The sequence below is a fragment of the Ornithodoros turicata genome, chromosome 9 (genome assembly GCF_037126465.1).
Source record: "Ornithodoros turicata isolate Travis chromosome 9, ASM3712646v1, whole genome shotgun sequence".
Taxonomy (NCBI): domain Eukaryota; kingdom Metazoa; phylum Arthropoda; class Arachnida; order Ixodida; family Argasidae; genus Ornithodoros; species Ornithodoros turicata.
In genome coordinates this window covers 479,295-551,383 of record NC_088209.1, presented here as the reverse complement: position 1 = coordinate 551,383, position 72,089 = coordinate 479,295, and the positions used below count along the sequence as shown (strand labels likewise).

At 43.9% G+C, this 72,089-nt stretch overlaps 2 protein-coding genes and 1 long non-coding RNA gene across 3 annotated transcripts; 2 read left to right on the top strand and 1 right to left on the bottom strand.

Moving 5' to 3' along the window:
- Nucleotides 1-5,857: 5,857 nt before the first annotated feature.
- Nucleotides 5,858-7,828, top strand: LOC135368040 (uncharacterized). The gene has a single exon (XM_064601120.1). The coding sequence runs from the start codon at nucleotides 6,105-6,107 to the stop codon at nucleotides 7,761-7,763; it is 1,659 nt and encodes a 552-aa protein (XP_064457190.1). The 5' UTR covers nucleotides 5,858-6,104; the 3' UTR covers nucleotides 7,764-7,828.
- Nucleotides 7,829-45,395: 37,567 nt separating this feature from the next.
- Nucleotides 45,396-56,737, bottom strand: LOC135368031 (uncharacterized). Its single transcript, XR_010414638.1, has 4 exons — nucleotides 55,987-56,737; nucleotides 46,545-46,668; nucleotides 46,376-46,487; nucleotides 45,396-46,075 (listed from the first exon to the last, which is right to left on the bottom strand). It is a non-coding gene; the product is annotated as an uncharacterized LOC135368031 (long non-coding RNA).
- LOC135368030 (uncharacterized) lies at nucleotides 50,857-52,646 on the top strand. The gene has a single exon (XM_064601109.1). It carries the CDS (start codon nucleotides 50,920-50,922, stop codon nucleotides 52,576-52,578), a length of 1,659 nt encoding a protein of 552 aa, XP_064457179.1. The 5' UTR covers nucleotides 50,857-50,919; the 3' UTR covers nucleotides 52,579-52,646.
- Nucleotides 56,738-72,089: the final 15,352 nt, after the last annotated feature.

Below are 72,089 nucleotides of genomic sequence, written 5' to 3'. Positions count from 1 at the left end.
AGGAATCTCCAAACTCAGCTTGTAAACACACAATAAGCAGTGAACCTTACGTAGCTGTAAAAAGAAAGGACACTTTCCTAAACATGTAGCACAGTTAGTTTCCTGACAATCATTCTAATTCTAACCAGGCCCTTGAGTTGCACAGTTGGTTAGAGCCTTCGTAACTTTCATGGGGCATTCGTCGTGTGTGCAAACAACGACGACAACTACGAAAATAAGGATGGCTCAACGTGCCTATCTATCGTGGGTACAATAGACGAAGACTGTGATCGTGCTGCAATACTGCGGTGGATACACCACCAGAAGTTCTGGCCGAAGACAGAGAACTGGGAAGAAAGTGCGATGCGTGCTTACACTGTACTTCGCCGTCATTGCACAACTCTACCACTTCACCAGCACTGCAGCATATAGCTACTCATCGGGTTCCTGGGAAGCACAGACGCCACACAAACACTTGGATTGTTTCCTGCGTCGTAAGGAATCTCACGGGATCAAGTATTGAGCACTCCGATCATGAACGTACCTAAAGCAGTGGTCCTGAGGTTCGTTCTGTTGCGCTAACGCAGCTGCGGCACGTACAGCTCGAAGCAGAGTTAACTGGAACGCCGCTTCAACCGGCGGAGCAAGAGGGGAGCCACCCTGGCGGCCTTTAGCAGAAATAAAGTGAGAGGGCGTTTCGACATTTCCATTCCAGTCGGAGGGGTGTTCGCTGTGGTGTTCCGAACATGCGACATCGCATACAAAATACTGCTCATCGGGGAAAAGGCCTAAGCCTGCGACAGAAAATCATATAGAGCATACACAACTTCATTTTTCTATTTCGCGTAAACTAAACGCGGTTTGCTCGGAAAACGACGTACAAAGTTTCTTAGGGAGCAGAGTAATATAGGAATTTCTACTCCGTGCTCAGATACCAGCATTTCTGCTCAAAAACCCATGACTGCAAAATTAAGCACTGCTTACTTCATCAAGATATCGAACACTCAACAAAATCAAACAAACAACCCCACTTCCACTGATAGAACACTATTCAGCTTTTACCAGGAGGCTTTCTTCTACGTAAAAGTAGAGAAAATAAGAAAAGAGCAGCGAAAATTACACGCACTTTTGCTCGCATAGCTATACGAGAGAAAAAAAAAAATAACGAGGCACACGCTAATAAACTGTGACAAAGACTCCCATTTCTGCTATCAGATAATTATTGCATAACGCTAAATACTCAATTGCATTGTCGCTGCGTGAAGAAAGCACAAAAAAAGGACACACAATTTATCTTAAGCGAGCAGGGAAAGTCACTTCTACTCGGACAGCTTAATCTCATAAAGTCTGAATTTTTGCAAAGAAAACAAAGCTTGAACAGCGCCACGAACGTGACAGATACATACTAACAAACAAACAACAGCAGGACCGACGTCGGGCACTCACAAAATGATGATGCGCCCACATCACTAGCGGTGGGTGCGTCCGGCTCAGCCATCGGAGCCGTGCTCCAGCAGCACCTCAACCAGCAGTGGCAACCCATTTCCTTCTTTTCCGTGAAACTCTCGCCGGCCCAACAACGCTAGAGCGCCTTCGGCCGCGAACTCCTCGCTGCGTTCGCTGCCGTCAAGTACTTCCGCTACTTTCTGGAAGGCCGATCTTTTATACTTTATACGGACCATAAGCCACTCGTCCACGCCTTTCAGGCTAGCCGTCAAAGCACCACACTCCGGGAAATCCGGCAGCTAGCCTTTTTGGCGGAATTCCAAGTGACGTCCACGCACATCAGCGGCCAGGCTAACGTACCCGCGGACGCATTCAGCCGTATCAACGCCTTTCCGCCCGAAATCTTTTCGCTTGAACGTCTCGCATCTGAACAGCGCGCCGACGAAGAGCTCAGGGCGCTTCGAGCGTCCCAGCAAACATCGCTACAGTTGGAAGAGGTCGCTCTTCCCGGCACCGCCTCCACCATCATATGCGACATATCAACCGGCGTTCATCGGCCGTTCGTTCCATCCAGTCTCCGCCGCCAAACCTTCCACGCCCTTCATGACGTTTCCCATCCTGGTATTCGGGCAACCAGACGCCTGATCGGTGACCGCTACGTATGGCCGGGCATGGCCAAGGACATCCAAGTCTGGACCTCTCGCTGTATCACCTGCCAACGAACGAAGATCGTCCGGCACACGCGCCCGCCGCCCGGCAAGTTCCTTCCACCGGACCGCAGATTCCAGATCATCCACATCGACCTTGTCGCTCCTCTACCTTACTCATCGGGTTTCCGCTACATCCTCACCATAGTGGATCGTTTCACCAGGTGGCCAGAACCGGTGCCCATCATCGACATGCGTGCCGAAACCGTGGCCCACGCTCTTCTCGACGCCTGGATCTGCCGATTCGGGACCCCTGACCAAATCGTCACCGACCGCGGGGCTCAATTCGAGCCTTCCCTCTTCCATGAGCTCTGCGGTATTCTGGGCACGACGCGCACACGCACTACTGCCTACCATCCTTGTGGCAATTGTCTGGTAGAACGCTTCCACCGGCAGATGAAAAGCTGTTTCCGTGCCCTTCGCCATCCCGAAAAGTGCACCAGCGCTTTCTCACTCATTCTGCTGCACGTTCGAGCATGCCACAAACCGGACTTAGGTTGCTCCGCCGCCGAGCTCGTTTTCGGCACACCCCTACGTCTTCCGGCCGACCTCGTTATCCAACAACTTCCCTCCTCTGAAAACCAGGCGCAAGCCACTCGGAGCACGTCTCGCTCCTCCGTGACGTCTTCAATACCCTTAGGCCTGCTTCTCCACGGTTCCCTTCTGGCCGGAACTCTTACGTTTCAGCCGCTCTCGCCGAGGCCACACACGTTTTCCTCCGGGCTCCAACACCTCGCAAGTCCCTAGACCCCCCCCCCTCTACACAGGACCCTACCGTGTCATCTCCCGGTCCGCCAAGACCATGGTACTTGACCTAGGCGGCCGCCAGGACACAGTTCCGGTCGTCCGCGTCAAGCCGGCCTTCGTGGAGAACGAAGACTTTCCCCTTGCCCTCCAGACCGTCGACTTTTCGCCTGCCCCTAACCCCAAGCGCGTTTCCTGGGGACCAGCTCCATCGATGCGCCTCCGTCGCATCTGACGGCGGGGGGACACCTGTAGCGCATCGTCTTCATCCTCTGCATTCTCATCGGTACCGTCCGCTTGACAACCGCGAGAGCGCGGGAATTAAACATTCATTCTCATACCGACCTTCCTTGGAATCAGTTGTCTCTTCTTTGTGGTCCTGACACCACATGCGTATTGCTGATGAGACCCAAGAAGGCAGAAACAGCTGTCCAGTACTGGCATGGCGAGGAGAGCAAAATGCGTAGTACGTCGTACCTACTAAACGATGACCTGTCCTCTTGGTGTTTTCTCTCACTGTTGTTTCAGATACCTGTCGTTTTGTTTGTTACGTTGCTGCCTTCATCATCATCTGAAGCATTGAGAATATAGTGAGTCTTCCTTGTTTCGCTGCTTGATATAATTTGAAGGCGAATGACAGCTTACACGCCTCTTTCCGTGTCACCTTTTAGCTATAACTTTCGAAGTGGGAAATCTACTTTGTAATAGGGTGTGGTGAACCCTACATGCGCGTTCTATTTATGACAAAAATTTACAGGACGGTTACGGCTCGTGTAACGCGAAGTTCAGCGTCAGCTGTGGGTGTGGTGAAGTCAGGCCGGATGAAAGTGAAAAGAACATGTTGGCTCTGCATGTTTCCCTCGCTACAGACAAATATCGTTGATCACACATTTTCCACGACGAGCTTTCCATCTTTTATGCTTTTGACGTTGTTACTGAAACACTTTGTCTGAGTGTTACACAACGCGGAAAACAATTGAACAGTAGGTTGCATATTCGTTATTTATGGTCTGGCGCCTGATCTACACTGTTAGAAAAAAAGGTATAAATAAGGTATAATAATGTGCTCTTATACCTCATTTATACCTTCTGCTTGAGATATATACCTTTGGAGGGTATAGAAGAGGTACAAATTTCCTATTTATACCTCCAAGCTTTTTCAAGGGTATGAAAGAGGTATAAAGGAGGACTAACGTACCATATTTATACCTCATCACCACGCGTTCATATCCGGTACCATATGCCCTTCACGGTATAGATGAGGCTGCTTTTACCTTCTGTTTTTTTATACCTTTATGGTTTTTTATACCTTTACTTCCGCAACGTGCTGTATCACGTGATTATTATTTTTTCTTGAGACGGTATCAGCTAAGTTAAACGGATAGTTAATTAAGAAACACAGACATCAGTACAGTACTATCTGAATCCACATGGTTAGTTTATGGCAGCATAATATCTGTATTGCTAAAATGTTGAATCTAGATGTCCTCACCCCTAGGATTGCATACCAGACGAGGGCTGCGCCACTGTTTGTCAAGTCGCCACCAGTATATTAGTATTTGTTGCTCTGCAAATGTCTATCTCGCGATGCACACAATACATCGCGATGCACATTTGATGACTGCGCAGAGCGATCTTGCGCCTTGAAAATTTTCTTTCGTCTTTAACTCCATATTCTTTTTTTTTTTTACATGGGGAAAACAACAACTTTATTACGGGATGATTTACGTGGGGAGCAATGTGCACGAGCTTTGCTTTCCACTTCACAACCATATGCGTTTGCGTGTGTTTGTAGTATGTGTATGTGTATGTCAAATACTTTACTTCCCTACAAATGTGAGTTCCCTCCTCTAAAATGCCTATGCCTAGGTGTGATTTAATACCATGATGGTATACTCGTACAGACCCTCGCAGGGGTATAGAGCTGTACCACTAAAGGTATGGCATATAGCCCTTTGTTAAGGACTATTTTTTATACCTGTAAGCGGGGTATAAAATAATACCTAAGAAGGGCTAAGTTATTGAGCAGGCGATCTATACCTCTAAAGGTATAGATTTTTCTCTGAGTGTACCTACGAAAGAGAGCTTCTTCGTCCGTCTTCGTTCTGGGTCAAAATCGCGAGTCAAAAACCGCGATAAATAAAAATCGCGGCAGGCAACATCAGCGACAAACAAATATCACGACGCGAAAGACCGCGAGTAGGAGAAAACAGCAACAGGCAAACAACGTGACAGCTACAAACCGCGACTGCAGCCAATATACACGTATGTGCTATGCTAGTCACCGTATAAAGTGATTATATATGCATATTGCCGTTTTTTACCCGATCCCTTATGTCTTTCTCTCTCTTCCTTCCTTTCCTGTTTGAAGTCTTCCCTCTGGAATACCGGCACAGGACCTTCGCCTCCAGGCGTTCTGGAAACGTACGCGCGTTTGGACGATCTAAGCGTTAACCGTCCCTCTATTTTTTTTTTTTTTTTTGTTCTTGAGTATTGAGTACGTTGCTGCACTGGTATATGGAAGATGAACCTCGTCAAGTGGCAACCATGCTTACTTATATTTCACGCCTTTGTGAGTTTCCGAGGGGGTAGCCCAAGAATGCTATCACATTTAATAAAATGGCAAATAGGCACAAATAGACTTTCGTGTAAACCTACTCCATTTACCTGCTTTTCATGGGAAATGCGTTTTCCTCTGGAGACACATTAACAAATACAAAATTACATCTACGACGACTACTGTTACAGGCTATCACGCAGAGACATGGAAAAGACACTCAATCCGGCCAACCGACCCGACAGCGACGTTGTCTAAGAGGAACTCTATGCTATTGATCACTGGACTTCAAGCTTTGCGTGAGATACGCGGTGATTAAGGATTCATTGCTGCGAAGTGCAGTCATCTCGATTGAAACGTGCACACGGCGACAGCGTGATGAGTTATCAGAGCTAGACAGAGAGATAAGAATGACTCAGTACAATGGCAAAGGTGTCTGCTTGCCCAAGCAGCAAAATGTACTGAAAGTCGGGTACAATAGGGGCGGACGGGTAGGTGGAAGGCCTTGAACAGACTCGTGAAACTAAGGGACATCGATAAGACACATACCATCCACCCCTATTGCACTCGACTTTCAGTACATTGTGCTGCTTGGGTGGTCAGTCTTTGTTAACGACTATCTCAGTGAAGGAGTAGAAGCGCCTGAGGTGTATCGGCTCAAGTGTCGGAAGATGGCGTCCGAAAAATACATCATTGGAGTGTGCGAAACGCTGGATTGGCGACCCGTGGAATTTGTAGACCTGCCTCCGACTCAGTCTTGCAGTTTATGCAACGTTGTTCCGGGTAAGACGTACGTTCTACAATGTTCCCACGCACTATGCGAAATCTGCTACGATGGTCTACTCAAAAGTGGTCGAAGTTGTCCTCTGGACAACGAATGCTTCGACGAAAGTTGTGTACAAATGTTAAAGGTTGACAGACGTTACGTTGAAACGCAGATAATATTGTGCATGAATACCAAGTATGGGTGTGGTTTCGTTGGAACGGTAGAAGAAATGAAGCATCACTTCCTGAAAGAGTGCAATTTCCAAGCTGTCACGTGCAAGCTTTGCAATGCCAAGGTGCTTCGTCGGCAGATTGTCAACCATTACACCCAACGCTGCCAACGCAGGAACTCTTTGCCTGGTGAGGATTATCTCCATGGTGATCTTGTCGAGTTCCAGAAGGAGACGTTGGCCTCGGTAAGAAAAAACGGAGAGAAGATGACTTCAACGGAACAGCAGCTGAAGAGAATTCTCGAGAAGCAGGAACACTTAGACACTACACTGAGCCACGTTGGAAGGGAGTTCCATGAGCAAGTGCGAATCTCCGACGAGGCTGTGAACAGGACACTGGAAACGTCGTTGGGAGATGTGAACACGAACTTGTCGAAAATTCTCGAGAAACAAGATTGTGCAGCTGCTGAGCTGAGCAATGTCGCCAGACAGTTTCATTACCAGCACGAGGAACAGGCAAAAGTTTACAGTGAGGTTACGAAGACAGGCATTCTACTAGAAAAACTGCTGCAAGATACTCACAAGAACTTTTCTGCAATCACTGAAAAGGTTATCAACTTCTCCTCGGATAATGGAAGAACAAAGGAATGCGTAGAGTCGAATTCAAATGATGTGTCTCGATGTCTTCAGTGCGTTAGAGATACCATAGCCGATGTGTCCTGTATGTTGGCTCGGCTAGACGACGGTCACGAAAACCTGGAGAGCATAAAACGAGACCTACATGTGTTACTGCAGCATTCAGAGGAGGCGATGAAGTTTATCAACATGGATACGGAAGCGAATGAAATGAAACCAATGGCGAGGGTAGTTCTCGACATCAACCAGAAAATGAAATCTATGGAAGAAGCTACGAGTAGTCTACATCTTGTCTGGTTGTCTGAGTCTAACGAAGTTTCCCGTCAGATACAAGGATTTTCAGAGTTTCGAAAGGAAGGAGAAGAAAAGATTGCCTTTCGTCGTTCTGATGGTTTCGTTTTCTGTGGATACTCTGTGATGTTACAAGTAGAAATCGACAAACGAGATGGCGTCCTTTACCTCGGTTTGTATTTGCGCATTTGTCGGGGCTGGAGGGATTCTCTTTTGAAGTGGCCATTCTCCATTCCTTACAGCGTTATATTGTTTCATCCAGCGGACAAGATGAAGAATATTGAATACTCTGTAAAAGACTTTAGTGCTCCCCACAAGGATGAGCGTAATATTTTCTTCAGGCCAACTACATCTTTTAACCATGGATGGGGTCCATGGAAACTTTGCAAAGTGAAAGACATGGAAGGTGGCGGATTTATAATTGATGATTCATTCTGCGTTGGTGTCAAAGTTTGTCAAACACCGTAATCGCTGGTGCACTTCCAGCATGAAGAACAAACGAATAAACAAGGAAGAGAGCACGCTCCAATCGATCTCTCCTTTTCTTCTTCTTTTTTGGCTGCCAATGTTAACATGAGAGCAAGCACGAAACTATGTGTGAAATATAAGTGCCCACGGACACGCAAAAGCCTTCAAAAAAGACCGAAGTAATCCGCTGAACAAGAAAACAGGAACTGCGCGATGAAAACACGCTTATGCTGTGCTGCTTTGCGTAAGCAACTGATCGTGTCCATCTGGCGTCTTTGCACCCCCTCCTTTTTTACTTTCGTGCAGAATGGATCAAAATAGTAATCACTGCCACACACACAACTTGGTTACCAGGAACGTGCTCCCTACCCCCCCCCCCAAAAAAAAATAAGTAAATAAATAAAACGCTAAGCAACCACTCCCGTTACAAAAAGAAAGAGAGAAGTCTATCGTTCTGAAATAATGTCATAAGGCAGCCGGCAGTATACGAACGTATACAAATTAAGTTCCCAGTTCAAACTTGTTGTTTTGTGGAATGTTGTAATGACATTAGAGAAATGAAAACGCGTAGGGATGTTTCATTGAAAGGCAGGTAGCTGCCTTCCATAAAAGGCTATTCGAATCTCTTGGGCCTTTATAGAATTCTATCACCACAACCACGTATTACCTTAGAAATAATAAATTAAGCGAATGAATTAATAATAATAAATTAATAATCAAATAATAAAATAGCGACCACTCCATGCCCTTTGCAACGTGGAACATGTGTCACCTGCGGCGCCACCATGAACGCACTCAGAAGTAACACGGTTCGCAGCTAACTCGAGAAATGCGTACCGAGGAACATGGTAGCTGTTATCACACGTTCCTTCCCTAGCCCGGCTAGCCGGTAGCCAAACGAATTCCCTGGAAAAGGGCAAGGGGGTACAAGAGAGGGAGACGAGAGGAGGAGGACGAAGGTACACATTTGTAAACAACGGGCGCATGTACATGGTCGTTCGCTCCGATGCCCAAAATTTCCGTAGGAGAATGCTCTCTGGAAGAATTTCTGGAACCGACCAGCGCTTATTTATTATGAATTACGATCCATCGTGGATAATTTATTCAGGTATGTAAATTTCAATGTTCAAATGAGTGGCGCCGCTAAACTAGACATGCACCGAGGTTTTGTATCATGGGGTTTCTTGCCTCACAAATTCATCCTAGGGGCAAACCGCTGTGTCCTAGGGCATGCGCACAAGAAGCGAGCTGACGACAAGGCGGCGGCAAAAACTGGCACGTGATGTCCTTGCTGGCGCATGCGCAGCACAACTTATGTGCCTCTCCCAGATGGGTCGAAGTCGCCATCTTGCCATGTATTTCCCGCGTAAAACAACGGCGATCGCCTCCTTGTGGGACGGTTCGCAACACTGATCTCTATAGTAATAGGCTGGATAGCGGATTGAGGGTGCAACCGTACGGTCACCGGCCGCCATCTTGGGAAGCTCAAAACATTGCCGTCCGCGACTCAGCTGCATTATCTGCATGCGCCTTTGCGTAGCATTTTTGTGGTGTCATGCCCGCCTGCTGTGGTTATGGGTGTGCTGACCGTACTGGCAAGGCACCGGGGACGACATTTCACAAGTAAGTGACTTGGTTTTACAAATAAATGTGATTTATTAGTCCACGAGCGGGGTGACAAAACGTTGCTGTTGAAGCATGTGCGCGGCACTTTGTGAATCGTATCTCAAGATCTAAACGTTAAACTTTAAGCCGTACGTTATCTGGATAGAGTCATTGTGATAGTCTAGACTTCCTGCAGTTCACGGGGTCTCGGCACGCAGCAGGCGTTGAAGTGCGCTTGTCAGGTGTGGGATCTACGGCTCAGTTTGTTGCTCACGGTATCGACGATTGCTTGCTTGGATTAGCCTTGTCATCCCTTCCGTAATTGATGGCATAAATTGTTCAATGCAGGTTGACTGGACGCCGTCGACGACATCCCTGGTCTGCAGCAAACATTTTAAAAACAAATGCTTCGACAGAACGGGCCAAACCGTACGACTGAGGCCTGACGCTATGCCCAACAGGTTCGACTTCCCAGAACACCTCCAGAAAGTAATAATGCATGCGTCATATGTAGAGGCCGTATTTATATGCACTAAAAGCTGGTTGAACACACATGCATGAAAAATTCATTAATCTTGCTCAAAATATGCACCTCTAGGAATTCACTTGCATGCATTTAAAACACGCAACAAATTCACAGGGGCAAAATTATCTTACTTTATGTAGCGTACAAAAAGCATGCACAGTTGAAAGCATAGATCGAGAAGTTGCCCGTCAAAAGGAACTCGTTACAAAGTTACCATGTGAAAAATGTAACTAAGTTAATAACTAAGTTATTCATCCGGAAACGTATCTCGCAGTTACAGAGTTACTTAAAAAAAAGAACGAGTTACTCCCAAGTTACTTCGGACACAAAATAGCACTACACAGGTGCAGTTGAGTTCGACCCTGACGTGCCTGCGTTGAGTTTTCGTTCATGTCCAACAATTCGAACGCTTTACATCTTATTCCCTGTGGGCACACGATGGTTCAGCTACATTTCAATAGCAGCAGTTCGTACTTCCTGAACAGAATACTGTCATTGACTGGACATCACGTTTTATGACATAAAATGCAGTGGAAGAACCGTAGAGAAAGCAAGGAAATAAGTGGACATGAGTGAAAAGCGAATTAAAAGTAACTTGGAACTTAGCTTAAGTTACTTTGGCAAAGTTACCTGAAAAAGGAGTTCCTCTGAAAGTTACCACGGTGCAAAAGTAGCGAGTTAAGTTATATAGTTACCAAGAAAAGGAACAGTAACGAGTTACCTCGAACTCTGGTTGAAAGTGTGTATTTGCATGAAAATCTAGCCTCTAGAATCATGTTCCCTAGTTAAGAGTTTCAAGCGATGGCTGATGATTGGAATCAGTACTGCACGAAGGGCACCTTAAAGCTGGTGCTAGTCCAATATATGAAAACACTCCTGAATTATGCATTCATATGCAGTAAAAGCCACTCCATATTGGATAGGACAATACTAAGATGGGCAAAAGCATATAATAATAAAAGTATTGCATGAAAATTTTGCCTAACGTACAAACTCGTATTAGTGGGACATACAAACACACCAGCCACATGTCTCTTTGGTGCGTTCCAGCATGTTTACTTTACTTAGAGACAATAAATAATTTTTCAACCTCGAATGTCTACTCTTTATTCTCCCTGCTTAAGTTTGCGACAATATATGTTTGAATGCAGCCCAAATGAAAACAATGTGATCCGTCTGATCAAAGAAGTGTCCCAGTGCTGCAGCAGTATCAGACTGTACCACCTTGCCAAGGAATATACAGAGAAGGTGACAGCCAGGCCTCACTGCGAAAGAAATTGTCAAGGTTAATCATATTCAACAACCATTAATGCACTCTGCCCACTTATCTGGTTGACTGCTTCAAACTTGCTGTTGCAACTGGACTTGTGATACTTTGATGTTGGAGCTTTCACCACAAGACCTTGCTACTTAGCCTTTTTATGACTTATTCACTCTACCTCTAGTCATTTTGAACTGTCTTTACCGCAATTTACTTCCCCAGTGCACATATTTCTAGTCGATATGTTTTTACCGTCATATAGCCTTTATATCGCATAATATCATTCTAGTCCTTTGGAAGTGCTTTAGTGCCGTACGGCATTTCGTGTCATAACTAGTCATATCTAAACTTCCTGTGCAAAGCATAATGTTTATATCCAAGCATATTAAGGTGGTTACATAAACAAACGTGCTAAACATTCCTCGGCATTCCACAACCCACAGGAGAAAGGAAATGGGAGAAACACGAGAAGCAACACGCTGACAGACGACAAAGGAAACGTAACACAACAAATACAACACCACACAAAACCAGCAAATCACATAATCGAAGTTCAAAGTACAAAATTGGAACGAAACGACCTCACACGAGTACAAAATAGACAGGAAATAACATGTATGTGACGGGATTTCACACAAAAGACGTAGGGAATCCAATCACGAGGGATTTCTGCAGCGATCCGTGGCAAAATTTTAGCGAAGCAGCAAGGGAAGCGCTCACAAACAGCAAAACTTGTCACAGCTTACATGCATTCCTATGGGCTGGCTCTTTTGAGCACCGCAATATGGCGACCGGTTGGCGTACCCTTTCCCGCGATACCCTCACCCATCGGCTATCCAGCCTTTATACATAGAGATCAGTGGTTCGCAACATTGCAAAATCTGACACCTAGATTTGTACCCAAGTAAAAATTATCTGCAAACAATGTGCGCCTAGCATGCTATTTCTCAGAATAGCCACTTGAATGCGTATCCAATCTTATGGCTGCCGTCGCTTCTCAATTGGTGTGTTCATTGTATTTCCAATCACTGCGGACGTACGATCCTGTCCGTTCTGTTCAGTTTTGTCTGTCGATTGTGATGTTCGTTAAATATTGTGATGCTCGCCAGATACCTGAGGCTGCTTTGAATGTTGTACATGAATGTACCCAGCGTAGTTCTACAACAGCATTGTGCGAAGACGTGACAGCATTTTTGCATTGTTACCCGTCGTCCTGGCTAAAACACTTCTTCGCTTCGTCAGAGTGCAGATTATGTTTTGTGATTGTCAATGAACGACAGTGCTTGAAGTAGGAAGCTACGTTACCGCTTTCGCAAGTGAAGAATGTTTTCTATCACAAGTGCTTCATGAAACAATTTTCTCGTGCAACGACACTGAAAACTGTGTTGCGGATGGGTTTCCTGTGCAAATTGTTTCAAACGCTATGCGTAATCGCAAATATTTTTAGCGACTCACACACACACACACACTGTGTATGACAGTGGTAGACTTGGATTATTCACAAATACAATGAAACCTCCGTATCTTGAACATCCGCCGTGCAGCCGAAATGTGTCCTACATAGAGAGGTGTCCGAATTACCGAATACAAGGGAAACAAAAAAATTGATAAGATCACAGCTGTGTTGCCAGAAATGTCCTCGTTCTTCAATTCATGGTCGTTAGTGGTACCTGATACTTTCACCCAGCTCTTCACTGATAATAATTGTTGATTTTGGTATTTTCAATTCCGTGCAGATTCCACTCAATGGCATTACCTTTGGAGCGATAGAATCTCGATGATATGATTCTCACGGGGTAGTGGAAAGCTTTGAATAATCGAAAAAATTCCTATCGAAACAATTAAACCAATATAAAAATTGAGGCAAGAAAATAGACGACGACTGTTCGTTTTCCAACACTGTCAATGAAGCAGCATGCTGCTTGCTTGAGAGCCTAAACCCACTTGGAATTAAACTCAAGGACTTGCCTCTGAAGCGTCAGCCCACTTTTCATTGTCTTGGTGCGTTCGTGTTCAAAGGCTGTAGACAAACCGAAGACAAGTGCTTACACTAAAGAATAGTTACAATGTTGACTGACAGCATCCTTTTTGACTCGTAAAGCTAAAACAACAAAATGCTGAGACCAGTATGCAGGAAGAAGAAAAAGGGGGTGGGGGTGAAAGTCAAGGGCATTGGCTCATTTTGGGTCTTTGTGGTGCAAGGATGGGGCGAGACTGAGATAATTGGACCAGGCTTTTTGTCCGACTTAGCAGAGAAGACCCTGTCCTACTTCTAGGATAGGGGGTGTCCGATATAGAGAATTTCGTCCCCATGCAGTTTCAATGGGAGCCTAACGGTGCAATGAAACATTGTCCGACGTGGGAAGTTGTCAAAGGTAGGGAGGTGTCAGACTTTAGAGGTTTTACTGTATATGTTTGATTATCAGTTATATTTGATAAGGCAAGTTGCATAATCACTTCGAATCCCTCGCAAGTACTTCATGGATCAACCTCCAAGTAACTTTTGTCTTAAAAGTCTGGTTTGGAAGTGGAACTGCTTTCGTGCACCTCTTTTTGTAACAGGCGAGACGTTTTGCAACTGCCTCGTTCACGTCATCCCCTCTGCATTAAAAGTAAGCTGCTTAAGGATGCTTTGTGTTCAGCTGTATCGTAAAAGACTAAATGGACCGGTCGTACCGTCCATTCACACGTAGCATATACCTTTCAGTTCTTCACATATAGCATGTTAGACATGAAAAATGATTGGTTGGTAATTTATATAAATTAACACGAAACCTGATTGACTAGATATCACATGAAGAGCGGTTAAAACTTGGCCTGGTTGGAGACCACAGGAAGAAATTTGTAAAATGCCATATTGGTATAGTTTGGCAAGTGCCATAAGGGATATATCGGGCAACAATCAACGTGCGTAAAACACTCATTTAAAAGAACATTCAACTAATACCCCTAACAGATAGAGTGCGTTGGGGGACCACTTATTGACATGTGTGGGATGTCAGGCAGAATTCCAAAAAAACTAAAAATTTTGTTCAGGTGTACACAACAAGGTAGCTTTCTCGATGAACATAACAGGAGCAGGCAAGCTAGCTGGTGTTGAATTGATATTAACATTTGGGTGATCACAAGGATGTGGGCCTTAGCGTACGGGAATGACTTCTTGCGCTCCTCGGCTTTTAAAGCTTGGAACTCATGTGTCACCAAACACTTTCGCCATCATTGGTATGTCTTAAGGAACGACTTACCGCTCCTCTCTAAAGGTTCGCGCACTCTGTCAGGGAACCACCTAAAAAATGACACCCTTGCTTTTGAACCCTCATGGTGTTTCCCTTCAACCTAGCACTGAAAAGATCTTGAATCGGTGGCCGAAATTTGCTCTTAGTGTTCGCCCCACACGTGTTGCTTTAGCCTCCTCCATCCATAAGATTGTCTCTTCAGCCCCATCTAACAGTGACACCCGAGTCTCCCTGACACAACAACGTTTGCAAAAAGGTACACTCTGCCCTCAATGTTCCCTCGTTGCCTCTCCTAAAACAACAACTGAACATCAAGGGGGATTGAGCAAAAAAACTCCACCGTCCTTCTCGAGATCGAATAATCCTCCAAGTTCTTTATCTTACCTCAGTCAAGCTTTAATGAGAAAGTTCTTGCCGCTATCTCTTCGGTCCTAAAGCCTTTTGAGGGCAACCTCAAACTTGCTAATCGAGAAGCCTTTGATCTTTTACGATCCCTGCACTTCAAACCTTCAACAGTTACAAAGATTTCCAGTGCCTCAGCTGATACCTTTTCCGTAAAATTTGTAGTTAAGGATCATAAGCCTTCTCAGCCGCTTCGAGTCATTGTAAATGAGAACGGCACTTGGCAGAAAGTTATCTCCGACTATATTGAAAATTCTTTTAGATGCATTTTCCTGACGGACTCTATCAGTATTCGAAATTCTGAGGATCTCCTTGATGACATTGTGCCTTATCACACACAAACTTTCCACTGTATGTCACTTGATATCAAGGACCTCTATTTCTCTCTCGACACCGCAATCCTATTTTCCAGATTAAGGGACATCATTGAGAAGAATTTGGCTGGTTTTCAAACAAATGCAGGGATCCCACTTTCCTGCTTTCTCGAACTTGTCAAACTTTACCTTTCGTCTACAGTTGTCAGCTTCAACGATAATCTTTTCACACAATCAAAGGGAATTTGCATTGGTTCTTCTGTCGCACCCAAGCGTAGCGAGATTTACCTTTCCGCACTCGACCGATCACTATCCTCCTATTCCAAATCATGTTGTGGCACAACTCTTGTCCGACGATACGTTGACGATATAATTATTTTAGCCTCACATTCAGACTCCATAAGTGAACGTGTGGCCTGTGCTCAAAAGACTTGTCCTGAATTGGTCTTTACTTTAGAAGTCCCCTCAAACGACCGTCTACGTTTCCTAGATGTAACCTTCATCCTTAGTCCAACTTTGTGTTGGGAGTATGGCCGTACTGACCCGAAACCGCTACTGTGAACGTGGAGTTGTCATCCTAAAGCCGTAAAGTCAGGTGTAATCAATTCCGTCTTGGGTTCTGCTGTTAAAAAATCCTGTATCCATAAAGTCCCTACCGCTGTGTCCCAACATATCAGCCGCCTCAAAGAAGCTGGCTTCCAGTCGGATGCAATATATACACACCTGCAAAATCTCTCGAATACCCCAAAACCCTGAACGCCTACTGAACCTCCGCGTGGTCCTACCGTTTTACCACGGTATTTCACATGCCTTAGGAAAATTTGAAACCTCGCAAGGAATCAGAGTAGCCTACTCTGTTCACAACAAGCTATCCACCCTCACACCCTTCGTGAAATCTGGTCAACACCAGCGATGCATCACATCCCACCAAAAAAAGTTCGTAGACTGCAAAAAGTCGTGCGTGTACCGTATACCCCTTCGGTGTGGGGGTTCCTACATTGGCCAGTGTGGCCGTTGCCTGAACGATAGACTTCGGGAACATGCTAATAATGTCAAAATTAAATCAAGTACCGCTGAACTTTGTAAACATCTGGAGGGCTGTTCCGATTGTTCGGCAGACCTTCCCGGAACCAACTGTTTAATCTCCTGCAATGAGAAACTGTCCCGCGCTCTATAGAATCCTCTCTAATAGCAACTACAAGAGGATGTGTGAGCAAACCTAGCATTGTCCTCCCAGAAGGCTTGGTCACTCTCCTTAGCCCCGTTGGCCCCGGATAACTTCTTTAATCTTGTCTAATTCCATGGGAGAGACTCGAACACATTTGATTCCGTACCTTATTCAATTCTGAACAACAACAACATTTAATATTCAACAATTAAATATTCTGATGATGAAGTGGGGAGGTTTTCCAGGACTGGAAAGCTACCCCATAGCTACGGGGTCTAATATAAGTGGTGACAATGATGAGAGATGACGGGAAGGATCGGAGCGGCGATGGCGATGCTGAACGTGATCGTGATGGTGGGAATGTCCGAGAGCGCTGCTGGGGTCATAATGAGTCCTTTAGGCCTGTCGCCTCCAAAAAGCCAACTACATGACGTAAGGCCGCCCTGGAGTGGGCCGCGGTGTCCCAAGGGCCGAGAATGGTCGGCAAGTTGAAGGGGCGGCAGCCAAGGGTGGCAAGCTGTGACTGCAGTGTACGCCTTTCGTTGGTATAGGTCTGGCAGCAGAGGAGTATGTGTTCTACGTTGGCAAGTACACCACACTCGTTGCACATTGGGCTAGCCTCACGGCCTAGCTGGTAGCGATAGAACGGGGTAAAGGCCACATTCAGACGTAGCCTGTGGATGAGCGACTTCAGAGGACGAGGAAGCTTCGCAGGCAGCCGGTATGACAGCGTTGGGTCTACACTTCTGAGTTTTGTTTGTATGTTTATATTTTTATATAATTTACTGTTACTGTTACCAGTGTTTTTACTTTTTATCGTCTTTTTTGCAATTTGTACTACTTTGGAATACCTTTCCATTCTTTGCAAGCACACACGTTCCCTTGTGCAGTTATAGATGGTACCACCGACCGTTGAGAGGTTCGTATTACTCGCCTCATATTCACCTACGCTGAGACGCCGGAGTGCTCTTTTTACCCTGTCCTCCCTTGCCCTTTGTGTATTAAAGCTTCATTGCTAGTTCGTGCTGTTCATCTCGTCCTGTGTTCGTCCTGTGTTTTCCCCTCAAACTCAAGGCAATGTTAATATCAGTAGCTTTCTCTTTCGAAAGGCGCGTGAGATCATAAAAGCAGGTAACAACTGGGCGATTCCACGCGAAATGATCCAGCGGACCTGCTCAGCCCTCACAAAACTATCGCGAATTTTTACGAAAATTTGTTTAGCAGTCCCTAATAGTGCAAAATGACACACCGCGAAACATTTCTTCCCAAATCTCAGTGTGGCGGGTGCTATAGACACCAGCAAAGTTCGCAGCGCTGGCGAAAACCGTGCCTGGCGTGAACGGCAGGTGCGGCTCATAGAAAGCACCTATAACTGTGCGGTTTTCTTTTGCGGATAGGGGACACCATGCCTTTACACAGCGTTCAAATCCCGGTTGTCGTGCTGTAATCGGTGCTGGTATACAAAGGCCGGAAGTTTCGCAATTTTCCTCCTACTTCGTGATTTTTTGGTGGAAAATCAAACCACTAAATTTTAATGAACATTTTTTCCTGACAAGGCCTCGTGGAATACTACAACAGAAAAAATCGCAAAACACGTACTCTTGTAGTCATTGCAGGAAAAAAAGAGGAAGTATGCGATTTTTCCAAATTCGCTACAATCGAGCGTAAAACACACAATGAAGCGGTCGGAAGAGATGCCTGAAACCAACGCAGTTTTATAGAGCTAGCCTTCCTCTACAACATATTTAAAAATCTTGAGGGTGTTTATTCGTATACAGGATTTTTCTTTTTTTTTTTTTTTTTTTTTGTAGTAGACGGTATTACGGCCACACTGACCCACGTTGTATGCATCCGGTGGGGTGCTATATTTGTTTCTTGGGCTCCCGTTTTAATTCTACGTATTTCCGATTTTTTCTGGTTGGTTTTCAATATGACAATCACTCGGACCAAAGGAACATGGCTCCAGTTGAGCGCTGTGGAGTTCCAATTCACCAGTATGAATATTTTGGCGTGTAGATGCATGTTCACTTGATGAAAGTTCCGTTTAACTGTCACATTTAAATGCTGAACAATTCAGCAAAAATATTAACCACGAAAAGTCTAACAAATTATAATGCTAGAGAAAAAGACGAACGTGCAAAAGAGTCATTTACATGGCAGTACTGGAAACGACGGAATCTCGTGGTTGTGGTTCATCGTCCATGCTGTCCTAGGTTCCAGTGAGGCTCACAGCCTTATAAGCCTTGCACCATTCGCGTATGGAAGCCTTTACCCGCGGATATCCGCAAGATGCTTCTGGGTTCGGATGAGATAGGGACGCTTGTTGTGATCTGCGGATGGCGCCGGCTCAGGAGCGGGTCAGACTCGGATAAACCGCGAGATTGCGCCATCAGTTTCTTCACACTAGGTATAAAACATAGAGTACAAGGTGTAGGACAGCCACTTGCGCATCTGAGAGAGATCTCTGGCGTCTCGAGTCGAGGTGCGCGTTCGGCGCCGATCTTGCGTTTCACTTGCAATATACTCTACTTATCCCGTTTGGTGCAAAATGTGTTGCTGTGCTTGGTGCCGTATAATCTTTCGTGGAAGCTAAATCTGTACTTGTTGTGGTGTATCCTTTGCTAGCATCATGGACGCTCAGAACCTGTCCTCGCTACAAAAAGCTATGCCGCTCCGGGGTTTTTCACTGTCAGAACGAAAGAGAGGAAGTCACCCGTGTGGATGAAGTTTGGTGACAGCTTTTTTTGTTGGGCTTTTTTTTTTTTTTTTTTTGCTGTTTTGTGCTGACGGGACATAACGTTTACTTGCTGGAAAATTGGCATGATATATCGAGCATTGAAACTGAACTATTGCTGCGTGCCGCGGGAGATGCGGATTTTTCGGATAGGATGCGGATGTCAAAAAGCTCATCCGCGCAGGGCTTTAGGTCACACGACAAAAAGTATTACTTAGACCTGCCCATCACCGCTAATCCCCAATCTCCGTTGCCGGCACCGCGCACACCGGAAACAATGCTATAAACTTAACCACCCAGGATTGCAATACGCTACAGAAGCAACGATTATGGTAACCTTGCAGAAGTCTGTGCCACAGCATATTGCTTGCTCAGTAAAACCCAACCAGACCAGAAAAACTTTAAAATAAAACGAATTAAAACAGGAGCTCAAGAAAAAAATATAGCACCCCACTGGATACATGCAACATGGATCACTGTGGTCGTAATACCCGCTACTACAAAGAAAATATTTTCGCCTGTATACGAAAAAACACCCTCGAGATTTTTTAATATGTTGTAGAGGAAGGCTCGCTCTATAAAACTGCTTTGGTTTCAGGCGTCTCTTCCGACCTCTTCATTGCGTGTTTTACGCTCGATTGTAGCGAATTTCGGAAAAATCGCATACTTCCTCTTTTTTTCCTGCAATGACTACAAGAGTTACGTGTCTTGCGATTTTCCCTGTTGAAGTATTCCACGAGGCCTTGTCAGGGAAAAATATTCATTAAAATTTAGTGGTTTGATTTTCCACCAAAAAATCACGAATTAGGAGGAAAATTGCGAAACTTCCGGCCTTTGTATACCAGCACCGATTACATAAATAATCTGGGGCTCCTTCAAAATGCTAATTTGCCAGAAATTTGTCGTAAAACTTGACCCAAAATGTGCTCCGTTCTTGAGTTCTCATCACGTCAGCAGATTTATTCTCCTTCTACATGCCCTTTGGGATGGCAGACCCGTGCTTCCCCTCTAACACCAGGCAAGGAAAGCGCACAAATGATGTATATGTAGATGTCAGAAGGAAGCTCGTAAGGGACAACTTCATATTTTGGCACAGCTTAATGCGCCCCCATTGTTCAAGAAACCAAAATGATGATTTACATTCTATATATGCATCGTCTAAACAATGCACACAATTTTTTTCAGTGATATTTGAGAGAGTCAAGCTACATCTCTGGCTGGTTTTGGCTGGAATAGCCCAGATTGACAGTTACACAAGCAGATGTATGTCAACATTAAAAAGATGAAGGAAAAAATGTATTTTAAAATGCCTCACTATGTCTCACTCAATTTACTACTTTTCGTAGCTTACACCTTGAGAGGTGTTCTTTATCCTAAAATGGCTTTATTGCCAAAATCCACGAGAATGACCGTCATCACATTAACAAGTTTCAACTGTATACCAAGTAATAACAAACATGTGCTTACTTTTTCTGCAATCAAGATGTGAATTACATCGTTGAGTTGCAGGCTTCAGTGAAAAATCACTGCTTGTGATGTCACTGCTGAGTGAGTACGGCACTGCTAGTGACGCAACATGTGGTGCCAGTGTCTTTCACCCCACCCCATGTTATTTCATGAGCAGTTAGCATCAGAATCAATGAGCTTGCATGATGCACTTATGAAGGGTAATTTCATGTGTGCCGACAAACATACTGCAGTGCTAATTTAAAATGTAGTTCGTGGCTGTGGAGCACGCTCATATTCAGAATGCCATGAGAACTAGGGGAGCATTTTCTGGCATAAACATTAGATGAGTGAAGACCCCAAAAAATGTAAGCACTGTTTACGTGCATTTGAGAATCTGCATTTTTATTACTGAGAGGCTCTCTTCGTAGCAAGAGGGAAAGGGTGCTGGCAATGTGGCACATGTTCATAAAATGTAGAACCAGAGACACAGAAAAAAACTGACAGCATATCATGATCTCAATCATGTCATTGTGTCCGTGTTTCTGTCTCCTGTTCTGCATTTGTTAATCTTTTTGTGTAGTTGCTGGATTTTAGCCCAACAGCAGGGGTCAGCAATTAGAGAACATAAAGAACATGCAAGGAATACATTTCCTCATTCTCCGCATTCCTCATTCAAGTAACGTTGAAGAAGTAACCATGCGAAGAAACAATACAATATGTCACATGTAACAATATATAGTATGCCTCAGTGTTTCCCAAACCATGTGTCAGGACCCCCATTGAGGCCGCGACAGCCCAAGCGGGGCCCAAGAGAAAGCAAATGAAGTGAGCGCAATATGCCACAAAACCAAGGAAACTATCTCGCTACAACTGCGTTATATTGAAGTTGTTTTACAAAAATACAAGTTCAGTTCAGCGCACATTCAGTCGGGAAACACGCTAACTCGCAGCAATGCTTTCAATCAAGTGTGTCGCAGTATTCCTCACTGTATCATGACAAGACCCTGGACCTACATCAGACGTTACTTGCGCGCACTAGTATAACATTCATATTACTGTATATGCATCAGGGCAGAGTTCGAGCTTCCTAAACAAGAGCGCGCACACACACATGCACAGACGGTGATCTCAGTTGTCTCGCGACGTAAACTCCCATGCACAGACGGAGAAAGACACCGGCTGTCACACACACAGCCATCACGAAAGCTATGTCCATCTTCATTGATGCACCCACGAATCCACAGGAAGACTGCTGAAGCTCTCCCACTCGTATTAAGTACCTGCACCTTGAACTGCAAACAGTTTGGTGCACACTCCACAAAACGAGAACAGTTGATTGCTGATTTCATGGGCGCGGCCATGCGAGCCGAGAAGGACAGTTCAACGTTCAACAGAGGGACAATTTTAGCTGAGTTCGAAGGTGGCGCTAGTCGTCGGTGCAACAATTTCCAGAGTGAACCGACCTCGATGAGCTCAGATTGCTCAACACTTTTTCATTCTTTTTCTTTTTACTATTATTTATTATTATTTTTGTTTCATTTCCAATTCTAATTCCAACTCCAGTCACCGTGAAAACTCGAGGAGAGGTGGACTGTTCCCCCTGCCCCCACATTCCGAAGCCCCTAATTATACCGAGACTAAACAGGAGCAGCTTTCCAAGCTAGGGCTCCGGAACGAACCGACAACAGTAAAAAAACGATAAAGAAAAAAAGAAAGAAAAGAGGGGAAGGAAGCAGCAAAAAAAGGTATATTCGCTGGAACCGCAACGGGACGAAAACCATTGCAAACACGTTTTTCTTGTGCCGGCCATCGGCATTTAGCAGCCATTCTGAACCCTGATGTGTAGTACAGACCCAAATAATGACAAATGAGCAAGCAAGCATCCTCCCTGCTCACGTTTTGGTGTTTTACGTCGTTTGAAGTGCAAATTATTGCGCACACCACTAGCGCCACCTTCGCGTTCACCTAAAATTGCTCCTGTGTTGAACTGTCCTTCTCGGCTCGCATGGCCGCGCCCATGACATCAGCAATCAGCTGTTCTTGTTTTTTGGGGGAGGCGCTAGATCCTGAGGGGTATCATTCGTTGTGTTCACTGATCTCGATTGTAAAAGGCTGGATCGCGGATAGGGAGCGCGAGCGTGAAGAAACCGGCCGCCATCTTACGGTGCTCACAACAGTCGCCGCAGCGATCATGGCAACTTCTTGCAATTACGGTCGTACCAACCGTACTGGCAAGGTTACAGGGCCTAAATTTATACAGGTGAGTCACTCTTTATCGAGGAATAAATAGGCATTCATTCTGTATATTTAGTTGACCATTATGAAGTGTTTTTTTGTCCAAAACGAGCACTGGATGCAGGTTGCTTTATCGTTCTTCCGACGTTCAATCGAGCACACTTGCATTTTACCCGGCGGCAAATACAGTTTGAGTGCATAATATGCTTGAAAGAACACGTTACACTACACAGGTAGTGTTGTCATCAATATATGTGCGAGCACTCGAGCGCTTTTTTGCATGCATTGCTAGCATGGTACACGGTGTTCTCTGCGGAAGCAAGTGCCACATTCATTTCTTTGAATTACCTTCACGCGCAAGTTCGGTATTACGTCATAATGAGACCACGATTGTCACCTTTTTTTCATGTATTGGTATTGTTTTGTGCCTTGGTTTGATTTGTGACAAAGAATCCTACGTAACGGTGATGTGGCGCGACTTGAATAACGCCTTTGTCTGAGCTGTATCGTCAGCTTGTTACGATAGTAATAATTTGTAGCGTGTCGCGCTATTTGAAGCAGTTTTTAAGGCAAAAGTGGTCTCTCAATACAGGTTTCGTCATGAGGGCTACCCAGTGAATAATCTGTGTAGTGTGATACGGCTGGGTGTACAGGTAAGTGTCACGTTCCTCATCCACTGGTTTCTACTTTACAGGAAGGAACAACCTCAGTGCACGCAAGGTGGTTAGCCTCTCTCAGTTTTGCATATTTTCTTACATGTTCACATCAGAAATACACCTTACACTTTAGGCTCCTTCACCCAGCAATATAATAATTAGAGATTATAATTCTTTTTAGAAGAGTTCCCCATATTCTTTCTGAATAGTTTTTCATCTTTTTAATTTTTAGAAGATACACGGATTGTAAACCATGTTTTAAACTGATGTTTTAACATTTGTCCAATGCATTTATTAAACAACATATTCATTTTTAACTGGTTGCACCCAAATCAATGTTCTGATGTATTATTTCCTTTGTTGTCGATGCACCATAAAAATTGGAATAATCATCATCAATGCAGGTTACTTCACAGCTGCCTCGACATACTCAAGAAATGGGTGCAGAACCTGCGTAATGCCCACAAACTTTGACTACCACAGCACCTCCAGAAAGTAAAGGCATATGTGTCACGTGGGATTTTTAAAGGCGTTCACAGTATATAATACCTTGTATTAACTGTTGTAGATGTAAGCCGTCTCTACAGTACACTCTCAGAAATTAAAACCGTGAGAACCGTGATAATTGTTTCAGTTAATAGGGCATGCACATACATGCTATAAGAAAATTATTTCTTGAGAATGCACTTCTCTGGCTACTGGTGTTGTTTACATCTACTGTTGATCACATTCATTTGTCACGTATTATATTCTTATATATACTATTATGTTAACACATATTTGATCACATTAAATTCAAAATTCATCATATATAAGAAAATACCAGGAGGGAAGTTGCTATTCATTGCTTATTCTAACCTAAAATTGAGTGCTACAAATTTAGAGAGAGTACCTGTCCATTGTCATTCCTAAAATATATATTGTCATTGTAGCAAGGTCATAAAACAATAAATGTAGTCTTTTGTGACCTCCCTGCACGTTCATTGTATCCTGAAACGCATAAGTGCAAGAAATAACTTGAATAAACTTGATGTTGTATATACTTGATATAAAATGTTGAATAATATAATGTATGATATAAAATGTTGAATAAACTTGAACTTGTATATTCTCTTTACTCACCATCAGTGACCTTCTTTACAAAAGCATATCGTGTTAGATTTTTTTTGTTTACGTTTCACAGACTGGGTACACGAGGGCCAAAATGACAAAATCACAACTGTTTCAAGCTCCAAATCGTCCTGCTGCAATTATCCTGTTGCAGACCATACGTGTGTAGTGCAAGAAGGCCCTTGCACATCAAAATCTAAGATGGGAGTTAAACTAAATGCAAAGTGGTTCCTATGAGAGACTTCGATGCTGAACAAAATTGTGCAAACTGCGGAAGGTGCCATAGAAGATATTCAGAAAGCGTGTCTGGTCTCACAACGGTGCTACGACGCTCTCTATTAGATGACGATGATACTCATTGGAGTTTCAGATGTGCAGCTGCATTTTTTCGAACATGCTCCACATAACAAGCATGACAAAGTCAGCACTGGATAGCAGGCCCCCGTTCCTAAGCAGCGTTGCTCACGCTGCAGTTGTATTCAGCAAAAGCATGTGAGTACTCGAGAAGGGCATTCAGTTTGGCACAACCGCGCCTGCAAATAATCAACAAATGAAGGAAGAAACAAACAAACATAGAAGGGCTGTACTTCAAAAAGAGGTAAATCCTGCGTCTCAAGGAGGTGTTACCACTTTTAAGTAACTTAATTGATTAAGCTTACATCACTACCTGATTAACTGTCCTAACGAGCGTGTTCTAATTGCGTGAAGCAATTAGATCACGCTCACAACGTATTTGGGCTGCTTCGGTGTGTCCATATTTGTGAGGCAAAGCACCGCAGTCGTTCACTAAAAGACACTTTCTGCGGCGGTGCTTGATATAAATCATACGAAACCGATACACGGCTAAAACAACGGCTCTGATTCTACAGAACGATCTCTTTCTGCCATGCGAGTATATCCTTTCCCGGACCGTTCTTTATGGAATTTGTCCAGAACGCAGCACGGGATATTACATACATGGTGGTTGTTAACCTCACATCGTTTCTTGTTGAAATATTGGCTGGGAAACGTACTGTAGTACAATCCCCAGCGCTGCACTGCTGTGACGGTCTAGTTTCGGAATGCAAAACATAACGTAATTAAGAATCGAACGGCAGGACACCTGTGAAACACTGTTAGGATACATCAGTATACTGGCACCTTACAAAATTGTGTGATGACAAGCAACGATCAACGCCTGCAGCGCTATAAATACTCACAATCTCCGTTGCCTCCCATTGTTTTCTATGGGCGCACACTGCGCTTTAGGGCCTCCCAACATGGCGGCCCGAATGCACGCCTCTCCCCCGCGAGCCCCTCTCCCATGCGCCATCCAGCCTTTATAGATAGAGATCAGTGGTTGTGTTCGTACGCCTCGGCGGCGGTGGCTATGAATGTAGTGCCCTGGTCAGCGCATGAAGACATCAATTGTTCTCAGTCGTCGGTTTCGCGCTGTCGAAGGTGGACGTGTGTGTGTTGTGCTTCTTGTTTCATGCTTATTACCACATGGAGGTAAGTAATTTTAGTTCCTTGATGTTTGTACTCCCGAATTTTTAGTGAAACATTCGCGCCCTGTTTCAGCTGTGGTGAAATCAGTTAAATAGGTTCAATATCAGAAGATTTACCGTCAACAGTGCCGAATGATACTCCGATCAAAATTGGACAATCAAAAAACGTATATCTGTTCTCATATAGTCCTCGATAGCTTATAAATAGCCTCAGTGAGTGATTTAACGTGTGTTACAGTTCGAATTTAGCGCTCAAAACCCTGCAGTCAAGCAGCAGTTACGAATGATACCCCTCAGGTTTTAAGCTCCGATCAAGTTGCAACAACCGAACGACGTTTTCCTGTTCTCGTGCAGCTTTCGATAGCTTATAAAAGCCTCAGTGAGTGATTTAACGTGTGATACAGTTAGAATTTAGGGCTCAAACCCCTGCAGTGAAGCAGCAATTACGAATGATACCCCTCAGGTTTTAAGCTCCGATCAAGTTGCAACAACCGTACGACGTTTTCCTGTTCTCGTACAGCCTTCGATAGCTTATAAAAGCCTCAGTGAGTGATTTAACGTGTAATACACTTCGAATTTAGCGCTCAAAACCCTGCAGTCAAGCAGCAGTTACGAATGATACCCCTCAGGTTTTAAGCTCCGATCAAGTTGCAACAACCGAACGACGTTTTCCTGTTCTCGTGCAGCTTTCGATAGCTTATAAAAGCCTCAGTGAGTGATTTAACGTGTGATACAGTTAGAATTTAGGGCTCAAACCCCTGCAGTGAAGCAGCAATTACGAATGATACCCCTCAGGTTTTAAACTCCGATCAAGTTGCAGCAACCGTACGACGTTTTCCTGTTCTCGTACAGCTTTCGATAGCTTATAAAAGCCTCAGTGAGTGATTTAACGTGTGATACAGTTAGAATTTAGGGCTCAAACCCCTGCAGTGAAGCAGCAATTACGAATGATACCCCTCAGGTTTTAAGCTCCGATCAAGTTGCAACAACCGTACGACGTTTTCCTGTTCTCGTACAGCCTTCGATAGCTTATAAAAGCCTCAGTGAGTGATTTAACGTGTAATACACTTCGAATTTAGCGCTCAAAACCCTGCAGTCAAGCAGCAGTTACGAATGATACCCCTCAGGTTTTAAGCTCCGATCAAGTTGCAACAACCGTACGACGTTTTCCTGTTCTCGTGCAGCTTTCGATAGCTTATAAAAGCCTCAGTTAGTGATTTAACGTGTGATACAGTTAGAATTTAGGGCTCAAACCCCTGCAGTGAAGCAGCAATTACGAATGATACCCCTCAGGTTTTAAGCTCCGATCAAGTTGCAACAACCGTACGACGTTTTCCTGTTCTCGTACAGCTTTCGATAGCTTATAAAAGCCTCAGTGAGTGATTTAACGTGTAATACACTTCGAATTTAGCGCTCAAAACCCTGCAGTCAAGCAGCAGTTACGAATGATACCCCTCAGGTTTTAAACTCCGATCAAGTTGCAACAACCGTACGACGTTTTCCTGTTCTCGTACAGCTTTCGATAGCTTATAAAAGCCTCAGTGAGTGATTTAACGTGTGATACAGTTAGAATTTAGGGCTCAAACCCCTGCAGTGAAGCAGCAATTACGAATGATACCCCTCAGGTTTTAAGCTCCGATCAAGTTGCAACAACCGTACGACGTTTTCCTGTTCTCGTACAGCTTTCGATAGCTTATAAAAGCCTCAGTGAGTGATTTAACGTGTAATACACTTCGAATTTAGCGCTCAAAACCCTGCAGTCAAGCAGCAGTTACGAATGATACCCCTCAGGTTTTAAGCTCCGATCAAGTTGCAACAACCGTACGACGTTTTCCTGTTCTCGTACAGCTTTCGATAGCTTATAAAAGCCTCAGTGAGTGATTTAACGTGTAATACACTTCGAATTTAGCGCTCAAAACCCTGCAGTCAAGCAGCAGTTACGAATGATACCCCTCAGGCTTTAAACTCCGATCAAGTTGCAACAACCGTACGACGTTTTCCTGTTCTCGTACAGCCTTCGATAGCTTATAAAAGCCTCAGTGAGTGATTTAACGTGTAATACACTTCGAATTTAGCGCTCAAAACCCTGCAGTCAAGCAGCAGTTACGAATGATACCCCTCAGGTTTTAAGCTCCGATCAAGTTGCAACAACCGTACGACGTTTTCCTGTTCTCGTGCAGCTTTCGATAGCTTATAAAAGCCTCAGTTAGTGATTTAACGTGTGATACAGTTAGAATTTAGGGCTCAAACCCCTGCAGTGAAGCAGCAATTACGAATGATACCCCTCAGGTTTTAAGCTCCGATCAAGTTGCAACAACCGTACGACGTTTTCCTGTTCTCGTACAGCTTTCGATAGCTTATAAAAGCCTCAGTGAGTGATTTAACGTGTAATACACTTCGAATTTAGCGCTCAAAACCCTGCAGTCAAGCAGCAGTTACGAATGATACCCCTCAGGTTTTAAACTCCGATCAAGTTGCAACAACCGTACGACGTTTTCCTGTTCTCGTACAGCTTTCGATAGCTTATAAAAGCCTCAGTGAGTGATTTAACGTGTGATACAGTTAGAATTTAGGGCTCAAACCCCTGCAGTGAAGCAGCAATTACGAATGATACCCCTCAGGTTTTAAGCTCCGATCAAGTTGCAACAACCGTACGACGTTTTCCTGTTCTCGTACAGCTTTCGATAGCTTATAAAAGCCTCAGTGAGTGATTTAACGTGTAATACACTTCGAATTTAGCGCTCAAAACCCTGCAGTCAAGCAGCAGTTACGAATGATACCCCTCAGGTTTTAAGCTCCGATCAAGTTGCAACAACCGTACGACGTTTTCCTGTTCTCGTACAGCTTTCGATAGCTTATAAAAGCCTCAGTGAGTGATTTAACGTGTAATACACTTCGAATTTAGCGCTCAAAACCCTGCAGTCAAGCAGCAGTTACGAATGATACCCCTCAGGTTTTAAACTCCGATCAAGTTGCAACAACCGTACGACGTTTTCCTGTTCTCGCGAAGAATCTCCGAATCTCCGATCTGTTGCGCGAAGTTGTCTCCGAAAGCGGAGACAAACTTGCTGGCGGAGGCACTGGGCTTCGGAGAACAGAGATTTGTAGACCAAACAAGAAAACGTTTGGAAATGTGGTGGAGAGGAGGAGAACGCACCCAGTCAGAAGCCCCTAAACTCCCTCCTTTGGGTACTAATGTAAGCAGTGTAAGCATGAGCTGTACTGGGCGAGGTGTGAGTGATGACGTCTGCGAGTCGTATGGTGGACCAACGGTGATGTGAAGTGCGAACGTTTCTTTTTATTAACCATACTCTTTTACTAACGTTAGGTGATCTGATGTTTATTTTTTTGGCTAGGAAGCGCGTGGTCAAACGCGCTATCCACCCGATGCAAAGGGTATAGCCCCCACTATCATCATCATCATCATTACGAATGATACCCCTCAGGTTTTAAGCTCAGACACAGCTCAACAGAACACAGCTTTCCTGTCCTCATATAGCCTTCGATAGCTTATAAAAGCCTCAGTGAGTGATTTAACGTGTAATACACTTCGAATTTAGCGCTCAAAACCCTGCAGTCAAGCAGCAGTTACGAATGATACCCCTCAGGTTTTAAACTCCGATCAAGTTGCAACAACCGTACGACGTTTTCCTGTTCTCGCGAAGAATCTCCGAATCTCCGATCTGTTGCGCGAAGTTGTCTCCGAAAGCGGAGACAAACTTGCTGGCGGAGGCACTGGGCTTCGGAGAACAGAGATTTGTAGACCAAACAAGAAAACGTTTGGAAATGTGGTGGAGAGGAGGAGAACGCACCCAGTCAGAAGCCCCTAAACTCCCTCCTTTGGGTACTAATGTAAGCAGTGTAAGCATGAGCTGTACTGGGCGAGGTGTGAGTGATGACGTCTGCGAGTCGTATGGTGGACCAACGGTGATGTGAAGTGCGAACGTTTCTTTTTATTAACCATACTCTTTTACTAACGTTAGGTGATCTGATGTTTATTTTTTTGGCTAGGAAGCGCGTGGTCAAACGCGCTATCCACCCGATGCAAAGGGTATAGCCCCCACTATCATCATCATCATCATTACGAATGATACCCCTCAGGTTTTAAGCTCAGACACAGCTCAACAGAACACAGCTTTCCTGTCCTCATATAGCCTTCGATAGCTTATAAAAGCCTCAGTGAGTGATTTAACGTGTAATACACTTCGAATTTAGCGCTCAAAACCCTGCAGTCAAGCAGCAGTTACGAATGATACCCCTCAGGTTTTAAACTCCGATCAAGTTGCAACAACCGTACGACGTTTTCCTGTTCTCGCGAAGAATCTCCGAATCTCCGATCTGTTGCGCGAAGTTGTCTCCGAAAGCGGAGACAAACTTGCTGGCGGAGGCACTGGGCTTCGGAGAACAGAGATTTGTAGACCAAACAAGAAAACGTTTGGAAATGTGGTGGAGAGGAGGAGAACGCACCCAGTCAGAAGCCCCTAAACTCCCTCCTTTGGGTACTAATGTAAGCAGTGTAAGCATGAGCTGTACTGGGCGAGGTGTGAGTGATGACGTCTGCGAGTCGTATGGTGGACCAACGGTGATGTGAAGTGCGAACGTTTCTTTTTATTAACCATACTCTTTTACTAACGTTAGGTGATCTGATGTTTATTTTTTTGGCTAGGAAGCGCGTGGTCAAACGCGCTATCCACCCGATGCAAAGGGTATAGCCCCCACTATCATCATCATCATCATTACGAATGATACCCCTCAGGTTTTAAGCTCAGACACAGCTCAACAGAACACAGCTTTCCTGTCCTCATATAGCCTTCGATAGCTTATAAAAGCCACAGTGAGTGATGTAACATGTGATACAGTCAGAATTTAAGGCTAAGAAATCCGCAATCAAGCAGTGGTGTCGAGTGATACCGCTCAGGTTTTAAGCTCCGACCTGGTTTGAACAACCAAACGTTTTCCTGTCCTCATATGGCCTTTGATAGCATAGAAATGCCACAGTGAGTGATCAGATGGTTTTCTTTTCAAAAATTGTAGAGGATTTTATAAATGACACTGCCAAAATTTAAGGCTTGCAAATGATGATTACGGAGAGTAAAATGCTATCCAGCATGTTAAAAGCTGCAAACTTGAAGCTTTTTGTTGCCTAAATACATTTCACCCTGTTGTTTCCAGGTGGAACCCCTGTAGCTGACCAGAAAGGCCAGGACTGTCAGATGCCATACATGAATTGGGTATGGGATAGAGAGAGAAGTATTGGGATTCTATTGGAGAATTTGCATACCCCTGCTTATGCTAGTCCTCACTAGGCCAACTAAAGCAGGCACACAATTGTTCTCGTGCTGAGCTGACAGATTTGTAACTGACACTGTTTACTTATAATTCTCAGTAATTTCACACTACTCACAATTATGTTTTACTTTCAGTTCAAGGTCTTCAAACAGAGCTGACCCAGCAGAAGGCCTCTGGTGGCATACTGTGATCACGTGCGCCACTCCCACGGGGTTATTGCATTGGCCTTTTGCATTCATGCCTGAAGGCTGTCCAGGGCATCTCACAGGCACCAGCTGCGTGATGATGCCCCACCCCACGGATTGTCTTATGCCAACAGCGTGCTCCCGTAGGGAACTATGGACTGTGGACATGCTAAGGAATTCTTCAGTAGCTTCATGGTGCACGGGAGAAGAAACAGCAGACCTGGACGAAGTGAACAAACGGCCCTTATCAGGGCCACCATATGTCTGCCACAATGGCTAGCGTTCTGCTGATAGAACAAACCCTGATGGTGATAGAAGATCACTGAACCTAACCATAACTCAAGCACGATGGCTACAACAGTGCTGATAGAAAGCAATCATTGCAGTTGCAAATGCCATACATTTCGTTAAGCACTATATTTTTGATGACAGTAATTTAGAGTTGAAGGAGTCATGTTCTGCCACTTTTTGGATGGTCAAAGTATGCATCACAGAACATATTGCTAAGGTGAACATTATGTGGAACCGACTATAACTCCTGTTATTCATTCGCACAGAAAATATGAAGCAGAAAATGTCGAGGTTGTTGCGAGAGACCTGTACTATGTCTTTTGCAAAAGCTATCACCATTTCTCGACAAAAGTGACGTGGAGAATGTACTGGCCGCCTCCATTTTCGCCCTTTCTCTCCGTACTATAAAGGGAGTTCTTTTTGTATAGTACAATAATACGAGAATTTGAAAAAAAAGGTCTTTGGGTGTACTTGACATAATTGTGTGCCAGTCTACATCATTGAACCCCCGTGGCACTGAGGACAAAACTTTACCGAGACAGTATATTTGGGTCCGAAGAACGCCAGTGGAGCCACAGGGCACATTGACTTTAGACCACATCATGGAGGGCCACAAGGAAAAGAAACGATTGTAGCTACCATAAAACTTTGGTATATCATACATAACATTGTACACAAAAGCAGGACCGACATTGTTACTGTGGAGCCGAATAGTGGATAACACCAAAAATTAATGGGCTAACTAGGCTAACGCCAATAAATGGGCGGCCTTTCAAATAGAGTGCTGAAAGTATGAAAAACTATTCTACCTTCACAAAGGCTTAGGCGAATGTTCAGTAGCACTCCAAATTATCCATTTACTTACTGTATTGCTGCCTTAGCTCACAGTTGGAAAAATAAGTATAGAAAATCAAAGAGAAAGAGCTAGCTGGCATATTCACAGTGGGTTATGACTTCGGGTTTGCTATGTTGTGTTTAATGAGAAGTGCAGAAATTTGGGCCAGTTGGTACATAACTGCAAAAGGGAATAAGAGTATACAGATGGGACAATGGAGGGACAGAGCTGCTTACAACTAAACTATAATGATAGGAAACCCGACGCAGTCATGTGCGCAGGTGCATTGCTATCCCACCATGTCAAAACAACAAGTACAGCGCTAGACAAATATTAGAGAACATGCTCCGGTGCATTCCTTCCTCAGAGTGACAGCAAATGGGACCATACAGACTTAGACATGTGCGTATAGGTAGCCCAGTCACCTGTATGCAAGTCCGTACGATACCATTCGCTGCCAGCTTGTCACTCTGAGGGAGGAGTGTGCCAGAGCATGTTCCGTAAACTTTTGTCCAGCACTTTACAAGTATAAAACTGATTAACAATGTAGAGTAGGCTAGTTGGTATGACATTTTAGACTATGGAGCTACGGCAGACAAGGACAATGCACCACTCTATAATCAACTAGTTTATTTCTGGAAAAAGAGAAAAGGAAGGTTGAACGTTGGGATGGGGGGGTTTTGAGACGACCTGGTTAAAAAGGAACTTTACACCTAGTGGTGATCTTTTCCTGCTGTCCTTGTCTGCCATAGCTCCGTAGTCGAAGTCTGTACAAGTATGTCAGACAAGACCCTCAAAATGACAGTTTTAAGCATGTGCAAACAAAACCACCATGGTGATAAGGGGTGACACAAGTGAAAAAAAGTCCTATGATTTGAATAAAAATTCAAGTTCCTTATCCATCAGACAAATAGAAGCTTCATTAGTACAACTGGAAGAGCCACTTCTTATTTCAGCCACTTCCACTACATTTCTTTCGAACTGACAGTTTGCTTTTCTTTTTGGCTGAGTTCTTTCAAAAGCCGGGTTTTAATGTCACTATTTAATATAGTATGTACGCAAGTTGTAATCGAAAAAAAAAGAAAAAAAGTGTACCGCACCGCACGCGAATACCAGGTTGCCGTGTCCGTAATTTTGTGAGGTTCGAGAGCCACAAGAACTGCTCGCATGCAGTGTATTCTACCTAACATGGACAGCGCAGCAGCAGTACGGCGGGCCAGGCTGAAAACAATGCCTGAAAATCTGTTCTCCTAATTCGTCTTTAAATTTCGAGAGGGTAGCTTCGTTCTCTTTGGTGGCCAAGAGGCCGCGTGTTTGAGATCCCTGTAGATAGGGCAACCGCTTTCGAAACTAAACAACAAGGATCAGAAACGTAACGCTGTCCTATATCTGCGCAAAAGCACCATAGTTCATGTACAAAGCAGGTCTTCCAAGGACATGAACGGGTTTTTCCGGGGAACCACCACCGTGGGAAAACAGACACAAGTGCAGGTGGGAAATGTGAATCATGTGTCGCCCCCAAGATTTTTCTAGAATTTCTTTGAGAGATGTTCAAAATTTAGTTTGCAGTTTATTGAGTTTTCATATTGCATACAGAGGTTCAATTACTTTATATATGGTTATCTCTAAATTAAAAACCCGAGACTGGGAGGACAAAAAACGACAAGCTTGTCTGTGTTATGGATCTATACCACCAGCTCGCTTGCTACCTCTCTATCCTCTCGGTACTGTGTATATATTTTTGTCATTTTCTTTGGGGACTGTGTTGCACGATTTACCCTAAACATACCCGATCATCGTGATCATTTTGTGACCTTAGTATCAATAAAGAAGTATCCTTGATCGAAGACAATTTGTCGCCTTCTCTTATGTTTTTGTCATTTTTATCTGCCTCACTTCCTTTCTACTTAATCTGCATATCAATATACTTTGGTTATGGACACTTCACTTTTTGTAACCAGTTGGAAGGCGAAGTGGTCACGAGATAAGGGTATTTCGAGGCTGTCGGGATCCGGGGCCCAAGAGCAGTGGCAATCATATAAGGCCGAAAATCATGAGATCAAACTATCAGAAAGCTGGAAAGTCGGAAGACAGAACTGTCGAAAAACCGAACAAAGAGGAGCCCCAAGATATGAAAAGCATTAAAAATTACAATTACTACATAAAGTATACTTTCACTAAGTCGATGTTATATGTGAATTGCTGTAGCAAATGAATCATAAACAAAAGAAAGAAAAAAAAAAGGACAGAAATCACGGGACCTGCGGTGTTGGATATACGTAAGCAATCTATGCATGTAATGCAATCCCCTTTCGTGTATTTTTGTTGCAATGACGTCCACATACCAGCATGTAGTACCTGCCATAGAAAATTTAGGACGGTATTGCAATTTATTGACCTGTTACAGGAGGGTAAGAAACGAGAAATGTGATGGTGTGCGAGAAATAGGATGGGCAGTCAGGTCTTGCCCCTTTTCTACACACGCATACAAATGATAGCTTAAATTGAACTGCGGCTTGCACTCGAAAAACATGTTCTTCCTAACTAACACGACTGTGTCGGCAGTGATACTGAGCGTTGTAATCGAAAAAAAAACGAAAGAAAAAAAACGTGAGCACTAAGCTAATAAGTCATATTATGCTGGTGACCAGCATAATATGACTTATTAGCTTAGTGCTCACGTTTTTTTTTTTTTTTTTTTCGTTTATTTGTTTGGCCCATGTTCCATAGCGTTTTTCGAAAATATCTCGTAGGTGACCTACGAGATATTTTCAAGATTGTGCTCGTTTAGCAGCACGATACGCTCGACCCAGACTGCTCTCCAACGCACAGGTGACTTCACCCTACCTGGTTCTTCAGCAATCAAAGTACGACTTGTGAAAGCTGCTTGTACTTGCGCGATAACCCTGTGTGCATGCGGTGTTACATTGAAAAATGATATATCATGCTCACGGACAATTTCTGCTAAGTCACAGACCCAAAAAAACACAAACATATATGTTACACATTTTCCATTGCATTAGTCGAGGTAACCCGGCTGCAATTACTTTACCAAATACTCACTTGAAATTTTTTCGGTTTGGGATTTTTCGACTTATCCCCTTCTTGTATACAGGGGTTCAATCGTCAACTGAAGGGAAACTATATACATGCCATCAGCACAAAGCTTGCCTGTCTGTATTTAAAAGAAACACACGGGGCACCAAATTTATGAACCAGGGCGGGATGAAGAATCTGTTAGCAGTAAGCAGAACAATGTGCTTCCCATGGAGAAAAACGACATTCCTATACCTAAACGTTGTTCGGCCTAGTTGGGCCGAGCTTGCGAAAAAGAGGGTTCGGCCAAGCTTTGATTGACATCGGCCTTACTGGGGCCAACTGAATACCGCCAACTTTGGGCCAGTATGTGACAGACCGTCCTAACAAACACGGGGACCAGCATGTATTGCCGTTCGGGCCATTGTAGAACCAATCTTGGTTTCTAGTCGGGCATTACTTGGCTAGATAGCGTCCCATGAGGCACCAGCAATGATGGGCCAAGTATGGTCCAAATCTAATAAGATTCTCAACCAAGCATGGTTATGAGGTATCCCATGCAGCTTCTGCACCCCTCTACGCGATGTCCTATTCTATAACACCAGTGTGCCTTACAACTGTATCTGGCAGGTGTGTATATTGCAAAAATCAAATCCAAAGGTTGAAAGTGCTGCTGCTGGTCGTGTGTGGCCTGTCTTAACATCGTTTTGCCGCTATTGGAATAGATATGTATACGTACCAACCTGCTCGATAGCTGTTATTGTCAAAGGTTATACACATTACAAACGCGTAGGAAATGGAAATTCCTACTCGTTTAAGTAATGCTCTCCGTGTCACTATGGCTCAATGTATGAAGCTGGTTTTCACCTTGTCTGAAAATAAGTTTGCCAGCTGAAGAAAAAATGTAGAAATGGACTTGTGTACATCGAATTGAACGACATAGACTAGCATCGTTGCTTTGTTGTTTCGAGCAGCAGCTGCTGTTTGGGGCTTGGGGTTTACCCCCCCCCCTCCCAAATTGTAAGTTTGGTTAGTGCATTTGGAAGAGATGATAATGAAATCCTCCTCACCCACGTAAAGTCCCCATAGAACTCCTCCAGAAATATTTTTGGACTAGGCCACTGCTTTGAGCCCAACGCAGTTTACGAACTGCCTTCGCAGGTGACATTATGACGACGTCAGCCCAAGTTGCAGCGACTTGTGCCAACCAAATACCGATCTCCGGCAGATTTTCGGCAATTTGCACTTTGACTTTTTGTGTAGCTGGACACAACGCTATTGAAAGATGTAACATTCCCATGTAGCATTACTTTCCTTGCTTTTTTTTTTCTCAATAAACATATCCACCCCTCCCTTGAGTTTGAAGAACCCAGAAGACGACGAGGACGATACAAGACTCAAATACGAACTAAAAAAAATGTTATAGAGTACATCAGTTCTCTTGCACTATATTAATTTGTTCATACATGATCATTGTTTTCAATATAGTAGTGTGGTATTGCAGCGAAATTGTAAAAGCTCCTCGTGACATATTGCACCCGGACTATTTCCACACGCATAGGTGTCAACTTGTATTCTTCGAAATCTGAAATATTCCTCATATTTTCTTGATATCTTTACATTTTTACTGCAGGACCGGTTCTTAAGCGTAGGAAAGTGTACAGTTTGGTTGAAGATGCCAGAAAATTGTAATTGCGGGAAGAATCAGATAATGACAATAATTGTTGTATATGTATATTTTTCCTTTTATTAAATCGGTTAGACGTTCGGCGTCGTGGTGTGTATCTCTCTCTTTCTTTGTGCTGTTTTTACACCGTACCATCTACCCCAAGTGTCTGCGTTAGTTTGGTTACATTTGTAAATTTGAAACTTATTCATCTCTAACTAACTGTCATTCATCTCTCAGGCTAACCTGGCACGATATACTTTCAGTGAATAGCAGCAGGATGCTCTTAACTTGACCACCTGGCCATGTTTTCTATCAAATTCCCCAAATTTCTGGATTCTGCAGAGGATTTGACAACCCCAGATTTGAAATGGGATTTGATTTGGCATGAAAAAAGGCAAATAAGCAAGAAAGATGCTTTCACTTTGTTTTCCATAATATTAAACGGGCATAGTACTCGAGTCAAAAGGGGTGCATACAGATTCGCCCTACTTTGGATTGTGCATGTACAGTACGCGATCCGCCCGAAATGTTTTAAATGCAGGAACTAGAGAGGGTTCAGGATATTGCGGCTAGATGAGTTGCATGGATGTTAGTATAAGCGAGATAAAGTCCAGATTAGGTTGGGATAGTTTGTCGACAAGGAAACAACAGTTACGTTTGCAATTTTTAGATAAGGTTACTACTAATAAAATTAGTATGACAAAGGAACCTCCTCTAATTACTTGGAACCTCCATCGTACATCTCATCGAAATTGATTATCACAGGAAAATTTAGCCCAACGGATGTATAGAGCTGATTTGTTCGGGACCTGAGTACGTGTTGTTTTATATACATGTGTAACCGGGTTCGAATCCCGGTGCCGGCTGTGCTGTCTGGGGTTGTTCCTGGGTTTTCCTCAGTCGCTTTGAGACATATGTCGGCACAGTTCCCCTAGAAGTCGGCCCAGGACGCACATTTCCCCAGGGCGTCAGTCGTGACGTTGCCCACATACGTGAGGCCGACAACGGCAAACCCTTTCAACATCACCACCACCACCTATATACATGTGTGCTTTTCAGTTTTTCTTTGCTGTACTTATTGCTTACTTTTATTTGTATGTATCCCCGCCACAGTAATGTCAGGCGTTGTTCGTAATAGCAGAAATAAATAAATACAGAAAAAACTGTAATTCTGGATACATATAATGATTTCATTTGCTTCTCGAAAAAGAGTTGACTTTAACCCAATTTGTTTCATCAAATTCATATCACTGGCGTGAGGGCCCTCATGATGACCCATGAGAAACATAGCGGTGATGCACAGTACCCCTGACAAATTACAAAGTGCTTCGCATGCTTCCGATACACTTTCAACGTTTCGAATATGAGCGGGCTTCCATAGCCATGACGGCTTCAACCTTCAACACACAAACCCAACAAACTACAAACCAGGCAAAAAGTTGCCAGTATTTCAACAACGCGAAAAAGATCGTCCGTGCAACATTCGTGTGAAAGAACAGGCCTATTAATAAACAGTACAACAAAAATAGATGAAATTGAAATAATGGCTTCATTTTTCCCGCGGAGGCAACTAGAATGCAAGGCGTCCCACACAGCAGCCAATGAGAAGTAGGAGCTACATTTTTGCGCGGAAGCACCTGGAAGAGTGAGTGACGCGGCAATGATACCCCTCAGGATCTAGCGTCTTGTGTTTTTTGGAGTGTACACCAAACTGTTTACAGTTCAAGGTACAGCTACTTAATGAGAGTGGGAAAGCCTCGGCGGTCTGCCTGTGGATTCGTGGGTGCATCAACGAAGATGGGCATAGCTTTCGGGAGGACTGTGTGTGCGACAGGAGATATCTTTCCTCGTCTGTGCATGTGTGCGTGCCCTGACACATATAAAATAATATAAATGTTATACTACTGTGCGCATGTGACGTATGCTGTAGGTTCGGGGGTCTCGTCATGATACAGTGAGAAATAATGCGACGGACCTGACGGAAAGCACGTTAGCTCGGTTCCCGAGTGTTTGTGCGCTGAACTGAACTTCAATTTTTGTAAAACAACTTCAATATATTGCAGTTGTAGCGAGATAGTTTCCTTGGTTTTGTCGCATATTGCGTTCACTTCATCTGCTTTCTCTTTTCGCCATGTGGTGTAACCCCCGCTTTGACTATTGCGGCTTCCCTAAAGTTTATGTGTCAGTTTTGGAAACACTGAGGTATACTAATATTGTTACATGTGACACATTGTAGTGTACTGCAGCCAGATTCACTGTTTGACTGATAATTTGCACGGTTACTTCTTTAATATTATTTGAATAACTTTTATCTGATGCTGTGCCATTAAATAGGATAGGAATCCATTATGGTTTAGAATTATTTTTCCTTTGCGATGTTCCCACACTACTCTTGGTGACAAGTTCTCCCTCATTAAATCCCTTTTGAGTTGTATTTCACACTGCTTACAGCCTAATGTGAGAATGAGAAAATGTATGCTTCGCATGTTCTCAGCATCCTCTACAGCAACTGCTCTTGGGCTTAAAACCCAGAAACTACACACGGAAAAAAATACAAATGTGGAGCAGACGAGACAGAAAAACGGACACGCCAAAATGATTGGGACTGTGTTATGCTGTAATTTTTTTTGTGTGTGTGTCTCTCTGGTTCTGCATTTTTGTGAACGTGTGCCATGTTGCCGGCACCCTTGCCCTCTTGTCAAAAAAACAGCCTCAGACATAAAAACGCAGGTTGTGAGAGGCACATAAACACTGCTTACATTACTAACCTGTCTCTCACAAGACATGGGAAAGGATTGCCAAATTAAAATTCAATAATACAAAAATGATTCTGAAATACATAATTCCAACAGAAGGGAGAGTAAACATTGGAATAACAGGTAAATGTAAAGCACTGACGTGTTGGCATTCTTCTGATGTGTATTATATACTGCTCTATTTAACCCATGACATATATGTTGTCAAACATTAACTTCTTGAATTCAACATCAAGGTGCTATACCTATTCCATCTAAGCGACTCGTCTTTACACGGACACGTGGCACACCATTTTGGCACAAAGATTCGATATCTCTGCTTGTTGGATATATCAAGCAAATACTGTGTCAAAATTGTGTTACCTTTATGATATGTTGCATCTGCTGAGATATGTTACGGGAGAGAAAGACCCCTGGAGCGATTAAAGGAAGTGCATACGAGTACGTATGCTTTGCAAACAAGTTGTTCCAAAGTATAATTATGTTCGTGTTGAATTGGCAAGGCATTACTCATCTCATAACAAAGTGATGAAACAAACTAGTGAGAAATGCAAAGCCGCAAGCACTGTTGCATGGCCATGTTCACAATGGGCAATGACGCGGTTCACTTTCCGTACCGCGGACCGACTATGCTGAATGAGTCGTTTGCAGTGTTTATGATTGATGTAGGCCATGCCAACTACAGATCAACTTTGTAGAGTGTGCAATGATGTCTTCTGTGAACGAGACAAACCTCAATATATTCCCTCGTAATTTTGGTCCTACTATTAATTGCGTTGAGGGTTTGAGGGTGCACCTCTCTTCCGATCTTTAGTGGAAATCACATATTAGTTACGTGTCTTCTAAGGCTCTTAAAAAATGTCTTCTTGAAGTGCACACGAAAACTACCTTTCGCAGACACTACGCCGCTGGCATACAAAACCCTTGTACAAAGTGCCTTGGAAACGGTTTGGAAATGGTTCAGTTGAAGGCTGTTAGGTTTATCACTAGGCGGAGGCACTCTAAGCTGAGGATCAGCTTAGAGGATCCATACTTTGTCCTCCCAGGATCCTATTCACTAGGCTGTGCTCATCATCTGAATATTGTGTCCTCTGTTCAGGTATCAACGTTTTTAAGTACAGCTTTTTGCCTTCTACAATTGGCAAACAGAATGCTATTGGTGGTGGAATCACGGAAGATACCTTGAACAAATCTTTGCAGACTGCTCGCTCCTGCCATAGCCATAATAATGGCTGCAGTATGTATAAATAAGTTTGTAAAAGGCTAAACAAACAGGCAACACATACTGTCATATTGTGGTTTGAGTATGGTGAATGGGCATGAAATGCAGAAGTAGCACAGGAAACACAGAGAGAAGGAAATGGACAGAACTGCACAGAAGTATGTGGACTTTATATCCTGCTGCACCAATAGATCTCTTCAGGTTTGTAAACAAATGACATCATACTGACTGTTTAACAGCGCCACCAATTTGGTACAGTTGAGCTACGCTCAAAGCTGGGGGGGGGGGGGGGGACAAGTTCGCGCCAGAAAAGCACAGTCTTGAGGGGATTACGGTGGTCTCTGAAAGGGCACATGACTTTCGGTCCGACTTTTCTTTCAAGAGGAGGCAACGAACAAGTGCCCATTCGTGGAACCCAGCCCTCCCCTTCCGATTTGTTTCGGTTTCAGCCTGTCTACTAACGCCATGATGACATTTATATTCTGTTGAGTTTCTTACGTGCTGTCCAGGACATGTATGTACGTAGGTATAAATAGTTATGCCAATAAATTTTTTATTATTAACCTTTTTTTGTAGTTTGAATCTCATAAAAAACTATTGCACAGCACCAGAACACAGAGGCTACATTATGACCCAGTTTCACCAACCTTTTCAGCATCTGAACTAAGATGAACGGTCATTAAACTCTGCTTCACTAAAGGAGTTATTATTACTGAAACATTCACCACATCACCGATGAAAAAAAAGAAGTGTGTGTTAAATTCAAGAATTGCCAACCCTTGATCTTGGTTCAGTTAACCAGAGTTGGTGAAACCGGGCCTACGGAAGTCACCGAAACATTCATCACATCACCAACCAAAGTCTGTAAAAAGAATTGTGTGCTAGCATGAAGTTTCGGCAATTGTGAGTAGCATTTTAACTGCTGCCTATGTAGCTGCAGCATAATTACAACTAATTCAGAAAAAGTAGTACAACATTTGAAGGTATTCTACTCTATCTTCCTCTGCATGGTACTAAAAACTGTGATCATTCCAGGTGCTCATCCTCTTGGCCCAGATTCTGTAGCAGATTTATCAGCCATTTGTGTTCCAATTTGTGGTACTGTGGCAAACTAGCCACTCCATCCACATACCAGCGTTCCTAGGTTACACAGAACATGTAGTTATAAGAGTGGTTTAAACCACCTCCCAGAAGTTGCAGATGCTGTTCAGTAACGTTATAAGAAATGGAGTTAATCGTTCCGACATCAACTTTATTTTGAGATGAATGGGGAGTTTCATTGACAGGGGCGATACTCTACCCCATAGCTGCTGTTGGTGTGAGGAAGGAAATAATGTCCCATGGAGTTCAAAATTTTCACAAGAGCTTTGAGGGCAGGCACTCGTGGGCTCGATTTAGGCATAGGCCAACCAATTTTATGGAGAGGGGCAGGAGTCCAGATTATTAAAGGGACTGTCGCATCCGGAACCATGGTTACGAATCCAATACCAATGTGTTCGGTAGACTACCACGAGCAATTTGCCAAATTTTCTCCTTCGAAAACCGCGCGGCTGATAAGAAATCCAATTTAAAAGATCCGGTTTCGTTTTCATCCTCGAAAGCGCCAGCGCCAACAACATCGCGTGACGACGCGGTGAAGGACGCTGTCGTCTGCCGCCAAGTCTGGGGCTGCTTTGTTTTTTTTTTTTTTTTCCTGCACGTCGCCCGTATTCACATGTGACACTTTCTAGTGACGCGGATACTCTTTGTGAATCGGGAGAATCTCTACGCTTGCATCCTTCGCGTGAGATGTCGTTTGGAAACCGACGCAGCGTTCCTGACTCCAGGAAAACTTCCTTCGAAAACCTGGATGTTTGGTTTCGCACGCCTAGGGTACAGCTACAGCCAGACCCCAGACGAAGCGAAAGTTGGAAGCAGCTACATCACTAGCGGGTATCCAGATGAAGCAAGGAGTGTTCATGCTGTCCGTGTATGCTCCTCGCATTTCACCAATAATGTGTACCTGGATGAGAACATCATGCAAGTGCAACTTGGATTGACACAAAAAAGGAAAGAGCTGAAACTTGACGCCGTTCCGACAGTGTTCCACGAAAAAGGGAGCCAGCAACTTCGACAGTAAGTCACAATGTCTATGTAGTTGCCCAATCGGATCTGTCACTCTTGCGCGTGAGTAACTTAGCAGCAAAAGACGAAATCGGTACAACATAACGTATCCCCTAACCTATGATTAATAATTAGATAAATAAAATACAATAAACAAGTAAATGGACATGATGTCATTGATATGAACGTGATTGGCTTTTCTCAAAACGACGATAAAACCGGAGACACGGAACAAAAAAGACGACACGACACGTTCTCAGAGAGCTACTGAGCTACTGAGAACGTGTCGTGTCGTCTTTTTTGTTGTCCGACAACGAGAAAAGCCAATGGTAGAAGTGCAAGGGTGCAGGCGGGCTGGTACATTGTAAAACGACGATAAAACCGGAGACACGGAACAAAAAAGACGACACGACACGTTCTCAGAGAGCTACTGAGCTACTGAGAACGTGTCGTGTCGTCTTTTTTGTTCCGTGTCTCCGGTTTTATCGTCGTTTTACGATGTACCAGCTCGCCTGCACCCTTGCACTTCTACCATTGGCTTTTCTCGTTGTCGGACGCGTTATCATGAAACTTTCCCTGTTACTGAACCTGTGATTTTGGTCTCCTTTTGTGGAAGGTGGCAGACATGATTGGTTTTCATGTGTATTATAGCTGCAGGCAGCTCGACAGGGTCAAGCGCAAGTGGTAGGTATATTACTTAAATAATGTGTTTACAATTTTTGGACACAGAACAATTCGCAAACTATGAACCCCGATCACTAAAAGGAGGAACTGACGCTGTTTGTGTGCTGGTGTTAGAAACAGGCACTATATACAAGCAGTACCTCTGTCCGTAACATACGCGCCATAAACCACTTCACAGTTTCCTTTTATCTCGCTGTTTGTGAACTGTTTGTGTGCTCTAGGGCGGCGGTTTTTGCGGTTGTCGTAGCCAACTTGAGGTGTACTTTTGACGTTCTGTGTCATAGAAGGACCAGGTGCTGCAGATCCAAGTCCCATCCATCCATGAAACGGCATCAAACAATGTACGTGTGTGCACGACAATTTTGCTGAGAGACCTGTTTCTACACTAAGTCCTTTACTACGCCGCTGACAAATTAGGATCTTCCAGAACAGTGCTTTCTTCATCCATGTTCAAGAAGTAAAGAGAATGACTTCATGGCTTCTACTGACATCTCACAGCTACATGCCAAGACACAATAACTTGAAAGAAGGAAACGAAAACTAAAGAAGAGGAAAAAGGTCCTTTTCAGGTCCACCCAAATGTTTGTGCAGAGGCTGACAAGAGCAACTTTATTGTGAGATGATGAATGATGCTGATGCAGCGTTGAGATTAAGCCCTTGCTTCCTTTTATGCAATGCTATACATTACTGCTGGTTAAATGTAAAATGATGCACCTACCTCCAGACATTAAAGGGGCTGCCAGAGATGTAGTGCCAATTCAACAGAAAAGCTGCATATTCAAGAGACACTGTCACATAAGCATTCGCCAAATTTGCTAACCTGTGAGCTTTGATAGGATATGCCGTTGATGGTAAGAGGCCTCTTACTGTAAAAGGGAGGTGCATTATTCGAGTAGTGGGGTCTGAGGCATGAGGGTCTTTCAGGATGTACTAACCCTTCCAAAATTTTACACTTGGTTGTGCCCAGAGATCGATCGAGATCCCCGACAACACCCCGAGTTTTTTTCCTGTGTACCACTGTTATAATGTAACCGCAGCTCCAGTTCTTTTTTCTTTTTTTTGCAACGCCCCCCTAAGCTTGAGGTTCTCGGTGAACTACTGATTGTGCGTTTGGAAAAGGTATGAAGGTGGAACTCGTCTACCCCATGTTAATTACCCGAAGTTCATGAAACCGTCCAGAAATGTAAGGAACACAATTCTAGATTTTCATTGCAATTGAAGTACTTACGAAGCTGTTTTTTTGTGAGTCCCCTCTTCAGATCCCGAGGTACATTGCAGTGTGGTGCACGCTGATAACTGTCTGTGCATAGCAAATAATAAATATCTGTGCATGAAGAGTTGGATGTGGACTTGTGCAATGGCTCTTGAATGGTCAACACTCAGTCAACACAAATATTTATTCACATTTGCGTAACTTATTGCCTGTCATTATAATAATTATTATAATACATAGACAAGAGGTAATGCTCTGCCAAGGATCTCTGAAGTTAGTCTTGAAAGCTGTTTTCAAAACAGTGGTGCTAAAAAAATTGGATCAATGACAGGTGTCAAAATTTGTTTTGCTGTATCAAGGCACAACAATCTTCCGTGGGAATGACAAATTGTGGACGTTCCCAGACAGATGTGTCACTTACTATGATAACGAGGTGTAACTGTACCATTAGTGAGTTATGAAACATTACCTGAAATTATTTGACGTGTTATATCCCTCACCTGCTATGCCAACGATAAGAAGCATTACACTACCATTAAAAATATAACTGTCATTTATGGCCAGGTAGTTTATTGCTCCTGCATATTTCTTTGCACTTCTCGGGATTACTGTGGTAACACATATTCTGTTTCTCACTTCTCAATTGGAAACTACACAAGTCTGTTGTGGTGTAGGTGTGAAAAGGAAATGAGGCACACTAAAGATGATAGCCCTGATAGGACCGGGATGGAAAAACGTTGGCGAATCACGCGGACGACACACCCAGGTATCTGTCGTCTGTTTCTCGGTCCAAGGAATCTCCAAACTCAGCTTGTAAACACACAATAAGCAGTGAACCTGACGTAGCTGTAAAAAGAAAGGACACTTTCCTAAACATGTAGCAAAGTTAGTTTCCTGACAATCATTCTAATTCTAACCAGGCCCTTGAGTTGCACAGTTCGTTAGAGCCTTCGTAACTTTCATGGGGCATTCGTCGTGTGTGCAAACAACGACGACAACTACGAAAATAAGGATGGCTCAACGTGCCTATCTATCGTGGGTACAATAGACGAAGACTGTGATCGTGCTGCAATACTGCGGTGGATACACCACCAGAAGTTCTGGCCGAAGACAGAGAACTGGGAAGAAAGTGTGATGCGTGCTTACACTGTACTTCGCCGTCATTGCACAACTCTGCCACTTCACCAGCACTGCAGCATATAGCTACTCATCGGGTTCCTGGGAAGCACAGACGCCACACAAACACTTGGATTGTTTCCTGCGTCGTAAGGAATCTCACGGGATCAAGTATTGAGCACTCCAATCATGAACGTACCTAAAGCAATGGTCCTGAGGTTCGTTCTGTTGCGCTAACGCAGCTGCGGCACGTACAGCTCGAAGCAGAGTTAACTGGAACGCCGCTTCAACCGGAGGAGCAAGAGGGGAGCCACCCTGGCGGCCTTTAGCAGAAATAAAGTGAGAGGGCGTTTCGACATTTCCATTCCAGTCGGAGGGGTGTTCGCTGTGGTGTTCCGAACATGCGACATCGCATACAAAATACTGCTCATCGGGGAAAAGGCCTAAGCCTGCGACAGAAAATCATATAGAGCATACACAACTTCATTTTTCTATTTCGCGTAAACTAAACGCGGTTTGCTCGGAAAACGACGTACAAAGTTTCTTAGGGAGCAGAGAAATATAGGAATTTCTACTCCGTGCTCAGATACCAGCATTTCTGCTCAAAAACCCATGACCGCAAAATTAAGCACTGCTTACTTCATCAAGATATCGAACACCCAACAAAATCAAACAAACAACCCCACTTCCACTGATAGAACACTATTCAGCTTTTACCAGGAGGCTTTCTTCTACGTAAAAGTTGAGAAAATAAGAAAAGAGCAGCGAAAATTACACGCACTTTTGCTCGCATAGCTATACGAGAAAAAAAAATAACGAGGCACACGCTAATAAACTGTGACAAAGACTCCCATTTCTGCTATCAGATAATTATTGCATCATGCTAAATACTCAATTGCATTGTCCCTGCGTGAAGAAAGCACAAAAAAAGGACACACAATTTATCTTAAGCGAGCAGGGAAAGTCACTTCTACTCGGACAGCTTAATCTCATAAAGTCTGAATTTTTGCAAAGAAAACAAAGCTTGAACAGCGCCACGAACGTGACAGATACATACTAACAAACAAACAACAGCAGGACCGACGTCGGGCACTCACAAAATGATGATGCGCCCACATCACTAGCGGTGGATGCGTCCGGCTCAGCCATCGGAGCCGTGCTCCAGCAGCACCTCAACCAGCAGTGGCAACCCATTTCCTTCTTTTCCGTGAAACTCTCGCCGGCCCAACAACGCTACAGCGCCTTCGGCCGCGAACTCCTCGCTGCGTTCGCTGCCGTCAAGTACTTCCACTACTTTCTGGAAGGCCGATCTTTTATACTTTATACGGACCATAAGCCACTCGTCCACGCCTTTCAGGCTAGCCGTCAAAGCCACTCACTCCGGGAAATCCGACAGCTAGCCTTTTTGGCGGAATTCCAAGTGACGTCCGCGCACATCAGCGGCCAGGCTAACGTACCCGCGGACGCATTCAGCCGTATCAACGCCTTTCCGCCCGAAATCTTTTCGCTTGAACGTCTCGCATCTGAACAGCGCGCCGACGAAGAGCTCAGGGCGCTTCGAGCGTCCCAGCAAACATCGGTACAGTTGGAAGAGGTCGCTCTTCCCGGCACCGCCTCCACCATCATATGCGACATATCAACCGGCGTTCATCGGCCGTTCGTCCCATCCAGTCTCCGCCGCCAAACCTTCCACGCCCTTCATGACGTTTCCCATCCTGGTATTCGGGCAACCAGACGCCTGATCGGTGACCGCTACGTATGGCCGGGCATGGCCAAGGACATCCAAGTCTGGACCTCTCGGTGTATCACCTGCCAACGAACGAAGATCGTCCGGCACACGCGCCCGCCGCCCGGCAAGTTCCTTCCACCGGACCGCAGATTCCAGATCATCCACATCGACCTTGTCGGTCCTCTACCTCACTCATCGGGTTTCCGCTACATCCTCACCATGGTGGATCGTTTCACCAGGTGGCCAGAACCGGTGCCCATCATCGACATGCGTGCCGAAACCGTGGCCCACGCTCTTCTCGACGCCTGGATCTGCCGATTCGGGACCCCTGACCAAATCGTCACCGACCGCGGGGCTCAATTCGAGCCTTCCCTCTTCCATGAGCTCTGCGGTCTTCTGGGCACGACGCGCACACGCACTACTGCCTACTATCCTTGTGGCAATGGTCTGGTAGAACGCTTCCACCGGCAGATGAAAAGCTGTTTCCGTGCCCTTCGCCATCCCGAAAAGTGGACCAGCGCTTTCCCACTCATTCTGCAGCACGTTCGAGCATGCCACAAACCGGACTTAGGTTGCTCCCCCGCCGAGCTCGTTTTCGGCACACCCCTACGTCTTCCGGCCGACCTCGTCATCCAACAACCTCCCTCCTCTGAAAACAAGGCGCAAGCCACAAGCCACTCGGAGTACGTCTCGCTCCTCCGTGACGTCTTCAATACCCTTAGGCCTGCTTCTCCACGGTTCCCTTCTGGCCGGAACTCTTACGTTCCAGCCGCTCTCGCCGAGGCCACACACGTTTTCCTCCGGGCTCCAACACCTCGCAAGTCCCTAGACCCCCCCCCCTCTACACAGGACCCTACCGTGTCATCTCCCGGTCTGACAAGACCATGGTACTTGACCTAGGCGGCCGCCAGGACACAGTTCCGGTCGACCGCGTCAAGCCGGCCTTCGTGGAGAACGAAGACTTTCCCCTTGCCCTCCAGACCGTCGACTTTTCGCCTGCCCCTAACCCCAAGCGCGTTTCCTGGGGACCAGCTCCATCGATGCGCCTCCGTCGCATCTGACGGCGGGGGGACACCTGTAGCGCATCGTCTTCATCCTCTGCATTCTCATCGGTACCGTCCGCTTGACAACCGCGAGAGCGCGGGAATTAAACATTCATTCTCATACCGACCTTCCTTGGAATCAGTTGTCTCTTCTTTGTGGTCCTGACACCACATGCGTACTGCTGATGAGACCCAAGAAGGCAGAAACAGCTGTCCAGTACTGGCATGGCGAGGAGAGCAAAATGCGTAGTACGTCGTACCTACTAAACGATGACCTGTCCTCTTGGTGTTTTCTCTCACTGTTGTTTCAGATACCTGTCGTTTTGTTTGTTACGTTGCTGCCTTCATCATCATCTGAAGCATTGAGAATATAGTGAGTCTTCCTTGTTTCGCTGCTTGATATAATTTGAAGGCGAATGACAGCTTACACGCCTCTTTCCGTGTCACCTTTTAGCTATAACCTTCGAAGTGGGAAATCTACTTTGTAATAGGGTGTGGTGAACCCTACATGCGCTTTCTATTTATGACAAAAAATTACAGGACGGTTACGGCTCGTGTAACGCGAAGTTCAGCGTCAGCTGTGGGTGTGGTGAAGTCAGGCCGGATGAAAGTGAAAAGAACATGTTGGCTCTGCATGTTTCCCTCGCTACAGACAAATATCGTTGATCACACATTTTCCACGACGCGCTTTCCATCTTTTATGCTTTTGGCGTTGTTACTGAAACACTTTGTCTGAGTGTTACACAACGCGGAAAACAATTGAATAGTAGGTTGCATATTCGTTATTTATGGTCTGGCGGCTGATCTACCTACGAAAGAGAGCTTCTTCGTCCGTCTTCGTTCTGGGTCAAAATCGCGAGTCAAAAACCGCGATAAATAAAAATCGCGGCAGGCAACATCAGCGACAAACAAATATCACGACGCGAAAGACCGCGAGTAGGAGAAAACAGCAACAGGCAAACAACGCGACAGCTACAAACCGCGACTGCAGCCAATATACACGTATGTGCTATGCTAGTCACTATATAAAGTGATTATATATGCATATTGCCGTTTTTTACCCGATCCCTTATGTCTTTCTCTCTCTTCCTTCCTTTCCTGTTTGAAGTCTTCCCTCTGGAATACCGGCACAGGACCTTCGCCTCCAGGCGTTCTGGAAACGTACGCGCGTTTGGACGATCTAAGCGTTAACCGTCCCTCTATTTTTTTTTTTTTTTTTTTTTTTGTTCTTGAGTATTGAGTACGTTGCTGCACTGGTATATGGAAGATGAACCTCGTCAAGTGGCAACCATGCTTACTTATATTTCACGCCTTTGTGAGTTTCCGAGGGGGTAGCCCAAGAATGCTATCACATTTAATAAAATGGCAAATAGGCACAAATAGACTTTCGTGTAAACCTACTCCATTTACCTGCTTTTCATGGGAAATGCGTTTTCCTCTGGAGACACATTAACAAATACAAAATTACATCTACGACGACTACTGTTACAGGCTATCACGCAGAGACATGGAAAAGACACTCAATCCGGCCAACCGACCCGACAGCGACGTTGTATGCTATTGATCACTGGACTTCAAGCTTTGCGTGAGATACGCGGTGATTAAGGATTCATTGCTGCGAAGTGCAGTCATCTCGATTGAAACGTGCACACGGCGACAGCGTGATGAGTTATCAGAGCTAGACAGAGAGATAAGAATGACTCAGTACAATGGCAAAGGTGTCTGCTTGGTCAGTCTTTGTTAACGACTATCTCGGTGAAGGAGTAGAAGCGCCTGACGTGTATCGGCTCAAGTGTCGGAAGATGGCGTCCGAAAAATACATCATTGGAGTGTGCGAAACGCTGGATTGGCGACCCGTGGAATTTGTAGACCTGCCTCCGACTCAGTCTTGCAGTTTATGCAACGTTGTTCCGGGTAAGACGTACGTTCTACAATGTTCCCACGCACTATGCGAAATCTGCTACGATGGTCTACTCAAAAGTGGTCGAAGTTGTCCTCTGGACAACGAATGCTTCGACGAAAGTTGTGTACAAATGTTAAAGGTTGACAGACGTTACGTTGAAACGCAGATAATATTGTGCATGAATACCAAGAATGGGTGTGGTTTCGTTGGAACGGTAGAAGAAATGAAGCATCACTTCCTGAAAGAGTGCAATTTCCAAGCTGTCACGTGCAAGCTTTGCAATGCCAAGGTGCTTCGTCGGCAGATTGTCAACCATTACACCCAACGCTGCCAACGCAGGAACTCTTTGCCTGGTGAGGATTATCTCCATGGTGATCTTGTCGAGTTCCAGAAGGAGACGTTGGCCTCGGTAAGAAAAAACGGAGAGAAGATGACTTCAACGGAACAGCAGCTGAAGAGAATTCTCGAGAAGCAGGAACACTTAGACACTACACTGAGCCACGTTGGAAGGGAGTTCCATGAGCAAGTGCGAATCTCCGACGAGGCTGTGAACAGGACACTGGAAACGTCGTTGGGAGATGTGAACATGAACTTGTCGAAAATTCTCGAGAAACAAGATTGTGCAGCTGCTGAGCTGAGCAATGTCGCCAGACAGTTTCATTACCACCACGAGGAACAGGCAAAAGTTTACAGTGAGGTTACGAAGATAGGCATTCTACTAGAAAAACTGCTGCAAGATACTCACAAGAACTTTTCTGCAGTCACTGAAAAGGTTATCAACTTGTCCTCGGATATTGGAAGGACGAAGGAATGCGTAGAGTCGAATTCAAATGATGTCTCTCGATGTCTTCAGTGCGTTAGAGATAGCATAGCCGATGTGTCATGTATGTTGGCACGGCCAGACGACGGCCACGAAAACCTGGAGAACATAAAACGAGACCTACATGTGTTACTGCAGCATTCAGAGGAGGTGATGAAGTTTATCAACATTGATACGGAAGCGAAGGAAATGAAACCAATGGCGAGGGTAGTCCTCGACATCAACCAGAAAATGAAATCTATGGAAGAAGCTACGAGTAGTCTACATCTTGTCTGGTTGTCTGAGTCTAACGAAGTTTCCCGTCAGATACAAGGATTTTCAGAGTTTCGAAAGGAAGGAGAAGGAAAGATTGCCATTCGTAGTTCTGATGTTTTCGTTTTCTGTGGATACTCTGCGAGGCTACAAGGAGCCATCGAAAAACAAGATGGCGTCCTTTACCTCGGTTTGTATTTGGACATTTGTCGGAGCTGGAGGGATTCTCTTTTGAAGTGGCCATTCTCCATTCCTTACACCCTTATATTGTTTCATCCAACGGACAAGATGAAGAATATTGAAGACTCTGTAAAAGACTTTAGTGCTCCCCACAAGGATGAGCGTAATATTTTCTTCAGGCCAACTACATCTTTTAACGTTTCATGGGGTCCATGGAAACTTTGCAAAGTGATAGACATGGAAGGTGGCGGATTTATAATTGATGATTCATTCTGCGTTGGTGTCAAAGTTTGTCAAACACCGTAATCGCTGGTGCACTTCCAGCATGAAGAACAAACGAATAAACAAGGAAGAGAGCACGCTCCAATCAATCTCTCTTTTTCTTCTTCTTTTTTGGCTGCCAATGTTAACATGAGAGCAAGCATGAAACTATGTGTAAAATATAAGTGCCCACGGACACGCAAAAGCCTTCAAAAAAGACCGAAGTAATCCGCTGAACAAATAAAACAAAACAGGAACTGCGTGATGAAAACACGCCTATGCTGTGCTGCTTTGTGTAAGCAACTGATCGTGTCAATCCGGCGTTTTTGCGCTCCCCCTCCTTTTTTTAATTTCGTGCAGAATGGATCAAAATAGTAATCACTGCCTCACACACAACTTGGTTACCAGGAACGCGCTCACTGCCCCCAAAAAATAAGCAAATAAATAAAACGCAAAGTAACCACTCCCGTTACAAAAAGAAAGAAGTCTATCGTTCTGAAATAATGTCATAAGGCAGCCGGCAGTATACGAACGGATACAAATTAAGTTCCCAGTTCAAACTTCTTGTTTTGTGGAATGTTGTAATGACATTAGAGAAATGAAAACCCGTAGAGATGTTTCAGTGAAAGACAGGTAGCTGGCTTCCGTAAAAGATTATTCGAATCTCTTGGGCCTTTATCGAATTCTATCACCATAACCGCGTCCCACCTTGGAAATAATCCCTCGTTCTCGGAACTTCATTCCTTCAATCACGAGATGTTGGGAAAGTCCGCCCCTTGGATATGCGAAATAGTGGAGCGACACCCCATACCCTTTGCAACGTGGAACGGGATCACTCTGGTTTACACTTCGCAAAATAAACTTCGAGAATAAACTCCTCGAGATAAATCACGAAAAAATACACGATGTAAAGGTAAAAATCAACTTTTGCGATACAAACGCTTCAGATTCAAACTTTCAAAATAAATCGTCTCTGATTGGTCGACAGGCACGACAGCCTCAGAGCAGCGAAGGCTTTTGGCTTCCGCGTCTCAATATAGTTCCCCGCAGGGTGAGGCTTTTTGCGGTGGGCTGGGAACGAGAGTACCGAGTCTGGACGAATCGTTTACTGTATTCTCCGCCGGCTATCAGGATTCTGTTGACACTGCAGTTATTAATGATTTGTTCTGCTGCTCGCCTGTCAAATTTGAGTATGTCGAACTCTGAATTCGTGTCGTGTCACCAAATGAGTTCCCGGTGTTGGTTCCAGCTATGGTAGATTATGATCATTACCCTGCTATATTATGAACATTGTCGCGAACATCGCCATTCTCCTGCAGGGCTGCCTTGGTTGTGAAATCGTAGAGTTCAAAAGTGACGATGGACGAAAAAGCCTGATTCCGATACCGTGTGAACGTGTTGTGTTTGTCCGTCTGTATGTGTTTGTGTGTGTTCCAGCCTCAGAACCGTAGAATCGTGAAATCAGAACTGCCTGTGGTTTTCCTTGTGAGCCTACGTTCTGATTAACGCAGGGAACAGGTACTGGACAGACTCTCGAAATGCATTTCTGCAAATAAGCTGCATATGAATGTGAAGAAATTGTTTGTTTGTTTGCAAGAAAAAACTATTTTCTCTCGGATGACTAACTTGAGTCAGCAGAGGTGCCCAAATTTTTTGTAACCAGCATACGGTAATCTCAAAGTGTAACGAAATAAGATTCTAATTTCATGAACATGCACATTTATTCGCGCACATTCCTAGACAGCGATTTGCCATGCAAAAGCTGCAAGAGATGTATCTAGATATAATACTTCAAGCACTTTGTTTTCACTGGTCTTTAAATACCCTGGCACCTAAGAATGCCATTTTCAAGGTCTTAGAAACCATGAAATTTTCTCACAGAAATTTTTGCATCTTTTTTATTCGCGTGGACATGCAGTGCAAATTCTGGTTATCAGATGTCGCAACTGAAGAAAACCAAGCGCAATAAGTAACTGAAATCAGAAGTGTGAGAAATGAATGGCACCCTCTGTTGTATTTGTTTGCCTTCCTTTCCCTCCTATGATCTTCACATTCAGAAATCCCGAAGTACGTTTATTAGCAGGTCACTCTTTATGCCAAGCACCCATGCCAAGAAGAGGTCTAAAATTTACGGTACCAGCTACTTCATTGTATGGTACCCTTGCACCTATTTTTACAGCTTATAAATATTGTGCTGAAATATGAAATCGCTGTAAAACTTGCATCCTGCACGACATTACATTATATGTGCTGCTTGCAGTTCTGCAGCATTGTTTCAAGGCAAAAGGAACGCTCCGAGACTTACTCTCACACAACCATTATTTCGGGGCCACGTCCTCGCGCTAAATGGTCACGAGCGTACTTTTGAAAACTACAGCGGCACATAGGGAAACCGACGTTGCATTTGCACCGACCTTCTATTTCCAATAATTAAACGAGACCTAATTAGTACATCCACTTCAGATGTAGAACATGTTGTCATCCCTTATAATTGCAAAAATATGATTTCTCCAAGAATAAAAATATCAGTCCATGGACACGCTATATGCACTGCACCTACTAGAAATTATCCAGTGGTTGCTCAAAATATACTGGTATTAGTGTTTTATGTTATGTATGGCCCACATTTTCTTTTTGACCAGTTATGCCAGTGTGAGAGCTCCTACGCCAGACTAGCTAATTCCTCCTTATTGTCCTCCATGCGGTCACATGTATGTTACACTACAAGGAAGCTAGCTGGTACCACAGTACCAAACAGGTGAATTAACATGAACACAATCACGTAGCAGAGTGAATAACAACCACCATTATTGACTCAGTTTGCTTGGTCGATGGCAACTGAAGGTAACATACTTTTTTCCTTATATTTTTTTTTTATTGGCTTGTTCCAGAAGCCATACACAGAGCAGCAGGGCATAATAAAACCCTCCATAAGCATCACATTGCCTCCTTGGCTTGGGCAAGCCTGACTTTGACCATAGCCTCCTATATACTAACTATGCCCGTCAGCTCGCTCCGCGCACAACGAGGAGGAGCCGTCACGAGACGATGCGGGGAGGCGCCGCCAGGGGCGCCACACAAGTTGGGTCACTCGCGCAGCAGGTATATACGGAAAACGCGCGGTGGAGTCGCGTATGCACAGAATTCCTTGGTCAAATGTGATTATTTCTTGTGAGCACAAGGAGGGCAGGTCCTTTATGAGTGACGACAGTCACCGAGCGCATTTTCTGGCGATATGAAGCAATATCGCATTTATTTTAACGGCCTGTACAAAGCAGACGAGTTTTATTGAAATATACATCTCACATGAAATTGTTCTAAATAGTGAGCATTGCTATAGTCCTGATGAAATACGCATAACAAATTCCAATGCAGTGACAGAAATGAACACTGAAAATACCATGAAACAAAATGGTAAATAGGTAGAGATGTAGCTAGTTGAGCTTCACATACCTTTTGGAGAGGGGCTTCCTTTTGAAAGTTTTGTAGGTGTGATTTCTGTCAGTTACATGAAAAGCAGATTTACCAGAAACGGCCGAAAGAACTTCGAACAAATGAGATGTACAAGCTCGTGCCTGTGTTATTTTGTGCCTGTGGACACTGGAGCAATGTGCATTCACAGATCGCAGGCACAGCAAAATGCAACAATGTGTTCAGCGGCTTCCATTTGTTAGATCCATGTGATTGTTCAGAATTATTCTTCGTGATTCTTGGTGGGAGGTGGGATGGGAAGTCGCTGAAGACAGACGGCACGGCGTCTCGTTTCAGTCGACGCGCTTGTCTTCGATGAAATCGGAAGCGAGGAAGTGTCTGCTGCATACTCTTGAGTAGCTGCAAGTGGAGTTCGGTGACCACTCATCCCTCTTGATCGCTACGAACCACTTTTCTCGTATGTCCAGTCGTGAAGGTATTTCGTGGAATGTCACCTTCTCGCCCAGCACACGCCTTTTCCCGTCCGAACAACAAAGTGGCACACAGCAGAAGGCCATGAGTACAGTTAGAGAAATGGGATTTCACTATTTTAGTGCCTATCCATCATCCCAAGTCAGGTCCTAACGTAGTGTGATTTCGTCACAGGTGATATAGAAACGGTCACATCAAGGGGCACACGTACTTCGACAACTGTTCTTATTCCAACCGCCTACTACTGATAGATCACCAGATTTTGTTCATTTGCTGAGATATCACGAACAACATAAGTAAATAGCTCACCTGTTGTCCATCTGGACAAAATAAAAAGGTCAAAACGTCGCACACGAGCACTGTGTTTACGGGACATCAGGCGAAACCTGCGAGAGCAACCCAACGTCAGTGGCGCCTCTACTCGGTTGCGGCGGGAAACAACACCCCCTTTCCCGGGACGGCGCCAGAGAGCGGAGCTGACAGGCATAACTAGTATATAGGAAGCTATGCTTTGACATAATTGCTTTGTGCCGTGATAAAGGGTACTATGACTGTGTTCGCAGTACCATTTAAAACGTTGGCACCTATAGGGCCAGATTGCAGCCCCCTATTGCGTGCTGATATTCTGATGACTGCAGAGCTGTAAGCTGTTCTTCCTGGTGAAAGAAAGCTTGAAGACTGCATAGGTTGTGCAAAGAGATACGGTTGGAGAAGAAATTACTGGACACAGTGAGGCATGCTCCACCCAGGCCACAAGGAGGTACTACTACTTTGAGCCACCTTCTGTTAATGCAGCAAAAACACCTATTTCCACTGAAAGAAAGACTGTGGGCTTTTTTTTTCTGTTGTGGTTGAAGGGCACACGAGATCATAATAAATTATTTCCAAAAGCTGTTACGTCGCATTCTGACATGATCTGAGCCAATATGGTCAGCTGATGCTATAAGATCTACAGAAAACACATGCCAGCAGATTCTGAACATGCTATAGGAGAGGGTATGCCCTTGAAATGATGAGATTTGTTCACTTTCCAGATGACTTCAGGTATGTGAAAGCAATCATAAATGTTGACAAAGGTGTTATGAAACAGCGACTGCAACTAATCTGTAGAACTGGGCAGAACAGTTGAATGCAAAATTTGTTCAAAGTGTGCTATAGCGTCATACAGACGGGATATGAATGAGCTGACGAAACATTTTTCTTGCGTAAGAACAAATACACCTGTAGGTTCTCAAAATGGAAAAGCAGAGTGTCGATTTTCGCAGGAGACAGCCACAAAGGCATCCTTTTTTTTTTTTTTTTGCTTCCTAGATGGCCTCAACTGACGAACAAGCTGCAGCACATTTTGGTGAATTTTTTTTTGTTTTTTTAAAGAAAAATAAACCTGAAGATTTTCAATATGTTATAGGAGAGGGCTAGTTATACAAATAAGGGAAGACTTCTTTTAGACGACCTATATGTGAATATACTATCTGAAAAAAAAAAGTATTTTTTTCCAAGTGCTTGATATCCTCAAACATTTGGTTAAACAATGATAGATCAGCTTGATATTTTTATGTGAAGCTAATCACAAGCAATCAGTTACAAGCATAAATAATTTGGGGCTCCTTCAAGTATGCTATTTTGCCGGAAATTTATAGTAAACTTTACCCAAAATGTGCTCCGTTCTTGAGTTCTCACCACGTCACCAGATTTATTCTCGTTCTACATACCCTTTGGGATGGCAGACCCGTGCTTCCCCTCTAACACCAGGCAAGGAAAGCGCACAAATGATGTATATGTAGATGTCAGAAGGAATCTCGTAAGGGACAACTTCATATTTCGGCACAGTTTAATGCGCCCCCATTATTCAAGGAAACAAAATGATGATTTACATTCGATATATGCATCGTCTAAAAAATGCACACAATTTTTTTCAGTGATATTTAAGAGAGTCAAGCTACATCTGTGGCTGGTTTTTGCTGGAATAGCCCAGATTGACAGTTATACAAGCTGATGTATGTCAGCATTGAAAATATAAAGGAAAAAGGCAATTTAAAATGCCTCACTCAATTTACTACTTTTCATAGCTTACACCTTGACAGGTGTTTTTTTTTTTTATCCTAAAATGGTTTTATTGCCAAGATCCACGAGAATGACCGCCATCACATTAACAAGTTTCAACTATATACCAAGTAATAACAAACATGTGCCTATTTTTCTGCAATCAAGATGTGAATTACATCGTTGAGTTGCAGGCTTCAGTGAAAAATCACTGCTTGTGATGTCACTGCTAGTGACGCAACATGTGATTCCAATGTCTTTCACCCCACCCCATGTTATTTCATGAGCAATTGGCATCAGAATCAATGAGCTTGCATGATGCACTTATGAAGGGTAATTTCATGTGTGCCGACAAACATACTGCAGTGCTAATTTAAAATGTAGTTCGTGGCTGTGGAGCACGCTCATATTCAGTATGCCATGAGAACTAGGGGAGCATTTTCTGGCATAAACATTAGATGAGTGAAGACCCCAAAAAATGTAAGCACTGTTTACGTGTATTTGACAACCTGCATTTTTATTACTGAGAGGCTCTCTTCGTAGCTAGAGGGAAAGGGTGCTAGCAATGTGGCACATGTTCATAAAATGTAGAACCAGAGACACAGAAAAAAAAATTACAGGATATCATGATCTCAATCATGTCATTGTGTCCGTGTTTCTGTCTCCTGTTCTACATTTGTTAATCTTTTTGTGTAGTTGCTGGATTTTAGCTCAACAGCAGGGGTCAGCTATTAGAGAACATCTAGAAACATGCAAGGCATTCATTTCCTCATTATCCGCATTCCTCATTCAAATAACGTTGAAGAAGTAACCATGTGAAGAAACAATACACCAGTGAAGCTGGCTTCAGTACACTACAATATGTCACATGTAACAATATACAGTATGCTTTAGTGTTTCCCAAACCATGTGTCAGGACCCCCATTGAGGCCGCGATAGCCCAAACGGGGCCTAAGAGAAAGCAGACGAAGTGAGCGCGATATGCCACAAAACCAAGGAAACTATTTCGCTACAACTGCATTATATTGAAGTTGTTTTACAAAAATGCAAGTTCAGTTCAGCGCACAATCAGTCGGGAAACAAGCTAACTCGCAGCAATGCCTTCAATCAAGTGTGTCGCAGTATTCCTCACTGTATCATGATGAGATACTCTTGTGGGGAATCACTGTCTAGCACGCATCAGACATTTATTATCTTACGTTCTTAGATTACCCCTCGCTCGAATCAGCAGCTGAGCGTCACCAAGCCGCACGTGGAACTACGCTACATCTGCGCTCCGGATTTCCTGCTGTAACTGATGTCACCTACAAGATGCTACAAAACGAATAGCAACAACGCTACCTCCTGCAGTCTTGTGGGGAATCACTGTCGAGCACGCATATGACATTTGTTAACTTACGTTCTTAGGTAAGAGCTTTACCTACGCTTGTACCGTACCGCTCTCCCCACTTGACTGCACACTGTGAGTGAAACCATGGTCCTGAAACCTAATGACTCTTATATATGTCTTACGTGCACGCAATCCTTTATTAAGGATAATCTTTTTGTTGCCTGTACAAAGTGTTCCAACTTCTATCAGGGTGGAAAATGTTCTGGTGTCACCAAAACTAATCTGAAGGCATTTACTGACGTTGAATGGGACTCCTGGGTCTGCCCAACTTGTAGCCTAAACAAATCAAGCTCGTACCAGACCCCATCTGTCTCAGAACCTTCGCTAAGTGCAATTATTCACGTCTGTGTGCGGGATGGCCGTATCTTCGTTAGACGCGAGGATGGCACCAAAGCTGTGCAAATAAGACACATTAATGACCTCACAGCACTGTGGGTTGTTGCGTTTTGCATCCTGCAACGCAGCTGAGATACGGTACTGCATCACTTCTTTATTGTAGTGCGTCAGTTTTTTTCTGTTTCTTTTCTTTTTTGCTGTATGGCTTATGTTAAACTGGATCAGTTGTCCAACATTGTCGTAGCTGACCCGTTTGCACTGCATCTAAATGTACGCAGTCTACCTAAACATCTAGATGATATAAAAGATGTTATCTCATGCCTAAAAAGCAATCTGTCATTTTTCGCTTTATCTGAAACGTGGACATGTGTAGCACATGAACCCTTTCTGACGTTAGAAGGTTACAATCCAGAATTATGTCATAGGGCTGACTCCCACGGAGGTGTAGCACTATATATTGACTACAAAAATGTCGTCTACTCTGTCAAGCGAGACCTGCATTTGAATGTATCGTTAGTTGAGTCTCTTTTCGTTGAAGTTGTTAGCTGTCCTCCCTCTATTTGTTGTTTTCGCAACCGTCCACTTATTGTAGGTGTAATATATCGGTCACCAAGTAGCGACCTAACAACGTTTTTGAGTGCGTTTACTGACTTGCTTCACCATTTTTCGTCGTCCAAATATAACGTTATTACTCTTGGTGATCTCAATATTGACCTTTTGAAAACCGATGTCTCTGTCTTACACTGAAACGTTAGCATCTTTTGGCTTTAGACAGTTAATCTCTGCAGCAAGACGTCTTGGTATGACTAACCACGGTACTCTACTTGACCACGTCGTAACTAATTTGACGGAACAAAGCCTCACACATGGTGTTGTGTCCTGTGATATATCCGACCATGAGATGATCTACGTTGCCTGTAATAACGCTAAACCTCCTTCACCTTCGTTAGACACTCGGCCCCACCTGAACTTCAGCGCTCTTGAGAATTGCCTCTCCGAAATTTCTTGGAACTTCATGAATATACAGGAAAAGTTTAGTTTCTTTTTCTCCACACTCACGGGTATTATTGAAAGCTGCACTATGCCCATTGTGCAAAGAATTGCATTGTGCATTGTGCAAAGAAGAAAGAAGAAAGAAAGTCGACGTGGAACTATAATACAACCTTGGATAACTAAAGGAATTCTCCGAAGCATAAAGCGCAAGAACAATCTGTACCGTAAATTAAGATTCTCCCCATCGAACAGTAACCTTCGAGCAAGATACTCAAGGTACAATAACGTTCTTAAAAGCATAATAAAGACTGCAAAACAACGTCACTTTGCATCTGCTATCAGTCGCTCGGCAGGTGATCCAAAGCGTCTCTGGCGTACGATAAACACTGCTTTATCTAGGAAGAACAACGTTGATACTCCAGGTGCGCGCCTACTTAGGCACAATGGGGCTCCTGTGATTATGTAAAGTGATATCGTTAATGTATTCAACGATTACTTTTGCAACGTTTCTACACGTGTGTGCCCGGGTAACGTATCTAATCTTAGTGTTCCGCTTCCTTCATTCATTCAACTCCGCCTCCTTTTTCATGGCACCAACGAGTATATCAGAAGTTATTTCGGTTATACAAGGGCTAAAACCGCTGAAGTCAACCGGGTACGATGAAATTTCCCCCTAGGTCCTTAAGATAGTTTGTCATCTTCTTGCTGAGCCTCTTGCGAAATTGTTCAATGAGTGTCTTGAACAGGGTGTTTTCCCAGAAAAACTGAAAATTGCAAAAGTTCTGGCTATATTTAAAAAAGGAGACAGCACAGCAACATCCAACTACAGGCCCTGCTGTCGCCGATTAGTAGAAAAAATAATCCTGGCGCGTCTTGAATGTCTTTTCGAATCAAATAATATATTTAGCTGCTCTCAATATGGATTTCGCAAAAATAGGTCAACAATACTAGCCCTAGCACATGCGACAGAAAAAATTAGAATGAACATCGAGGCAAAGCCTTTAACCACACTTTTATTGATCTAACGAAGGCCTTTCACTTAATTAACCATGAGATACTCTTCCAAAGATTACATAGATATGGTGTGAGAGGCACGCCACTCAGGCTGCTTCGGGACTTTCTACACAACAGGAAACAGTTTGTCCAACAGGATGGCACCAAATCTCGTTTGGGTTCTTTGTCTACTGGCGTCCCACAGGGTTCCATTCTTGGCCCCTTTCTCTTTCTTGTTTACATTAACGATTTGTCACATTATTTAAACTCTACCAGCTTTCTCTACGCTGACGACACGAACATATTTGTGGAAGGGGAAACGCTTACTTCACTCTTTCATAAAGCTAACCTTAAGGTTAGCTTTATGAAAGAGTGAAGTAAGAACCAGTGAAGTAAGTAACAACCAGTGATGAAGTTTACCAAGAACAATTGTTCTTGGTAAACTTCATCACTTGGTAAACTTCATCACTTGTTATCAAACAGATTAGCTGCTAATTTCGATAAGTCATGCTACGTTGTCTTTCACTCCCCTCAAAAGTGCGTTGACCTAGATGATAATCAAATTTCGATAGGCAGTCAGGTTCTCACTCGTGTTCCCTCCGTTCGTTTCCTGGGCCTGGTTCTACATGAAAACTTGAGTTGGCATCATAACATTGATTTTGTTCGTCGTAAAATTGCAGGAGGTTTGTTCGCACTATCCAAGCTTCGGCACCTCGCGACCTCCAACACATTGCTAACTGTGTATTATGCCCTCATTCGTTCACACATTAGTTATGGCATAGATGTTTACGGTCTCACTTATCCTTCCAACCTTGATCCCTTGTACATGGCACAGAAAAGGGCCTTACGCACTATTCTATTCATTGGTCCCAGAGAATCGGTGTCTTTTGCCTTTTCTGAGTTACGTGTTCCAACCTTCTGAGATATAAAGTCTCTCAACTGATGCATGCCGCATTCTACGGATCTTCTGTTAGATATCAGATGCAGCTCCGGCATCTCGCCACACCCTACCCTCTCAGAAATCAGCTCCTATCACTTCAGTGTCCAACATATCGCACTAACTACGTTTCTTTTTTTTTTTCCTGTTTCATCTTTCGGTGCCCGCCTGTGGAACAGTCTTCCGATTTCCGATTTCCATACGCTCGTTAGGTAGGTTCCAATTATTTAAACGCCATTGTCAAATGTATTTTCGCGACACATAGCACTTCCGTCATGGGTCTTGACAATGAGTCTAATTCGGTCTACTGCTCACATTTTCTTGTGTTAATGCTTAGCTGACAGTGACATATGTTTTTTTTCTTCTTCTTTTTCTTTCTTTTTATAGCAGCAATGTAATATGTGTAATAATGTGTTGTGGCATGTAGTACTGTCTTATGTAATGCTGAATGTAATTTTTACGTGTAATAATGTTTCCCCATACGCTTATTTTATACATCACTGATTATGTATCAGAACCGATTTACAGGGCCTGCCCTCTCGGTCCTTTATTAGCTCAGACATATGTTTTTGATGATTTCAATAAACTATTGAACTATTGAGACCCTGGACCTACATCAGACGCTACTTGCGCTCTAGTATAACATTCATATTTATTTATTTATTTAGTTATTTCGAGAACCCCAAGGGTCCGGAGGATATTACACACTCTAAGAAAAAAAGGAGTACTTTTACTCCTTTTGGGGAGTAATTGCATTGCCACAAAAAATGGTCCCTTTCAAGAGTAAATGCACGGGAGTAAATGAATGTCACAGAGTGAAGACTGCATTTCACGCGCTGTTGTAAGAGTCCCAGGTACATAATTGGTGCGCATGCATGAAAACAGTTTGAAGCGAACCGTCAACCGTGATATATCGAGTGATATAAAATCTTGCGCCATACTAGGGCACAATTTGCGAAGAAAGATGCGCTAACTGTTTCTTGCTCTGTGTGGCTGGAAAATTGCTACGTTGTCTGAGTTATACAGCCTTATGTCGTTCAAATTGAGCAAGGGCACATATTTACGTAGACTTTTGCATTCAGGAGACCATTCGCGAAGTTTAGTGACAATTTGCAGTCCTGGGGAGTAAATGTCGGGACTAAATGTTGGGTTAGGGGACTAAAATGGGGAGTCATTGCAGACTAGGGGAGTAGAAGCTGCAATTACTCCCCGTTTTACTCCTTTTTTTCTTAGAGTGCATGGGGGGTGGGAACTGGAGCGTAAGGTACATTTACAGCAACTTGATAGAAACAAACAAGCAAGCAAAAAACAACAACACAATTAGCAGTAAGTAAACAGGAAAATAAAGAAACGGCGACAGTACAAACTTATATGAAAACAAGTATTAAAGCATGAAACAGAAAGTTCGTTCACACAAGTACAGATAATTAACAAATATGGTAAGGGGGAGGAGAAAAATTTCATAGCAACTGACATACAAGTGTGGTGGTCTTGTGGGTGGAGTGAACGGGAGAGGGTGTTACAAAATACTGTATGGTCGATAATAGTTGCGAGAGATGATGGGAGGTTGTTCCATTCGATGGCAGTTGAACAAAAGAATGATCTGGATAATGCATTGGTATTACAATGAAAGCGTGTGACCTTATTAGTGTGGTCGATGCGAGGAAAAATGACACTCGAGCGGGTGATGGGTGATTGGTGCGGTGGCAAGATGAAAAATAACCTATGGAAGAGGGCTAACTTGGCAAGACCGCGACGATGTTCGAGTGAGTTGAGATTAAGACCTGATTTTAATGCGGTTACAGAAGTATCGAATTAGTAGTCGTTGGAAATGAAACGGGCAGCCCGATTCTGGACGGCTTCTATGGCGTCGCAGAGATACTTTTGGGGAGGGTCCCAAATAGGTGATGCATATTCCAGCTTGCTTCGTACAAGAGCCGTGAAGGTTAGGAGCTTAAGATTGAGGGCGCCAACCTGAGGGGGCGTCTAACAAAGCCTAGGGAGCGAGAAGCGTTAGTTATTATGTGGTTGATGTGCTCGTTTCAAGTTAGGTTGGAGGAAAGGCGGATTCCAAGATATTTGTAAGAATCTGCTCGGGTTAATGTGATATCACTTAGAGTGTAGGGGAAGGGAGGAAGACAGGAGACCCGTCTTCGAGAAAACGACAAAATGCGACACTTTGCAATGTTCGGAGGTATTTGCCACTCATTGCACCAACGCCGGATTATGTAAAGTTAGTTGGTCAGAAGGAGAGAGGATTTGCCTGTACACTACACAGTCATCAGCAAAGAGACGAATCGTGGAAGATATGCCTGAAGGAAGGTCATTTATATAGATAAGGAAAAGGACAGGGCCGAGGACTGAACCCTGAGGGACACCAGAAAGCACAGGTACATTTGGGGATAGGTGGTTGTTGCAAGTAACAAATAACGTACGATTAGTCAGAAATTGCGCTATCCAACGGACGACATACAGGTCGAGGTTAAGCAGAGAGAGTTTGAGCGCGGCACCATATCGAAGGCCTTGCGAAAGTCTAAGAAAGCGGCGTCAGTCTGATGATTATTGTCCGCCTGGAGAAAGATGCCGTGAACAAAACTGGCTACTTGAGTTTCACACGAAAAGAGCTTTCGAAATCCGTGCTGCAAGGGATAGAAGAAGCATTTTTCTTCAAGGTACTTAACTACGTTGGAGAAGATTATGTGTTCGAGAATTTCACATACTATAGAAGTGAGTGAAATGGGGCGGTAGTTATTAACGATGTTGCAGCTGCCTGAGTTGTGAATAGGGACAATCTTCGCCGTCTTCCAGTCCTGCGGTAAAGCAGAATCTTGGAGCGACTGAGTAAATATGCAACATAGAATCTTGCTGGAAATAGATCTGGTGTTGTATAGAACTTTCGGGTTAATAGAGTCCGGACCAGCACTTGACGACAGCTTAAGTGACTCAATGATTTTACAAATGTCATGAGTGCTGATATGAATGGGGACCATAAGTGAGGAGGCGATTACTGATAATGGAGTTTGGGTGTACCCGTTATCGGTGTTGAAAACGGATGAAAACAAGGAAGCGAAAGCGTTGGCGCAGTCGTTGCCGGCGGGTGTCAGACTGATAAGGTGGGATTTTGGCAGGGATAAATTTTTCCAAAATTGTTTTGGTTTATTCGTCAAGAGAGACGGAAGGTCGGTGGTAAAGAACTTATGTTTCACTTCCTTGATCGAGCGCCTGTATTTCCGTTCACAGTAGTGAAATTTAGCCCATGATACGTCGTCGCCAAGACGCTTTGCCTTCCTGAATAAACGCTTTTTCTTGGTTAGCAAAATTTTGAGACTTTTCGTGAACCAAGGTTTGTGATCATAAGATTTCACTCTTATCTTTGGAACATGGTACTGGGTAAGGTTATGTTGTCACGAAAGAGGGACCAGTTATCCTCAATGTGGTGAGGCGAGGTGCCATGAAAGGAATTTTCATACAGAGCTTCAAGACCTTCGTTGATGGCTTGGAAGTTAGCTCGAGCATAGTCGTATATGGTTTTATCGTTGAATTTACGAACATTTGAACGACTTGAAGAGATATAGAAGAAAATGGCCTTGTGGTCACTGAGACCATCAGTGACATGCAAAGAAGTGATGTGCTCAGGATGGGATGTTAAAACCAAGTCAAGGGTTGACTCTGTGGCATGAGTTATTCGGGTAGGATGTGGAACGACATGCGATAGATTTGAGTGACCGTGATTAAATGTAAGGCATAAATCCACAAACAGTGTCTCTTGTGAACTCCGGGAAAGATTGCAGTGGAGCAAGTCCCAATTTCTTGACCGTATATGTATCAGGGTATATTGAAGGTATATATTACTGTATATGTATCGGGCAGATTTCAAGTTCCGGAAACATACGGTTTCCGAGCCAAGACAATATAGTTGCGAGCGCAGTTGACATACAGAAGTATATACAGATCCCGTACCGTGAAGACCACCGCCCCAAACGTGGTTGCCACGGTTTCGGTTTTGGCCCATTTGCATGTCAAAATTCAGGGATGGATATTTTAATACACGTACGTGTTTCAAAATTTTTAAACGTGGTGTGGATTTTAAATAGGACTGTCTCCCATATCGGTATTTGGCTTTTGTTCAAGACGTCCTTATTAGAGTTAATTAATGAATTTAATTGATTAGACATCCTTATTAGTCATTATAGTCTTTCTTGGTAAAGATACGCGCCCGTAGAACTCAACTGTGAAAATGACGCAATGAAATGACTGTGAAAACGCAATACAAATATAAACAAAAATAAAAACAAAACGCAATCAATAGGAGGTGGCTGGACAAGGTCAGACAGATATACAGACGAGTCGGAGTTGTACGTGGAGGAAACCAATGAGCATCACATGAATAGGCACAGCAGCCAGTTGGCACAAAGAGCTTTAGAATGCGTACGGGGAATTAGGGCTCAACGGCGAAGGATTGAGGACACACAGCACCTTGATGGCTAAGAGCTTCCAGACTCTGGGAAAGTAACGCGGAGTTCGTGGCTTACTGATTGTGTATCATCGTGTATGATGTGAAAAATGGCAGACAAGTGATAATACAATAAACAGTCTCATAGTATAAAGGACTGTAATGGGCCGCCGTACACGTTGATGCCGTGCGTCTGTAACGTAGCAAATTTCGAAATGAAATAGGATCCTCGATTTTTGCGTTTGATGTCATTAGCGTACCCGGATTCTAAAATGGTGATAAGTATATGCGTATGCAGATCATGTCCCAGAATATTAAAATGTAGCGACACAGGTGACTGACGTTTATTAACAATATCTGATTTATGGCCATAAAATCTTTCACGGATGGTGTTACGTGTTTCGCCTATGTATTGTTTATTGCACAGTTTGCATGTAATGAGATAGCAGACATTGAATGGGTTACAGTGAAGAGACTGCCGAATAGAGAAAACGAAACCATTAACAGTGCTACAGGTGGAGGCACATGTTGCAATAAATAAGCAAGTTTGGCAGCGGTTACTGTTGCAAGGAGCGCAACCGGGACTCTGTTGATTATTGCGGGAGGAAGTGAGTAAGTCGCGTATGTTACGTGATCTCCGAAATGTAATAGCCGGAACATTAGGGAAAATGTCTTTGAGATATTCATCGGCGTGGAGTATGTTTAAATGGCGTTTGAACACAGATCCTACATTACGGAGTGCGCGGTTGTAAGGTGTAATGAAAGTAAACTTATTATGACTTGGTGCGTTATTGGATTCACGAGAAAGCAACCTTTCCCTGTCTAGGGAGGTGGCTCTGGCTAGGGCATTGTCGATGAGTTCGTCTGCATATCTGCGCTCCTTGAAGTCATTACACATGTCCTTTGCATGCTTCAAAAAATCTTATGTATTGGAACATATGCGTTTTAAACGTGTGAGTTGTCCAAATGGAATGTTTCGCTTTTGGATATTAGAGTGATGGCTGTTGAAATGAAGGTACTGCCGTTTGTCAGTCGGCTTCTTATAGAGATCTGTGACGAGTTAACGTGACTCGAGAGAAACAGTGACGTCTAGAAAGCTGATTGAAGTTCGTGAGTAGTTGCACGTGAATTTGATGGAAATGTGCCGTGAGTTAAAATGATCAAAAAATGAGAGTAGAGAGGTTTCGTCAGCTGTCCAGATGGCAAAAATATCACCAATGTATCGCAGGAATACTAATGGTGTCACTGGAAAAGTCTCTAAAGCTCTTTGTTCAAAAAGCCCCATGAAGATGTTTGCGTCATTGGGTGAGACACGGGGACGCATCGCTGCGCCCTGAACTTGGACATAATGTTTGTCATTAAAAACAAAGTTGTTGTAGTGCAAGACTAACTCAAGAAGACAGATACTGGTTTTAGTTTGAAGAAGATCAGACGGAAAGTATTTTTATTTTTGATTCTGCATCGCCGGAAACTTGTACATTGTTTTTCTTCACGTTCTACGATTTCGAGAAACAGAAAGAACAGAATTGCTGGCAATCGTTTTAGATATGAGATGAATCCTTCATCTGTATGTTTCAAATTATTATCCACAGAGGTGACATTTGTTTGTAGTGCACCGTTTCAGGTTTTCCATTACGGAGATATCTCGCTCGCACTAACTCGGAAGTCCATCACGGCAAGGGGGAGCGGGCCCTAACCTAACCTAACCTAACCTAACCTAACCTAACCTGAAGAAGAGCACTGCGGGACATGGAGTTGGAGATTGAGAAGTGCGGCATATACAAAGAGGTCCTCAGAGCAAAAATTCGGGGAAGGGGGCATAGCCACCGTGAAAACACGAGGAGCGGTGGACTGTTCTCCCTGCCCCCACATTCCGCTTTACACCGAAACTAAACAGGAGCAGCTTTCCAAGCTAGGGCTCCGGAACGAACCGACAACAGTAAAAAACGATAAAGAAAAAAAAACAAAGAAAAGAGAGGAAGAAAGCAGCAAAAATGTATATTCGCTCGAACCGCAACGGGACAAAAACCACTGCAAACACGTTTTTCTTGTGCCGGCCATCGGCATTTAGCAGCCTTTCTGCACCCTGATGTGGATTACAGGCCCAAACAATGACAAATGAGCAAGCAAGCATCCTCCCTGCTCACTTTTTGGTGTTTTACGTCGTTTGAAGTGCAAATTGTTGAGCCCACCACTAGCGCCACATTCGCGTTCACCTAAAATTGCTCCTCTGTTGAACTGTCCTTATCTGCTCGCATGACCGCGCCCATGAAATCGGCAATCAGCTGTTCTCGTTTTCTGGAGTGTACAGCAAACTGTTTACAGTTCAAGGTACAGGTACTTAATCCGAGTGGGAAAGCCTCGGCGGTCTTCCTGTGGATTCGTGGGTGCATCAACAAAGATGGGCATATATAGTTTTCGGGATGGTTGTGTGTGCGACAGCTGATATCTTTCCTCTTCGGTGCCTGTGTGCGCCCTGACACATATACAATAATATAAATGTTATACTACTGTGCGCAAGTGACGTATGCTGTAGGTTAGGGGGTCCGTCATGACACAGTGAGAAATAATGCGACGGATCTGGGGGGTGGGGACGGAAAGCACGTGAGCTCGGTTCCCGAGTGTTTGTGCGCTGAACTGAACTTCTATGTTTTAAGAACAATTTCAATGTATTGCAGTTGTAGCGAGATAGTTTCCTTGGGTTTGTCGCATGTTGCGTTCACTTCATCTACTTTTTCTTTTCGCCAAGTGGTGTAACCCCCGCTTTGACTATTGCGGCCTCCCTAATGTTCATGTGTCAGTTTTGGAATTGTTACATGTGACACATTGTAGTGTAGTGTAGCTAGCTTCACTGTTTGACTGATAATTTGCACGGTTACTTCTTTAATATTATTTAAATAACTTTCATCTGATACTGTACCATTAAATAGGATAGTAATCCATTATGTTTTAGAATTATTTTTCCTTTGCAATGTTCTCACACTAGTCTTGGGGACAAGTTGTCTCTCATTAAATTCCTTTTGAGTTGTATATCACACTGCTTACAGCATAATGTGAAAATGAGAAAATGTATGCTTCGCATGTTCTCAGCATCCTCTACAGCAACTGCTCTTGGGCTTAAAATTCAGAAACTACACACGGGAAAAAATTTACAAATACGGAACAGACGACACAGAAAAACGGACACGACAAAATGATTTGGACTGTGTTATGCTGTAATTTTTTTTTGTGTGTGTTTCTCTGTTTCTGCATTTTTGTGAAGATGTGCCATGTTGCCGGCACCCTTGCCCGCTTGTCACAAAAACAGCCTCAGGCATAAAAATGCAGACAAAAAGGTAGAGAACTCCAACTTAACATAACAAGAGAGAACAAAGATGGGGACACAGGAAGCTTCTAGAGTCTTGGCACATACGCAGTGACCCCCTCGGTTTGTAACAAAAACCGTGGCCCCTCCCCGAACAATACTCCCATCTCCTTAAATAATGACCGGTTGTGCAATCGCTCATTCAGTTTGGCACTGATGATGTCCGTCGCATGACGAACGAAAGGTCTGAGTAAACCTTGTTATTTTGTTATGTTAAGTCGGAGTTCTCTACTTTTTTGTCTAGTTACGTCGTCTCCCGGCTTTTGGAGTATTTTTGCATAAAGATGCAGGTTGTGAGAGGCACATAAACACTGCTTACATTGCTAACCTGTCTATCACAAGACATGTGAAAGGATTGCCAAATTAAAATTCAACAATACAAAAATGATTCTGAAATACATAATTCCAATAGGAGGGAGAGTAAACATTGGAATAACAGGTAAAGGTAAAACACTCAAGTGTTGGCATTCTTCTGATGCGTATGATATACTGCTCTATTTAACCCATGACATATATGTTGTCAAACATTAACTTCTTGCATTCAACATCAAGATGCTATACCTATTCCATCTAAGCGACTCGTCTTTACACGGACACGTGGCACACCATTTTGGCACAAAGGTTTGATATCTCTGCTTGTTGGACATATCAAGCAAATACTGTGCCAAAATTGTGTTACCTACATGACATGCTGCATCTACTGAGATATGTTACGGGAGAAATACTCCTAAAGCGATTAAAGGAAGTGCATACGAGTACATATGCTTTGCAAAGTTGTTCCAAAGTTCCAAGTAGCTGTTACAAAGCATGTTTGTGTTGAATTGGCAAAGCAAAGCATTAGTAATCTCATAACGAAGTGATGAAAGAAACTAGTGAGAAATGCAAAGCCGCAAGCACTGTTGCATGGCCATGTTCACAATGGGCAATGACGCTTTTCACTTTGCGTACCGCGGACTGACTATGCTCAATGAGTGGTTTGCAGTGTTTATGATTGATGTAGGCCATGGCAACTACCGATGAACTTTGCAGATTGTGCAATGATATCTTTTGTGAACAAGACAAACCTCAATATATTCCCATGTGATTTTGATCCTACAATTAACTGAGTTGAGGGTTTCAGGTATTTAGGTGTGCACCTCTCTTC

Bases quoted from the DNA above. Each gene is read 5' to 3' on its own strand.
- LOC135368040 (XM_064601120.1), top strand. From the start codon at position 6,105: ATGGCGTCCGAAAAATACATCATTGGAGTGTGCGAAACGCTGGATTGG.
- LOC135368030 (XM_064601109.1), top strand. From the start codon at position 50,920: ATGGCGTCCGAAAAATACATCATTGGAGTGTGCGAAACGCTGGATTGG.